The sequence below is a fragment of the Rutidosis leptorrhynchoides genome, chromosome 6 (assembly GCF_046630445.1).
Source record: "Rutidosis leptorrhynchoides isolate AG116_Rl617_1_P2 chromosome 6, CSIRO_AGI_Rlap_v1, whole genome shotgun sequence".
Taxonomy (NCBI): domain Eukaryota; kingdom Viridiplantae; phylum Streptophyta; class Magnoliopsida; order Asterales; family Asteraceae; genus Rutidosis; species Rutidosis leptorrhynchoides.
In genome coordinates this window covers 422,888,137-422,960,225 of record NC_092338.1, presented here as the reverse complement: position 1 = coordinate 422,960,225, position 72,089 = coordinate 422,888,137, and the positions used below count along the sequence as shown (strand labels likewise).

General features: G+C 33.1%; 9 protein-coding genes across 10 annotated transcripts; 5 read left to right on the top strand and 4 right to left on the bottom strand.

Annotated features, from left to right (window-relative positions):
* Positions 1-3,586: 3,586 nt before the first annotated feature.
* Positions 3,587-4,110, bottom strand: LOC139855176 (uncharacterized mitochondrial protein AtMg01250-like). The gene is made up of 2 exons (XM_071844420.1): positions 3,793-4,110; positions 3,587-3,694 (listed from the first exon to the last, which is right to left on the bottom strand). Exons 1-2 carry the CDS (start codon positions 4,108-4,110, stop codon positions 3,587-3,589), a joined length of 426 nt encoding a protein of 141 aa, XP_071700521.1.
* An 8,297-nt stretch (positions 4,111-12,407) lies between these two features.
* Positions 12,408-15,067, bottom strand: LOC139855175 (pentatricopeptide repeat-containing protein At5g40410, mitochondrial). The gene has a single exon (XM_071844419.1). The coding sequence runs from the start codon at positions 15,065-15,067 to the stop codon at positions 13,187-13,189; it is 1,881 nt and encodes a 626-aa protein (XP_071700520.1). The 3' UTR covers positions 12,408-13,186.
* Positions 15,068-27,784: 12,717 nt separating this feature from the next.
* LOC139852059 (tRNA pseudouridine synthase 1-like) lies at positions 27,785-31,265 on the top strand. Its single transcript, XM_071841277.1, has 3 exons — positions 27,785-29,065; positions 29,143-29,448; positions 29,836-31,265. Exons 1-3 carry the CDS (start codon positions 27,840-27,842, stop codon positions 30,941-30,943), a joined length of 2,640 nt encoding a protein of 879 aa, XP_071697378.1. The 5' UTR covers positions 27,785-27,839; the 3' UTR covers positions 30,944-31,265.
* A 3,285-nt stretch (positions 31,266-34,550) lies between these two features.
* LOC139851817 (triosephosphate isomerase, cytosolic) lies at positions 34,551-40,315 on the top strand. The gene is made up of 9 exons (XM_071840995.1): positions 34,551-34,702; positions 35,768-35,843; positions 36,014-36,137; positions 36,538-36,622; positions 36,721-36,853; positions 37,032-37,126; positions 37,265-37,343; positions 37,541-37,623; positions 40,044-40,315. The coding sequence occupies exons 1-9, from the start codon at positions 34,664-34,666 to the stop codon at positions 40,086-40,088; spliced, it is 759 nt and encodes a 252-aa protein (XP_071697096.1). The 5' UTR covers positions 34,551-34,663; the 3' UTR covers positions 40,089-40,315.
* A 1,214-nt stretch (positions 40,316-41,529) lies between these two features.
* Positions 41,530-47,439, bottom strand: LOC139852516 (uncharacterized). 2 transcript variants are annotated; one of them, XM_071841816.1, is made up of 16 exons: positions 47,194-47,439; positions 46,501-46,850; positions 46,179-46,287; positions 45,704-45,818; positions 45,122-45,231; positions 44,954-45,025; positions 44,621-44,689; positions 44,461-44,541; positions 43,961-44,080; positions 43,799-43,873; positions 42,984-43,064; positions 42,822-42,895; positions 42,618-42,678; positions 42,316-42,371; positions 42,009-42,115; positions 41,530-41,900 (listed from the first exon to the last, which is right to left on the bottom strand). In XM_071841816.1, exons 1-15 carry the CDS (start codon positions 47,329-47,331, stop codon positions 42,034-42,036), a joined length of 1,593 nt encoding a protein of 530 aa, XP_071697917.1. In that variant the 5' UTR covers positions 47,332-47,439; the 3' UTR covers positions 41,530-41,900; positions 42,009-42,033. The 2 variants fall into 2 exon arrangements, with proteins under 2 accessions (XP_071697917.1, XP_071697918.1); XM_071841817.1 differs by having other exon boundaries at positions 42,009-42,091.
* A 1,480-nt stretch (positions 47,440-48,919) lies between these two features.
* On the bottom strand, positions 48,920-50,868 carry LOC139852451 (F-box protein SKIP23-like). Its single transcript, XM_071841750.1, has 2 exons — positions 49,504-50,868; positions 48,920-49,011 (listed from the first exon to the last, which is right to left on the bottom strand). The coding sequence occupies exon 1, from the start codon at positions 50,690-50,692 to the stop codon at positions 49,508-49,510; it is 1,185 nt and encodes a 394-aa protein (XP_071697851.1). The 5' UTR covers positions 50,693-50,868; the 3' UTR covers positions 48,920-49,011; positions 49,504-49,507.
* A 444-nt stretch (positions 50,869-51,312) lies between these two features.
* On the top strand, positions 51,313-55,507 carry LOC139855174 (uncharacterized). The gene is made up of 9 exons (XM_071844418.1): positions 51,313-51,452; positions 51,760-51,856; positions 52,096-52,127; positions 52,177-52,258; positions 52,366-52,416; positions 52,527-52,599; positions 52,695-52,793; positions 53,833-55,098; positions 55,206-55,507. Exons 1-9 carry the CDS (start codon positions 51,313-51,315, stop codon positions 55,505-55,507), a joined length of 2,142 nt encoding a protein of 713 aa, XP_071700519.1.
* Positions 55,508-68,989: 13,482 nt separating this feature from the next.
* LOC139855173 (uncharacterized) lies at positions 68,990-69,370 on the top strand. Its single transcript, XM_071844417.1, has one exon. The coding sequence runs from the start codon at positions 68,990-68,992 to the stop codon at positions 69,368-69,370; it is 381 nt and encodes a 126-aa protein (XP_071700518.1).
* A 228-nt stretch (positions 69,371-69,598) lies between these two features.
* On the top strand, positions 69,599-70,405 carry LOC139855172 (uncharacterized). Its single transcript, XM_071844416.1, has one exon. The coding sequence runs from the start codon at positions 69,599-69,601 to the stop codon at positions 70,403-70,405; it is 807 nt and encodes a 268-aa protein (XP_071700517.1).
* The last annotated feature ends 1,684 nt before the right edge of the window (positions 70,406-72,089 follow it).

The window sequence follows — 72,089 nt, the reverse complement described above, 5'->3', positions numbered from 1 at the left end:
TTATAAATATATATATAATCATGTCGACAAGCTATGAGACAAAGGATCCTGAGCTGGATTTTCAAACTCCACGACTCGCGGAGTTTGAAGGCCAAAAACTCCACGACTCGCGGAGCTGTCAGAAATCAAAACGCCTATAAAAGGCCATGCATTCGTTCGATAAAAAAATATAAATAATAATAATAATACTAAATAATAAATAAATATATATATAATATATATATATATATATATATATAGTATAGGGTAGTTTTATATTAGATTAGTTCGGGTTATGTAAAGGTTATTTTACGGGTTTTGAAGTCGAAATTCTGTCCGTGTACCACTACGCGATAAATAATCAATGTAAGCTATGTTCTCCTTTTTAAATTAATGTCTCGTACTTAAGTTATTATTATGCTTATTTAAGACGGAGTAATCATGATGTTGGGCTAAAATACTAAAATTGGGTAATTGGGCTTTGTACCATAATTGGGGTTTGGACAAAAGAACGACACTTGTGGAAATTAGACTATGGGCTATTAATGGGCTTTATATTTGTTTAACTAAATGATAGTTTGTTAATTTTAATATAAAGATTTACAATTGGACGTCCCTATAAATAACCATATACACTCGATCGGACACGATGGGCGGGGTATTTATATGTATGAATAATCGTTCATTTAACCGGACACGGGAATGGATTAATAGTCTATGGAATTATTAAAACAGGGGTAAAATTATGTACAAGGACACTTGGTGTAATTGTTAACAAAGTATTAAAACCTTGGGTTACACGCAGTCGATATCTTGGTGTAATTATTAAACAAAGTATTAAAACCTTGTTACAGTTTAAGTCCCCAATTAGTTGGAATATTTAACTTCGGGTATAAGGATAATTTGACGAGGATACTCGCACTTTATATTTATGACTGATGGACTGTTATGGACATAAACCAGACGGACATATTAAATAATCCAGGACAAAGGACAATTAACCCATGGGCATAAAATTAAAATCAACACGTCAAATATCATGATTACGGAAGTTTAAATAAGCATAATTATTTTATTTTATATTTCATTGCACCTTTAATTATTCGTCATTTATATTTTTTGTTATTTATTTTATTTTGTTAATTAAATTTACTTTACGCTTCGCTTAAAATATAAAATCGACAAACCGGTCATTAAACGGTAAACCCCCCTTTTATATATTATTATATATATATTTATATATTTTTGTACAAATATAGTTGTTTAAAAATAAAGTGTAACCGTCTCCCTGTGGAACGAACCGGACTTACTAAAAACTATACTACTCTACGATTAGGTACACTGCCTATAGTGTTGTAGCAAGGTTTAGGTATATCCCATTTGTAAATAAATAATTAAAACTTGTGTAATTTGTATCGCTTTTCCTAGTAAAAATATAAACTATTTCATACCCCCACGCTACGACATCAGTTATCAGGAACATTTATCGGTGAATGTTATTTCTTCGAGTGTTTTCTGGTCAAAATAATAACATCTATCACAATGTCTTTTTTTTAATGTTCATATTTTCACGTAATCTTAATGTTTGTAAAAAAAAATTCAGAAAAAAAATTTATTTCCCCTTTAAAAAGTGGTTCCCTCTTAATTAAAACATATATATATATATATATATATATATATATATATATATATATATATATATATATACATGTTAATGTTTTTTCAAGAAAGAAGAGCACTTTCATTATCTCTCAACAATACAAAAACAGTTGTAAACACACTCCATCAAATGTTGAACATTGGGATATTACTTATTGTGATCTGGCTTCTTATTCTCAAAGTTGCAACTACACAATTCTTCATATATTTTAGTTCGAACTGCTTTTTTTTTAACGGCAAAAAAGCATTTTATTAAAAAATGAGAATGCACATGTTACAATGTATCGAAATTAAAACGAAAAAATATATATCTAGGAGTAAAGCAACACGAGGTTAAAGACTAGTTAAAAACGGAAGACAAGATAAGCCCATCGAGAAACGTAGGAAAACGCCGTAGTCCGTTCATTATCGTTGAGGGGGGATTTAACTTGAATAAATACAAGCTGAGATGACCCGAAGCACAGTGTTGGCAATTCAACGACAACGACAAAGCACACTGAGCCACCCCAATTTCTCCTCGTCCAAAACGACTACTCCGGGAGTGAGGCAAAAAACCTACTAGATGGGATATTTATTAGCCAATACCAGACCTCCTAGATAATAAAGCGTTTGAATCATATGCTCGGGGGTTTGAAATCCATGTGTCTCAATCTACATTATAACCACTCCTGTTAGATATCCATTCGAAACTTTTGAGTTGGATTTCTTTGAACACCATCACACTCGTCGGTTTAGCTCATATTCCTATTTTTCCAAATCATGTACCCAGTCACCCATTCGATGGCTTGCCATAATTGTTTGCCAGCCTCAGAAGAAAACGAGTGCCCATTCCCCAAGAATGTTTCGTTTATGCTTAGATTTGAATAAGGGCCAATATTCCACCAATCAACAACCCGATTCCAAATATCAAGAGCAAAAGAACATAAAATGAGGGAGTGTTCCACTGTCTCCAAACCGCTGTCACAAACGGGACATCCTACCGTCCCCAAATCCATGCCACGCTTATCAAGTTCGATCCTGGTAGGTAAACGTTTGAGTCGTGCTCTCCAAATAAATATTTCGACTTTGAGAGGGACCAATTTGTTTCTAATCGTCTCAGCTATCAGAGGTTGAGCCACCATTCCTTCCCGTACCAGAATATCCGTGAGATTATTAACCGAAAACGAGCCATCACTGCTCCATAACCAAGTCCATTCTTCGCGACCTGCACTACATGGTACAAAACTAGACAAAAGATCAGTAAGGGTGGTGAGGTCCCCGCTCAATCTCCCCGAGATATTCCGGGACCAACACCACGTGGTATAAAAAGAGTTACCCCCAATGAGCCCGTTCAAGAATAGAAACATTTTTATTAGTTTCGAGCCGGTAAAGTCTATTAAATTTATCTTTTAGCAAACTGTCCCCAAGCCAAAACTCATCCCAAAACCTAGTGCACGAACCGTCTGTAATTCTTTTTTTAAACGAGTTAGCAAATGATGTGCCTTTGTGATTTAGGTTAATACCCACTTTAATAATACCCGCCCAAATGGAATAGAGACGATTTGGCGGGGGGAGGCCCTAGCCCCCCTTCGTCACCATAAATACTTTTGATAACAGACACCCAAAGAGAACCATTCTCCTGTTTAAAACACCACCACCATTTTGCTAACAGAGCATGATTTTTTAAGGCAAGTGGGGCGATGTCTAACTCACCCAGATCACGCGGTTTAATGTAGGTTTCCCATTTGACCCATGCCATTTTAGAGATGTCGGAAGACCCGCCCCAAAAATACCGACGCCTTAAACCCTCTAATTTGTCCACGACACAAGAGGGAGCCGAATATAGGGAAAAAAAATAGAGAGGTAAGCTAGATAAGACCGATTTAATCAGAGTAAGCCTTCCCCCGTATGATAGCGATCTAGCTTTCCAATCCGCGAGCCGTTTCCCGAACTTTTCGAAAACCGGTTCCTATGCTTTAGACTGTTTCATCGACGAACCGATATGGAGCCCAAGATAGTTAATAGGTAACGTACCCGCCATACAACCAAGCCAACCCGCCATGCTATCTGTTTCCCCCTAGATACACCTAAGCCATAAACACAACTCTTATGAAAGTTTCTTCGTAAACCCGAGGCCGCTTCAAAGCATTTGAGGATTTTAGTGAGGTTTCGCACATTTCTCCTATTCCAATCATCAAAGAACAACGTGTCGTCCGCATATTGTAAGTGCGTGACCCTGGTACCTCCCCTCCCAATACGAATCCCATCAAAACGATTAGAGGCCGCGACTGTTTTCGTTAGGTGGTTCAATCCCTCGGCCACCATGATGAATAAGTACGGGGATAGAGGATCCCCTTGACGAACCCCTTTTTGCAGAGAGAATTCTTTTGTAGGAGACCCGTTAATCAGAATTGAAATTGAAGCCGACGATAAACACGCATGAATCCATTTGCACCACCTAGAACCGAAACCCATTAGTGCCATGATCTCCATTAGAAAGTTCCAATTAATGCTGTCGAAGGCCTTCTCAAAGTCGTATTAGAAAGTTCGAACTGCTTTTAGTCGTATTCTTGTTTGGTAAAGCATGCAAGACTACATGAAGCCTTTAGTTTCTTGTTTATAAAGCATCCGTTTGATGTCGGCGATCTTTGTGAAGTTGACTGTCCAGGTAAATATTTAATTTTGCATAACCTTTTTCCTGTCAAAATAAACATTTAATGGCTTCTTGATTTAGTTTTATCAATAATAAAGGAACTGATTAACAGTAAAGTTACGTTTCATTTTGGGGCAGATTTCTTTGTTATAAGATCTTATCGGTTTAAGTTTCCAACTTTTGCTGATTACAGATGGTGGTGGAGGAGATATTAACCACTCGTTTCTTGAATGATAACCAGAAGAAGATTACATACCCGAACAGTGTATTGGCTACAAAACCAATAGCCAATTATTATCATAGTCTACATATGAGCAGTGGCGGAACTTGACCCCGACTCGAGAGGGGGCGAAACTAATTGAAGGGGGTAAGAAACTAATCGAAGGGGGGTAAACACTAAAAAAAACCTTATTTTTTCGTAAATTATTTTTTTTTTTTTAGTGTAAAAATTTTTTTCCCCCGAAATCGAGGGGGGGCGGATACCCCCTTTTGTCCCTTAAATGTTCCGCCCCTGCATATGAGAGATGCTATTGATTTTTGTATACATGTATCAACTCCTGATGAAAAGATCGACTTGATGAAGGAGAAAATAATAAGGTATGTCGTGTATAAGTTAGTTATGTTATAATTCAGTAGGCTTATAACTACCTTTAATGGTTATAAGAACAAAGAGAGAAAAAGAGAGAAGAATGAGAGAAGAAATATTGATATTGATATTTCAAGAGAAATGGTGCACCTTAAATGGCTACCATACATGTCTATTTATAGTATAAAATATTACTATGCAAGAAATATAATAATAATAAAATTAACATCCAATCTAGATATTTTATAACACTCCTCCTTGGATGACAATTTTATTAGAGAATAACTAGTACTGTCTCGTTAAAAACCTTGCTAAAGAAAACCCATTGGGATAAAACTTTAGCTAAGGGAAAAAGAGTGCAGCATAGAGTTGACTCCCCCTCAAGTAGGCAACGCCTGAGTTGTTACATCTTCTGAACATGCCTCATGCCAATATTATGAACGTGTGTTCTGAAAATAGCAGTTGGCAGTGCTTTGGTATAAAGATCAGCAGAGTTGTTGATTGAACGTATCTCATTTTAATCTGGTTGTCTTTTACGAGATCTTGAGTATATGAGAAGAATCTGAGGTTTTCATCTGAAACTGTATCATCTAAATCTTTTATGTAGAAGTTTAGCCCCTGTGATTTGTCTACAATCTCCTTCATGGTTTGCTCAAACCCTTGTTTCAATTCATATTCCCTTGTAGTCTTTTCTGAGCCTTACCAATATACCATTCTTTTCCATCAAACTTATGACCGTTAAGACCGTTTATAGCTTTAGCGCCTCGTCAGCATTTATGTTTTGTTCTGTCATTTTTGATACTCTTCTTTCATTTGTATTATGTAAGCTGTATTATCTTCATAGATAGTTGTTACGCTTTTATAGCGTTCTAGTCCACAAGAATCAATAATGATTTGTATCATTGATCTTAACTAAAATCATTCCCGAGTAGCTTCATGTAATGCAATCACTTCGGCATGATTTGATGATGTTGCAACAAGTGTTTGTTTTGAGAACGTCATGATATTGCGGTGCCTCCATTTAGGAATACATATCCAGTTTGAGATTTAGCTTTATGTAGATCGGATAAATAATCTGCATCTGTATAACCAAACAAATCTTGTTTCGAGTTGTTAGAATAAAATAATTATAAATCAGTAGTTCCCCGAAGGTATCAAACTATTTGTTTGATCCCATTCCAATGTCTTTTGGTAGGGGCTGAGCTGAACCTTGTCAACAAATTAACTGCAAAAGAAATGTCAGATCTTGTATAATCTATAAGATACATAAGAACCTCAATTGCACTAAAATATAGAACTTCCGATCTGTTAAAATTTTCATGATCTTCGCAGGGATGAAATAGATCAGTGTCAATATTGAGTGATCTAACAACAATGAGTTTGTCTTTAAAAAAAAAAAATGTTTTAAAATCTTTTCGGTATAAGTTGTTTGATGTACAAGTAAACCATTAGGCATATGCTCAATTTGCAATCCAAGGTAATACTTGGTTTTTTCAAGATCTTTCATTTCAAAATAATTCTTTAGAAGTTGAATGATTTCATAGATCTCTTTATTTGTTCATATGATGTTAAGAACATTGACATAAACAACTACGATCTCATATCCGAACATTGTTTTTATAAAACATACGTGCAAAATAAGTTTATATTTATACCCTTTTTTTTATATCAAGTAGTCATTTAATCGGTTATACCACATATGTCCCGTTTGTATAAACCCACTTAGAAATCTTTGTGATTTAATGGAATATATTCCCTTGAGTTTTACATTAGATGCTTATGATACCTTAACCCTTTAGGTATATTCATATATATCACTATTAAGTGATCCATACAGATAAGTAGTAACAACATTCATGAGATGCATTTAAATAACTACCAGGTTGATTAAGTATCTAATAAGTAATTGTATCTATTACAGGAGGATAATTTTTCCTCCTAATTCATTTCTGGTCTTTGTGGGAAATATTGAGTTACAAGTCTAGTTTTGCCTTGTAACTTCATTTGCACATTTCTTTTCGGATAAAAATTCATTTGTATCCCATACGTTTCACATCTTTAAAAGTGATAACGATTGATCCGAAAACTTTTCTTTTATCGAGCGATTCTAATTCAGCTCTTATTGCTCCTTTCCATTGAGCTCAATCATGTCCATTTTGTATATTCAATGACAGATTTTAGTTCCAGATCATCATCTTTATTCATGATGTCATTGTAACATTATATGAAAATATCTCATAGAGATTTTAGTTTCATTTCGGTTCCATAATATTGCATAATTTATCGCAATTTTAGTATTTACATTTATCAATATCCTCTGCAGAAGGAATATTGATTTGTGGTTCTTCTTGAACACTTTCTCTTACCTCATTATCAGCTGATTTTCTTTTTCGAGGATTTTTATCTTCGGAACCAATTGATCTTCCACGTTTGATGCGTGGCAAAGACTCAACAGTGACATTATTGCCAGCTTTTGGAATTTCAGTTCGAGCTGGAGCATTTATCGCTGGTATATATGATTTAGTCACTTTTTTATATCTGTAAATGCATAAAGTAATTAATTTGCAAGTTCTTGCATATGCATTATTTTTGAACTTTCGTTTCACATTCTTTTGTGCGAGTTCAATATACCTTAATTGATGTTCACATCATGAAGCATCATTTTATTTTTTATTTTTATTTCTCCCCCTAATCTAGGGAACAATGTTTTATTAAAATGACAATCAGCAAAACGTGCTGTAAAAACATCACCCATCATGGGTTCAATATATCTTATGATTGAAGATGTTTTATATCCAAAATATATTATCATCTTTCTTTGAAGAACCATTTTATTGTGTTGTGGTGATACAATTGGAACATACACTGCACAACCAATGTTTTAAGGTAGAAAATATTTGGCTCTTGGCCAAAATCAAGTATTAAGTGAAAATATTTACGACTTCCACATGGTATAATGCGAATTAATGTCGCAGCATGTAAATTTACATGTCCACATATAAATATTGAGAGATTTGTACTCATTATCAATTGTCTAGTTATTAGCTGTAAGCGTTTATCTATTGATTCAACTAAACCAATTTTGTGTATGCACATGAGCAACTGGATGTTCAACAACAATCCCTGTAGATATATAATAATCATTAAATGCTTGAGATGTTAACTCACCAGCATTATCAAGTCTCATCCTTTTAATGGTGTAATCAGAATAATGTGTTCTCAATTTAATAATTTGTGCAAGAAACTTTGCAAATGCCATATTACGGCTTGATAACATACAAATATGAGACCATCCGCTAGATGCGTCTATTAGAACCATGAAATATCAAAATGGTTCACATGATGGATGAATTGGTTCATATATCTTACCTTGAATTCTTTCAAGAAACATTTGTGATTCTTTTTCACAATATACTTTTCATTAATAATCATATGTGCTTTCCATTAATCAACATATGTGTTTTTTTTTTTCTTCATAAATCACCATATGTGCTTTTTTTTTTATCATATATCCTTTTCACCATATACGCTTTTAATCATATGCGCTGTGTTTTTCACCATATGCGCTTTTAATCATATGCGATTTTCATCATATGCGTTGTGCTTTTCATCATATTCGCTTTTTATCATATGCGCTTATCATATGCGATGCGCTTTTTATCATATGCGCTTTTTTATGTGAATAGTAAATTAATTAATTTCGTTTTACTATTCATATGAATTAATTTAGATTTAATATTTTGTTAATTGAGTAATATATATATACATCATATACTTGTGACTCCGAAGGCTCAAATGAATTTGACCATATAGTTATACGTTGTACCTTGCACATTAATTTTCAGTAGAAGCTTTAGATGCATATTATTTTCAGTAGAAGCTTTAGATGAACTTTTTTTTTAATCACCAAATACCACAAACACTTTGTTTGCGTTTGTTCATAGTCATCAATGAAAACCATTTTCTTTAATTTTATTTTATACAATAAAATTAACGCATCATTATTCTTTTCAAAAAACAATAATCTATTGTTATTGTTCACTTGTGCCATGTTTAACAACAAAAGTCAACAACCTCTGTCTTGTTTGTTGTGGCAACCAAAAACAACCTTTGCTTTTGTTACCGAGAATCCAAGACCAAAAAACAATTAATTTTTAATTAATCTTTTATCAAAATCATAAATGATTTTATTGATCTACGTTGATATGGCCATAAAGAATTGACGGCTGACCTACTTTTGTAAGTGTATTTCGGCTATCATCCCGAAAACGCACAACGACCTTTTTTTTTTTTTTTTATGAACTATTTGTTTCATATCTAGCTTAGGCAATTATTGTGAACATTTGGTCCCTATAAGAGCATTTATTTTTTAGACTTTTAGTTGATTTGTACTTGTCACAATTAGGGATAGCACCCGCGGGTCGTGGATGCGGATCCATTGGATCCATCACCCGTACCCGCGGATTTTTTTTTAAGAGACATCCAATTGAACCCTTGTTCGTTGAAACAATTTGACTATATTTTTACTCCCCATTATTAAACGGGCCATTTTGATGCACACTCTTAAAAAAAATAATTTGTTTTTTAAGTTTTATTATTCACCCTCCTTTTTTCAACGGTCACGTTTTTAACAAAACATTTGACAAGTTTGGAAAAAAAAATTTTTATTGATTATCATCAAAAGTTTTCTATTGTCACTCTACTGGATGGAATTATGGCATACAACCAAAATTGCAACCCAACACTACATAAGAACAAAAAGGTTGTTTTTAATTAACATATGTATATGTGTTAAACTCGGAATAATAATAACTTATTTTAGAAAATTAACATAAGACATGTTGAAACATTTTTGTCACATTTAGCTCATCAAGTCTAATACTTATCATTGATAGATTTTATCACGTCTAGGAGATGTTTACTTTTTTCTTGTATTAAGTCCTACTTTCATTTACCTTTGTTTGGAAAAAAGTTTTTTTTTTTACTTTGCTTTCCCCCTTTCTGTAAAACTCATTTAAACACTTTCTTTGTTTTTTTTTTTTAAAAAAAAACTTCCTTTTTTTTTACGTTACCCGTAAATTATAAATATATAAAAAAAACTTTTTGTTTAAATTTTTTTTTTCTAGTTTTTAAAAGGCCACTTGACCAATTTTTTAATTCTTTCACAACACCTGATATCGTGATCGTGACCTTTCACCAAAGCAAGAGATATTCTTGATAAACTAAACACGGACTCGTGTTTGAAATTGTCGGCCACAAAAAAATTCATTTGATAAAAGTATATATTTTTTTTTAGTTATAGAAGGAGACCACTTCATTTTCAATACTTCATTTTTGACAAAAAAACTATTCCATTTTACCATCCCTTTTTTTTCTTCTTACTTTAACTTTTAAGATATACTTTTAATAAAAATACAAACTACTTTTTCTTATTTTAACTTTTAAGATTTACTTTTAATAAAAATACAAACTACTTTTTCTTATTTTAACTTTTAAGATTTACTTTTAATAAAAATACAAACTACTTTTTGTATTTTAACTTTTAAGATTTACTTTTAATAAAAGTACAAACTACTTTTTCTTATTTTAACTTTTAAGATTTACTTTTAATAAAAATACAAACTACTTTTTGTATTTTAACTTTTAAGATTTACTTTTAATAAAAGTACAAACTACTTTTTCTTATTTTAACTTTTAAGATTTACTTTTAATAAAAATACAAACTATTTTTTTTTATTTTAACTTTTAAAATTATAAATTTAAGAATAAACATTAGTATGCATGAAATAAATAATGATTAATTGCATAAGTAATCATAAATGTTAGATAACATATAAAGACCCCGTCGTATTCGTATTGATCGGAATTAATCTCGACCCATGGTACCGTGTTGTCAAATGACGTGTTGCGTACATAAAGTACCGTGTTGTCAAATGACGTGTTGCGTACAATCATGAGGTCTTATTAACATAAATATAAATGTTAGTGAAGTTAATAAGAGTTAGATTACAGAAAATATAATTCAGGTGGTATAACCGACCATATATAACTTAAATAATATAAATATAAATGTTAGTGAAGTTAGTAAAAGTTAGATTACAGAAATATAATTCAGGTGGTATAACCGACCATATATAACTTAAATAACATAAATATAAATGTTAGTGAAGTTAGTAAAAGTTAGATTACAGAAATATAATTCAGGTGGTATAACCGACCATATATAACTTAAATAACATAAATATAAATGTTAGTGAAGTTATTAAAAGTTAGATTACAGAAATATAATTCAGGTGGTATAACCGACCATATATAACTTAAATAACAATGTTAGTAGTCCAAAATTTGATATATTCGAGTCTGAAAATTATTAATAATTTCATACCTTGATTAGTGATTCGTGATCGTTTGAGATATCTTTTAATTACACTAAGCTTTTCGTGCTGATAACGTGTTATAATTCAGTAGGCTTATAACTACCTTTAATGGTTATAAGAACAAAGAGAGAAAAAGAGAGAAGAATGAGAGAAGAAATATTGATATTGATATTTCAAGAGAAATGGTGCACCTTAAATGGCTACCATACATGTCTATTTATAGTATAAAATATTACTATGCAAGAAATATAATAATAATAAAATTAACATCCAATCTAGATATTTTATAACAAGTTACTTATTATCATGATTATCTTAATTACATCAATGTGTTCTGTTTTATTTACATTACTTAACCTTAACTATCAAATTTCTATGGCATTGCAGTTACATTGAGACCAAGAGTGACCATTGGTACCCGGCACCTGTGATTGTAGAGAAGGACATGGAAGACTTGAATTGGCTAAAGATATCAGTTTGGCCTTCACATCGTATGAATCCAAAACATGGATGAAAGATGGCAAAAAAGAGGTCTTTTAGTTGAAGAAATGATTAAAATATTCAGAGATCTGGATATTGAATACCAAATCATTGACATTAATGTCTGTAATATGCCTACTTTGGCCTCAAATTGACTTCCCTCAAACTGGACCGCTTGCACAAACTGATCATACCCTCAAGTTAGAATACTTGCTTGGTCATATCTTATGTGAATCCCTTTATATATTCTTGAAAATATAGGATTGTTGGTGTTCAGGTCAAATTTTATTTCAATTATTTAATTTTTTTTTTCCAAGGAAAAAAGGATTATATTAATAAACAATCCAAATACAATACAAGGCCCAGGCAAAACACCTGCCCAAACAAACAAAATCAATACAGACAGAATACCAGCATACAAAGCAAAATCAAAACAAGACTAACATAATAATTAATTAATATATTACATACTGTAATATATTTCAATTATTTTACATTTGTGTACCTCATTATTTTACTTGTTTAATTTTTATATTATAATAATTAATTAATATATTACATACTGTAGTCATTTTTAGCGTATACAACTCAAGTATAATCGAGATATAAGGTATTTGAATATAAAAACTGAAAGCTTATACAATGAAGGTTTTAGATGACAATATCTTGAAATTTTAATCTTTAATAAACGAGAAATAGTTCATTAAGGAAAAGGTTACACTGATAGTTCCCAAATGAGTATTGTCTAATGGTTACAAGTTATCATTCGTTTGCCTACATTTAGAAGGGTAGTGAGTTCATGGTAGTGTTATCTAATGATACACCTACCGGATATCGCATCTGGTAAACGTAATTTACCTGGAAGAAACCTTTAGCAGACGGTAAACACTTGGCCCAATTTCCAATATTGGTCGGCCTATATAGAATGACACGTCAAAATGGTCAGGTCCATGATAGCACAAACCCTAATGCTTGCCTATAAATATCACAATGCTATTGTCATTCCCAAGACAATTAACAGACACATCACAATCATTTAGATATCACGGTCATTAGTCAATGAGAACTAGTACCCTCTCTCTAAGGAACTCCTTTCGCTACTCGACTCAATACTCACTCGAGTCCATAACCGAGTCGAACTCTCATAGATTGACTGTAAGCCACCCTTTAGAGATCCTCAACTGAACCGAAGAGTGAACGGTAAATCCCTAAACATTACCACACTCTTTGCACTCAAGTTCTACTGGACACTGCTACCCAAGCCGATAACCGAAATAGGCTTGATTATCTATGAACTAACTGTATACGTAGCAACTTACATGGTTGATCAGGGTTATGTATTTTGTCTAACTGGTCATAAATATAAGTGAACACTTCAATATTCCATGATTCGATAAAAAGGTGAATAACTGCCCATTTTGACTGAGACTTGCCTATTTTGCCACTTCTGATTAATTGTGAGTAAAGAACAAATTACCAATAATCTCCACAAGAACATAACCCATCAGCAAAATGGTGAAACCTCCTTGTATCACGAATGATGATCACACGCTTCTCAACAAGTGATACAAACTTCGCCATATTATGACAATCACCACAAATCCTCAAATTCTTCGTGATTATAATCGGCACTTTATCATTATACACTAAAAGACCAAATGCAATAGCCAACTTTTCACTATGCTTTCTGACCAAATCACCCTTAACTTCTTCCTCAACATCATGAAGAACAAACTCCGTATTAGCTACATACCCCGCCTTCCCAATTTTATTCATAACTTCATCTAATTTTGCATATACACGCTCGCTATCAGGGTGTGCTTGATCGCCCACAACAAACCGATGAACCTTGTGGTCATGTTCAATACAGCTGCAACCAGCTGTCCTTACAACACCTTTATCCTTCATTAAAGATCTGACTTTTGAAAAGTCAACCCAACGACCCGCTTTAGAGTATATACTCGATAGCATAATATAATTTCTAGAGTCTAAAGGGTTCAAAGTAATCAATTTATTTGCAGCCTCCTCACCTAGCTTTACGTCTCCATAAACTTTACAACCGTTTAAAAGCGCACCCCAAACACCAGCGTTAGGCTCCATTGGCATGCTATCGATTAAAATATGCGCGTCTCTTAAATGGCCTGACCTACCAAAAAGGTCAACCATACACGAGTAATGGTCCAACCTAGGTTCAATACAATAAACACTAGACATAATCTTGAAATATTTCTTTCCCTCATTTACAAGACCTGAATGACTACAAGCACTCAGTAAATGAGTGAAAGTGACATGATCCGGCTGATGACCTTTTCGAATCATATGGTTAAAATGCTCAATCGCTTGTTTACCGTACCCGTGCATCGCATATGCAGATAGCATAACAGTCCAAGCTATTATATCCGGTTCATTCATATCATCAAAAACATCACAAGCAGACATTAATCTTCCAGATTTCGCATATAAGTTTAATAATGCAGTTACAATAGGAATACTTTCATCCAAACCGGACAACAAAATATAACCATGAAACGCATCCACAACATTCCCAACGCCCATATCAGCACAACCCTGAAGTATTGTAACAATTGTAGCTTGATCAGGATAAATTAACGCTCTACGCATTAGATTAAAATACAACATACTCGTCTCTAAAAGCCCATTTTGTATATGAATCTTGATGATCGAGTTCCAAGAAACTAAGTTTGGTAACTTAATCATCTCAAACAACACGGAAGACGCTTTAAAATACCCAAATTTCCCATACATGTTAATAAGTGAATTTAAAACTTTTATTTCACATAACCATCCATTTTTCAAAACAAAGCCATGAATGTAGCCACCCTCTACATAACCACAACTTGAAATTAACGATATAAGAGTGATATCATTGGGCTTCATCTCGTCGTCGTATCGCATCCTATAAAATGCATTTAAGCTCAGACCCACTTCCCCCTTTCGAGAAAACGCAGAAATAATTGTATTCCAGGATACCAAGTCTCTGTTAGGAATTTCATCAAACAGGTTGTGTGCGTCTTTAAAGTATCCCAGTCTTGCATAGATTGACACCAGTCTATCACCAATGAAACAATCATTGTAATTTAAGCCCTTGATAACTTTTGAATGGATTAACTGACAAATGTGTATTGAAGTGCATAGGCTAAGAGATGTTATTACTGAATTAAGAAGTGAAGTTGAGTTATGTTGAGGTTGGAAACCATAGTTACAATATAAAGGATAACACAGATTTTGTGTACTACTATGAAAGAGTTTAAGTTCAGTTTGAGATTTTATCAAATGTCTTGAAGGTTTTGAACTGAAGTAAGAACGAAGAGAGTGAGAAGAAGAAGACACCATCTCCCATTTTCCGGAAACTGGTCTCAGCAAAAGTAAATACTCCGTATATTTTTCTCTTCTTCAAAAAATTTTCTTTACTGTACAATTATCAATAGAACTATTGAAATAACCCGTGGAAATACGGGTTTGTTTAAACGAAACAGTTTAGTTTAATGATATCTTTTACGTATTAAGTGAATGTAAATGTTAAAGTCATTTAGTTTATTGTCCCGTGGAACCACGGATTCTGACTAAGAAGCTTGTCGTTGATTTTACAAACATAAAGTTCGTTCAAAATTGAGTATTTATATTTATATTTTTAATAATAATAATAATAATTAATAATAATAAATGACTTTTAAATTTTTTTTTAGATAAATAAAAGTACAATTTAGGAGAGATTTATATATCTATTTATAAAAGATTTCGTATTATTTTTTAAATTAAATTAATATATAATTATGACATCATCATTATGAAAATTAAGCTTAATGATAACATCATCATTTTAGAGGTTTATTAGACTATATATATTAGAATTACTATTTCAATTACAAATTCAATTATCTTTTTTTTTTCTTTTGTTGTTTTTTTTTCTTTCCTGAAGGCACAATTATAATTATCATTAGAATTACAAATACAAATACAAATACAATCAATTTTACAATCATACATATTTACAATTTACAATTTACAAATTACAATTATGAATTATGAATCGGAATTATAATTCTAGTGATTAATGATAGTATTGTAATGTAATGTACTCCATTATTATAGTACTCCGTATTATTTTTATTTATAAAAATGAATTAAAGTACTAAATTAAAATATTACCGAGCCTTTAGCTGATTGATATGGGAGGTGAACTTTGAGTACTTTGTTTCGTGTTCTCAGTATCTAAAACCAAGGTCAGCCCTCCCCCATAAGGGCCTGGAAGTTTTATCTTATCGAATGGACATAACAATAACACGCTTCAAAAAAAGTGTCTAACTCTACGCGTAACTCGCATTGACAACTTTATCCCACTCTACATCAGGCATTCAACCGGTGTGTGTGTGAACTTCGCTTCTTATAGCTATAGCTCTACACTGCTGCCGGCCACTTTCGTTCCTGTAATGCCACTAGACAGTAGAGAGTCATTTTAAAAAGTATAAAAACAGAATTACTAAAATGTCTTTTAGAAAAATGTGGCCTAAGTAACCAAAGAAAAATGGAACCAAATATATTCTTAAAGGAATGCATTTTGGGTTACAAAAAAATAATATAAAAATTACATATTTCTATTACTAATAATGACTGAAGGGGGTGATGTAGTTTTGTTTAGAAAATTTGGTTAAATTTGTCGTTTTGATTTGGGTTGCTTTAAAGGCCCGTATTCCTCATTCAGGTTATCAAATAGTTTAGTGGGTTAGTCTTTTGTGGCCCAATTCTGTTCGAAGTTTGAATTAAGCTAATCTTAATCTTAATAGGTAAATAAATAATACTTCGTTACCAACCCCACGATTCATGTAAACTTACCGGTGGTTTCCATACCAATATTGCCTAAAAAAAGATCTATGTGATGACCCGGGAATTTTCGATCAAATTTAAACTTTAATCTTTATATGTATCCGACACGATAAGCAAATCTGTAATGATTGAGTCTCGAAAGTTTTGAAATTATATTCATTTAATTAAATACCCTTTGACCATGCCAAACGATTCACGAACAATTATGTGTAAATAAATATTTATGTATATATACATGTGTGCTTATTAGATTGACATATATTATAAAACATTGAATGGATTAGTTGATATGAATATAAGCTACGACATCTATTTTATGAACATAGAAATGCTATCACAGTAGTTAGTGAATAATACTTTACTTGAACGTATTTGTTCGATGTAAGTTTATCAATGAGATTAAAAGATAATATCAAGTGATTGATTTATCAGGTACATTGAATTATAATTACGAGTCTTTGTTATGAGGTCCACTTGAATTAGAAAACTCTTACTTTTAACGGTATTCGGAATATTTAGTAAAGTGATTCCATGTAAGAACAAAAGTGTTATTATTGAGGATTAGACAGAGGTTAGCGGAGAGTCTCGTTTAATTATCAAAAGCGTACCTTGCAATGATTGACTTGTGTCACTTGGTAGGTTAATTATTTAGTTTTCTTAATATTGAAGACGTTTTACGATATAGATGAAACCTTTTAAAGAATGATTTTGAATATAACTAATTCTGGAAAACTAAATTATATTTATTCAATTTAGTACAAACACATTTTTTTCGATATAATAGAATTTGATTATAAAATATTTTTATGGATTTTCAATGATATAAAAATAAAAATAAATATAAAATAAAGATTTCTAATGAGCACCAAAAGACTACAACATTTCATCACAAGATTGAAAGTTAAAATGTTGGAAATCACTAAACCTGCGCACTTGCACGAGAAAAATCATAACTAAATCATACTGACTCGAAAAAGGGTGATTCCGGTGTCCAAACGACCGTAACTCAAAAATCTACAACTTTCATGAAGACACCATACACGAATCGTGTACCTAACTACACGAAACGTGTAATCTTGTGCCGACATATTTTGGTGGCGGCTCACTATGCAACATGTTTTTAATTTTTATTAATATTATATTATATTATTATATTATTTATAAATCTATATATATAGGATCGATCATAATTGTTTTCTAACTATCTATCTCTCACACTCTCTCTATAATTATATTTATTATTATTATTGTTAGTGTTATTATTATTATTATTATTAGTATTATTATACATAAAATACTACGACGAGGTCATGGGCGAGTTATTTCAAAACGGGTTTTATGAGCGGGATAGAGCTAAGGAAATTATGAGTTATGGTTATGGAGGTGATGGGTATTGTTCATGGGTATGCTTGTGAGGTTAAACTAGTGTTTGTCACCTCCATTGCGTCTACGTACCTTTCCTACAATATTGAACCTCAATATTGATACGTGAGTACTCCTAATTTAATTTTTACATACTAATAGTGTATCCCTGACTAGTGCTCGAGAAAATAGGATTATGCATGCTTGTAAATTTGATAGTGCCCTTAGATAGGTTATGCCGAATCTTAAAGGTTGTTATATTATAGTTGAAGGAAGATATAAGATTTGCATGTCCTTAAAAAGCTAGAAAAAAATTAAGAACTTTTCCTTTAGATGCCAAATAGATTTGATGGACGGATTAAAAGTTATAGTCAATTAAAATTTCGTAAAAATGATTATTATCGTCGTTAATATCGTTGTCTTAATTTTTTTATCAAATTGTTATTATTCCAAAATAACACGACTGTTACTTATTATTATTATCAATACTATATTATTAACTAGAAATGTAATACAAATTATATAACTACCTTAATAGAATCTATCGCAGTATTTTTATGATATTAAATGAACTTTATAAGTTTTATTACTTAAGATTTATAAAAGTATATTTTAATATAAAATTTTATTTATAAACGAATTATATTATTTACTTTATTAAATCTTTAAAAAAAAAAATATTTTAAAAATATAAAACGACGATATTTAAATTATATAATAAAACATTTATAAAGTTTTGAAATCATTTGGAGTTAAACTAATTTTTGTCGACCTTTGCATACTAGACTCGAGCATTAGGATTGTGGTACACTATGACTTAACTTAATGTATTAGACAAATATTGACAAATACATAATTATATATAAATAATTTAGGTTCGTGAATCCAAGGCCAACCTTACACTTGTTCAATGATGTTATATGTATTTTTACTACAAAATACAGTATGGTGAGTTTCATTTGCCTTTTTACCCTTTATATTTTTGGGCTGAGAATACATGCGCAATTTTTATAAATGATTTACAAAATAGACACAAGTACGTGAAACTACATTCTATGGTTGAATTATCGAAATCGAATATGCCCCTTTTTATTTAGTCTGGTAATCTAAGAATTAGGGAACAGACACCCTAATTGACGCGAATCCTAAAGATAGATCTATCGGGCCCAACAAGCCCCATCCAAAGTACCGGATGCTTTAGTACTTCGAAATTTATATCATGTCCGAAGGAGGATCCCGGAATGATGGGGATATTCTATATGCATATTGTTAATGTCGGTTACCAGGTGTTCAATCCATATGAATGATATTTTTGTCTCTATGCATGGGACGTTTATTTATGAGAATTGGAAATATGAAATCTTGTGGTCTATTAAAATGATGAAAATGAAATGATTACTATAAACTGATGAACTCACCAACCTTTTGGTTGACACTTGAAAGCATGTTTATTCTCAGGTTTGAAAGAGATCTTCCGCTGTGCATTAGCTCATTTTAAAGATATTACTTGGAGTCATTCATGACATATTTCAAAAGACGTTGCATTCGAGTCGTTGAAGTTCATTAAAGATTATTATTAAGTAAATGACAGATTAGGTCATTTATAGTTTGAATATTATGAAATGGTATGCATACATGTCAACTTTCGATGTAATGAAAGATTGTCTTTTAAAAATGAATGCAATGTTTGTAAAATGTATCATTTAGAGGTCAAGTACCTCGCGATGTAATCATATGTTATTGTATTCGTCCCTATGGATTGGGTCGGGTCGTCTCATGTGGTATCAGAGCGGTGGTCTTAGCGAACCAGGTCTGCATTAGTGTGTCCAACTGATAAGTCATTAGGATGCATTAGTGAGTCTGGACTTTGACCGTGTCTGTATGTCAAAAGTTTTGCTTATCATTTAGTGTCGGAAATCATCTACTTATCATCCTTAGAAAATTACCTGCCTATCATCTTAAGTCTAGACGCGTTTTCCTGCATTTATTGCATAATAGTGTATAGACGAATTCTTATCTTAGTGTACCTGTTACTGTGAACTTTGACGAACATCTTTCAAAGATTCTCCGTAATTTATGGGATTTTGGTATTATATATACATATGCAATTATGTAATTGAAGAAATACCAAATCTAGATCCTACAATCTATTTCAAAACAAAATTCTTTCCCTAACCATACGAGATGGATCCCTCAACCAGTTCAAACTTCTCAGATTTCGACAGCTATGTCGATATGGATTTCCATTCGAGCTCCGAAAACAGTGTGACCGGAATGGATCAACCAATCAGTCATCACCTATTCTGGATGAAATGGGGATGGGTTCGTAGCCTCCTCAATTATTGGAGACAAGAAGTAGGTGATCCTTTCCATCCACCAAATTGCCCTATTGACAATGAACCTGAAGCACTTACCGGCGAACCTGTTCGAGAAACCATTTTCTCTCTCATCTCCAGAGTATCTCGTCACGATTATATACTACACCAAATTCTTGATTATATTTATCCGCTCGTCCGAACCGACGATCACCCCGGTGTAATAGAAGAAGTTAACGAGCTTCGCGCTCGGGTAGTGGCTTTGGAGAATACGGTGCGAAGGTTACAAACACCATCAGCAGCACCAGCAGCGTAACCAGTACCGCCAGTAACATCCACATCGCAAGTCTCAATACTAAAAGCACCAGCAGCATCACCGACATCAACATCAACCACCATTATTAACATCAACAGGATCATTACCACCACCAACAATCACATCCGCATCACACACCTCAATATCCCAATCTGTATATCGGATATCAACGTCACACGCACCAAAGATACCAAGGAGTACCAACAACAACAAACGATGAAGTATTGATTCATAACTTCATCGGAGAAACATTCTGTGGTGATTAGGTAATCTCTAAAGTTTTAGAGATTATCTATCTCAGCCTTAACCGTAAACCAGATGAGTGGACAGAGATGATAGAGAGAAGAACCGAAACCCTAACAAGACTGGTGCGTAAGGTACAAGCTAGACTTGTTTTACCAACATCATCAGCAGTACCAATAGCCTCACCAACACAGTCAATGCTGTCAACATTGTTAGAATCGTCAGCACCTCTAACCTCACAAGTTTCGCCAATTCAAGAATCACTGTGGAAACCATTACAAATTAATAACAAGTATATTGTATCAACGAGTTATGAAGTATTAACTCAGTTCCTCCGAAGAATTTATATGTATATTCTATAAAAAAAATTTTTTACCATAATAAATCTTTCTGTACTAAGCTATTATGTATGGAACTTAACTATCTGGTTAATTCATATTACTAATTTGCTATGATGTACATTCTTCGTTAACAATTTAATCATTGTTAACTACAATCTCTGCTTCAACTCAATGAATTTTATTTCATAATAAATCAAGTGTATCATTCAATAACATGTTTGATTATACACTTTCATCTTTGATATACCCGAAATTTACGAGAAAACAATATTCGTATCTTGCGAAGTTAGCAAGAATTCCATGAGCATCAGCATGATTCACTAAGGAAATACATATAAATATTGAAGCATTGATTACATTAGTGAAATACTCCGCAAAGTTTATGTAATCTCTAATGTTTTAGAGAAAATTCATTTCTAATTCAATCCGAAAATCAAATGAGCTTAGTATGATATTAACTCATTGAATCTGTACTACATCTGAAGAAAATATACCCACATATATTTTCATAAAGATTGTAATGAGAATTCTTGTTCAAAATATTAATTGTGAAACTTTTTAACGGGTAGGTAATACCCGAGAAATATATTAAATTACAATTAATATGTTACGTTCTTCAATTCGGATCCGACAATCATCAACTATACCAATATGCATTCTTCTATAGAAATCAAAACAACCATACTCATTCGAATCTAATTACATGCTCTGATTTTGGGAATTTCAGAATTTAACTCGAGATACAACCGAAATCATTATTCTTAGATCCTTACATTTTTCAAAGCTATACTTTGAATTCAAAACTGTGATAGAACATCACTTTTAATCGTAACACTCAGATGAATATGAAAATCATTCGGGAGTCAGGACAATTCCATCATTTGGATATTGACTATGACAATCTGCATTTAAAACCCTTCGAAATTCCGAAAGACACTTCAAACATTGAACAATCGAGATGGTGATCCAACCACACATTACCTGAAGTTTTGTACCTGAAAAGCTCTCGAAACCAAGGTCGTAGGTTGACACGTACCCACATCCAATTCTTTATCGTTTATTAGCAAAAACAACCTTACAATTCCATTTCAAGTAGCCAGTTTTGTCACAGCTTCAGCAGGACAGCTTCGACTGTGCAGCCAGACTAGTCTTATTATAACATCGATAGATAAGTTGCCCGTTCGCCATTGTTATTAGGAAACTTTTTATATCCCACCATATTACCACCAGCGTTTAATCATCTAAAAACACGATTCTTCTGAACCAACCTTGGATTGATAACCAGTGATTCAGATATTATAGCATTAAATGCAGAGGAAACATAAAAAAAAAAAAAAAAAAAAAAAAAAAAAATGGTAGATGATCTGAACGGCCAAATGTTTAATGAAAGAAGATAGTGAGTTGGTAAAGCTCAGAAAAAGAAGGATTTGGTACTGAAAAACGGATTGAGCAAAGTATGAAGGCAGCTGTGGATAAATCACAAGGACTGAACCTGCCTTCAAAGGATCCAAATGATTCAGTGCCTGCTGAACTCGTTAGCGAACACCTTATTTCTTATTCTAAATCTCCACAGACAAATATTCTTCATCATCATCATATCTTGAATATTCTAAGATATCATAGTATCTTTCATTATAAATATCCTTGATAATTCTGAAGATATTTTCATAAGTATTCTCATTTGAAATCAATTATCTCTCTGTAATATCTGCAACATAAAAAGAAACTGTGTTAGTTTCTAAATACTGAAAAATTCGAATATGAATGTTTTTGAAGTAGTGTTGGGAACTGATACATGAGTTAATATAATATAATGACACTTGATCAACGTCATTATATTACAGTAGGTCATGTTAAGTTTCTAATGGGATGTGATGATTCACAGCACCATCATCATGTGCCATTTACACGACTCTTACATTCTACTTAATCTCTAAACATATCAAGGAACTATTTCTTGATGATTCGGTCTTTTTCAGGGTATTCTGCTAATTTAACAAATCAGGATTTACCATTGCCTTTCCTTCTTAGAACAATTACTATATTCCTTTTGAAATCCATACATACGAATTCCGGACCATTACGAGAGCTATTTAATCGCAAGAAGAAGAAACGAAAGGACAAAGCTCCGAAATAGAAATTCGGGGTATAAACCGCAGCAAATAGAAGAGAGCATTAACTATGGATGACGATGACTATAGAAGACAGAAGCAGGGACATCGAAATATAAGGGAAGGTGTAAAATCTAACAACAACCCGGAAATTACAACCCGTATATATCGATGCATATAGCAATGTAAAGACATGGGAGAACTAGAAACACTATAAATCCAAGAGTATAGTAGAAGTAAATAGATTCTTCTGGTGGCAGATTAAAAAGAAGAATGACAGATATGCAAGTTAATAGGATATCAAGGATCAGGATGGGATGGAGCATATTAACGAATACTTTAAAGTAAGAATTGAGGAAGAAAGAATAGAAGGTGTGAGTTGTAAGGAAATAAAAGGGGTGGATTTATAGACAGAACAATCGAAGCAGATTATCGCGTATAACCAAAGAGGATCCTAATCTCCTTAATTACCGACGAATCAAATCTTATTATGGAGATCTTCTTCTAAATTCCTTAAATTCCGGAAATCAATCTTGACTACACCGCCGGTTAAGTCAAACCAGCATTTATTCATTTTCAATCCTATGTGATAGCTTCATTCGTAATCTTCACATAAATGAATTGTTTTATCCATATTACTCCATGATGATAAAACTCTATTTATCAACTCATATTCGTCATGAAAACATTCTTATAGTTAGCCATGAAGACCTCGATCAAATTTCGGGACGAAATTTCTTTTAACGGGTAGGTACTGTGATGACCCGGGAATTTTCGATCAAATTTAAACTTTAATCTTTATATGTATCCGACACGATAAGCAAATCTGTAATGATTGAGTCTCGAAAGTTTTGAAATTATATTCATTTAATTAAATACCCTTTGACCATGCCAAACGATTCACGAACAATTATGTGTAAATAAATATTTATGTATATATACATGTGTGCTTATTAGATTGACATATATTATAAAACATTGAATGGATTAGTTGATATGAATATAAGCTACGACATCTATTTTATGAACATAGAAATGCTATCACAGTAGTTAGTGAATAATACTTTACTTGAACGTATTTGTTCGATGTAAGTTTATCAATGAGATTAAAAGATAATATCAAGTGATTGATTTATCAGGTACATTGAATTATAATTACGAGTCTTTGTTATGAGGTCCACTTGAATTAGAAAACTCTTACTTTTAACGGTATTCGGAATATTTAGTAAAGTGATTCCATGTAAGAACAAAAGTGTTATTATTGAGGATTAGACAGAGGTTAGCGGAGAGTCTCGTTTAATTATCAAAAGCGTACCTTGCAATGATTGACTTGTGTCACTTGGTAGGTTAATTATTTAGTTTTCTTAATATTGAAGACGTTTTACGATATAGATGAAACCTTTTAAAGAATGATTTTGAATATAACTAATTCTGGAAAACTAAATTATATTTATTCAATTTAGTACAAACACATTTTTTTCGATATAATAGAATTTGATTATAAAATATTTTTATGGATTTTCAATGATATAAAAATAAAAATAAATATAAAATAAAGATTTCTAATGAGCACCAAAAGACTACAACATTTCATCACAAGATTGAAAGTTAAAATGTTGGAAATCACTAAACCTGCGCACTTGCACGAGAAAAATCATAACTAAATCATACTGACTCGAAAAAGGGTGATTCCGGTGTCCAAACGACCGTAACTCAAAAATCTACAACTTTCATGAAGACACCATACACGAATCGTGTACCTAACTACACGAAACGTGTAATCTTGTGCCGACATATTTTGGTGGCGGCTCACTATGCAACATGTTTTTAATTTTTATTAATATTATATTATATTATTATATTATTTATAAATCTATATATATAGGATCGATCATAATTGTTTTCTAACTATCTATCTCTCACACTCTCTCTATAATTATATTTATTATTATTATTGTTAGTGTTATTATTATTATTATTATTAGTATTATTATACATAAAATACTACGACGAGGTCATGGGCGAGTTATTTCAAAACGGGTTTTATGAGCGGGATAGAGCTAAGGAAATTATGAGTTATGGTTATGGAGGTGATGGGTATTGTTCATGGGTATGCTTGTGAGGTTAAACTAGTGTTTGTCACCTCCATTGCGTCTACGTACCTTTCCTACAATATTGAACCTCAATATTGATACGTGAGTACTCCTAATTTAATTTTTACATACTAATAGTGTATCCCTGACTAGTGCTCGAGAAAATAGGATTATGCATGCTTGTAAATTTGATAGTGCCCTTAGATAGGTTATGCCGAATCTTAAAGGTTGTTATATTATAGTTGAAGGAAGATATAAGATTTGCATGTCCTTAAAAAGCTAGAAAAAAATTAAGAACTTTTCCTTTAGATGCCAAATAGATTTGATGGACGGATTAAAAGTTATAGTCAATTAAAATTTCGTAAAAATGATTATTATCGTCGTTAATATCGTTGTCTTAATTTTTTTATCAAATTGTTATTATTCCAAAATAACACGACTGTTACTTATTATTATTATCAATACTATATTATTAACTAGAAATGTAATACAAATTATATAACTACCTTAATAGAATCTATCGCAGTATTTTTATGATATTAAATGAACTTTATAAGTTTTATTACTTAAGATTTATAAAAGTATATTTTAATATAAAATTTTATTTATAAACGAATTATATTATTTACTTTATTAAATCTTTAAAAAAAAAATATTTTAAAAATATAAAACGACGATATTTAAATTATATAATAAAACATTTATAAAGTTTTGAAATCATTTGGAGTTAAACTAATTTTTGTCGACCTTTGCATACTAGACTCGAGCATTAGGATTGTGGTACACTATGACTTAACTTAATGTATTAGACAAATATTGACAAATACATAATTATATATAAATAATTTAGGTTCGTGAATCCAAGGCCAACCTTACACTTGTTCAATGATGTTATATGTATTTTTACTACAAAATACAGTATGGTGAGTTTCATTTGCCTTTTTACCCTTTATATGTTTGGGCTGAGAATACATGCGCAATTTTTATAAATGATTTACAAAATAGACACAAGTACGTGAAACTACATTCTATGGTTGAATTATCGAAATCGAATATGCCCCTTTTTATTTAGTCTGGTAATCTAAGAATTAGGGAACAGACACCCTAATTGACGCGAATCCTAAAGATAGATCTATCGGGCCCAACAAGCCCCATCCAAAGTACCGGATGCTTTAGTACTTCGAAATTTATATCATGTCCGAAGGAGGATCCCGGAATGATGGGGATATTCTATATGCATATTGTTAATGTCGGTTACCAGGTGTTCAATCCATATGAATGATATTTTTGTCTCTATGCATGGGACGTTTATTTATGAGAATTGGAAATATGAAATCTTGTGGTCTATTAAAATGATGAAAATGAAATGATTACTATAAACTGATGAACTCACCAACCTTTTGGTTGACACTTGAAAGCATGTTTATTCTCAGGTTTGAAAGAGATCTTCCGCTGTGCATTAGCTCATTTTAAAGATATTACTTGGAGTCATTCATGACATATTTCAAAAGACGTTGCATTCGAGTCGTTGAAGTTCATTAAAGATTATTATTAAGTAAATGACAGATTAGGTCATTTATAGTTTGGATATTATGAAATGGTATGCATACATGTCAACTTTCGATGTAATGAAAGATTGTCTTTTAAAAATGAATGCAATGTTTGTAAAATGTATCATTTAGAGGTCAAGTACCTCGCGATGTAATCATATGTTATTGTATTCGTCCCTATGGATTGGGTCGGGTCGTCTCAATCTAGAGCTAAGCAATTGAAATGACAGCAAAGAAGAAGCTATATTTTATCATTTCAACAACTTAGCTAATAACAAACAGGTCTTAACAACAATATTGTTACATGAATCTTTAAACAGTTGAGAGGAGATTGTGAAATCAAACCGGATTCAAATCCATAATAATGAAGAATCAGTCTTCGATCCTAAGCTATCTGTAAGTAGAAACGTCTGATGCTACTTGGGCTTCTTTAGCGATTGAAAATCAAACGCACCGTAGCAGCGAAGCGCTAACTGCCTACCTTTAGATCTTTCTAATAAGAGAAAGCATAGATCCTTTAATAAGTTGGCTACGATTAGTCACTTCGGAAGCCGTTAACTAAAGCAACGGCTTTTGATCTTTGTAAAAGAGGAGTAGGAGTTTAATTATAAAAGAGGTAAAATTTGAGGATTTTTCAGGTTAAATCTCCTAGGGTTTTCTCTATTCGGTTTCCGGGTGGATTTCCTTCGTAGCATGCATGGGTGGTAATGATCGTGAATATGGTTCAGCCACTTCTGAGTGACGTTGAAATAGGTGTTTAAAAAATACTGAATTAAAGTAGGTATTACTTCATAATTGATTGACTAGTGTCTAGTAGGGTGCCCATATTTTGCGGTGAGAGCCAAAACGAGGTCTACCGAGCTAAAATATGTAAAAAAATGCACACGATCGAGTACAAATAAGCAACCACAGAACCAACCTAAAAACCTGAACTCACTTAACTAACAACAATGGACGACCCTAACCCTCAATCTCCACCGCCGCCGCCGCAAGAAGAACCCGATTCTAAAAAGCCCAAACTCTCCACCACCACTACCAACTCCGACGACGAAGATCACACCACCAACTTAACCACCACCGACAAAAAACCTCGATACAAAAGAAGGAAAGTCGCAATACTATTCGCATACTGCGGCGTAGGCTATCAAGGAATGCAAAAAAACCCCGGAGCCAAAACAATCGAAGGTGACTTAGAAGAAGCACTTTATTTTTCAGGCGCAGTACCCGAAGCTGACCGTGGCTGCCCTCACCGTTACGACTTTGCCCGTTCTGCCCGAACCGATAAAGGTGTTAGCGCAGTTGGACAAGTTGTTTCTGGTAAGTTTTATGTTGATCCCCCTGGGTTTATTGAAAGACTTAATAATAATTTGCCTGATCAGTTTAGGGTTTTTGGGTTTAAGCGTGTTACGCCGTCGTTTAGTGCGAAGAAGTTTTGTGATAGACGGAGGTATGTTTATCTGTTGCCGGTTTTTGCACTTGATCCTGCTTCACATCGTGATAGAGAGAGTGTGTTGGCTAGTTTAGGGACCGAAAATGAGCTTGTTAAATGTTTAGAGTGCTCGGAGAGAGGACGTAAAGTTGAAATTCAGTCTGACATTTCGTCTAAAACCTTAGTTGCAAACCAGGAAGACGTTGAAATTCAGTCAGGCATTTCGTCGAACACCTTAAATGCAAACCAGGAAGTTATAGTTCAATCTGACATTTCATCAAACTCGGTGAGTTCAAGACAGGAAGTTCAAATTCAGTCAGGCATTTCATCAAACACATTGAATGCGTTATTGGATTCTGATGTTCAGGAGGAAAATTCAGCATCTTTAGCAAAGGATTGTGGAAATGATTTCGGGTCTTATGTTGTGAACGGTGTTGTTAAAGAGAGTGTGTTTCGATATGGCGATAAAGAAAAAGAGAGGTTTAATAGGATACTTAAACAGTATGAAGGAACTCATAATTTTCATAACTTTACTACAAGGACAAAGGCGGCTGATCCGTCTGCTAAACGCTACATTATCTCGTTTCGTGCTGACACAACTGTGACAGTTGAAGGGATTGAGTTTGTGAAATGTGAAGTTATTGGGCAGAGTTTTATGCTTCACCAGATAAGGAAGATGATTGGTGTTGCTGTTGCGATCATGAGGAATTGTGCTCCTGAATCGTTGATGGAAACTGCTTTACAACAGTTAGTCCTTCATTTATTACTATCGTATTAAGAATAGAACTTTAAGTTGTTTTCTAAACTTGTTGTCATGATTGTAGGGATGTTCGCATTACTGTGCCCACAGCTCCTGAAGTCGGGTTATATTTGGACGAGTGTTTCTTCTCATCATATAACCAAAAATGGAAAGATACTCATGAAGAAGTGTCGATGAAAGCTTATGCAGAGGAGGCTGAGGAATTTAAATTGAAACATATTTATTCTCACATAGCGTTAACCGAGCATAAAGAAGGATCCGTTGCTGTTTGGCTGCATTCTTTGAACTACCGAAATTACCCAGATTTAGGCCCAGATGTGAATGGTGGAGCAATTGAGACTTCAGGAGATCAAATTGAAACGACAGTTGGGTGAGTCGATGCACTGTTTCAGCATTTGAATGTTCTTGTGGTCTTCAAAGTTGTTTTTTTTATGTTAGTCTAATTTATACCCTCGAGTCCTATTTGAAACACTATAAAATTATTGTGGGTTGGACTAGGATTTGGTTATTTAAGTAACATGTTTTTTAGCATTATAAGTTCGTGGACTATTTTCTCAGTTATTTTTGTAGTGTATAAATAGAAATAATGGACATGATATGTTGTTCGATTGTAATGAATACCTTGAAGTTCTATTGTTTGTTATGGTAGTGCATTATACCTACCCTAACAATCATGAATTTTCTTTGTGTTTGATAGTTGTATTTTGATCGATTTTGTAGTGTTAATTGGCTTAAGCGAATCACCTTCTTCTGACAGGTTCAATCGAGATAATCTAGGTTACCCGGGCCCGCACAACCAAATATCTGATCTCATTCTTGATGCAGTTGCGTCAGGCCGTATCGGTTTTCAACCTTTACATTTTTACGAGAAGCCGACAGTTTGTAAGATCGACTTAGAGCATCTCGCGACCACTATGAAGAATCGTCTTAACCTAGTTTTACCTTTCATCCAAGAACTACGTAATCGGTACATTGGTGACTCCGATACCTCCATCACTAACACCATTATTGATGATGTCAGCATGATGGTTGACGCTGCAATGTCGGTTACATACAACCGACTCCGTTACATTCTCCAGTGTTATGATTCCACTGCTTTCGTATCTCGAATGAACCCCCGATCTCCTCTTAGCAATAAGATTAAGTTTCCCGCTTTTATCTCTTCTGTTCTTGGAAGTATCGGCCCTCTTCGTATAATGGATGGTTTTCAAGACATGCTTGTTGTATACGCCACGTCAGCCGACCGGAGTCAAACCTATGGTCGCAGTCAAAAGTTTGACTTTATCTCTTGTCATTTTTATCGCCTTATAGACAATCTATCAGCAATAGGTGTACCGTTAGCACCAATAGACGTGAAGGTAGGTAATCGTGAAGGGTCGTTTTTCTCCACCATTATCCCGACCAATAACAACGGGTTATGGGAATTCACCGCAACGTGCCATCGTTCTCATTACATACATCAGGATATTGTTAGTGCGTGGCTAACTATAAACGATGATCCTGATCTTTGTGCTTTTGAAGATTGTAGTGTGAGGATCGATTTCTGTACCGACCCTGATGTTGTTAATGCGGTTATTGCATCACGTCCTGATGGCGTTCCTGATGATGTGGACGGAGCCACGGCTCCAACTCGGCCGATTGGTGGGATTTTTAATGTAAATGTTTTTGGGGTTCAGCCTGCAGTTGCTGCTGATGGAGACAAACCTGCGGTTCCAGCTGGTGTTTACATTTTAGGACGAGGCACTAAACGCTACTACTGCTGTTCACTTGCACGAGACATGACAGAACATGAAATGTTGTCGATACTTCGTTATGATCTCTTTAAGACATCATGGAGAAGTACAAGTTTTAAGTTTGTCGTGTAAGATTAATCGAGGGCTTACTAATCTGATAGCCTCACTCCACTGTGATTTCGAATCTATGCTTTAATGTATGTGTTTATGAACAACTAGAACAATGTATTCGGGGACATTTTGGAACTTGGGTAAAAGGTATAATTGATCTACTTATCATTAATGCCGCAATATCAAATTTATTAGGTTGTTAAGTTGGTTAGGTTTTTAACTTCTAAAATGAATGCATAAAAGTCACGCATGGTACAAGTGAATGCCACAAAATTTGGTAGTCAACGTTGTTTGTTTATAGTTTGCGTTGTATTATTTTTTATAGAAAAGGTAAAGTTTTATTTATTTTATGACGCCATACTTCACGTTTCTTATATATCTATAATAAAGGTTAATGTTAATTATTAGTTGAAAATATATATTTTGTTGACAAATGCTTGTGGTGTTTTTTAGATATCGACAAATGTCAATATTCTGTTAACAAACATGGTGATCTGATTAATTTTTGTTCTAAAGTTCAAACAATGATATTATAAATGGTGGTTTCTATTTTTATTATTATTTTTTTTAATAAGAAAGAAATTTTATTGATACAAAACAAAATACACGGGGCAGGGAGTATCCATAACCCCAACAGCAAACGACAAATACAAACAAAATCAACCTAGCTCTAAAAATCAAGACCTAAAAAGGCGCCCAAATTGAATTACTCCTATCCATTCTTCATCATCAATCTGCAACCATCCACCTCCATACCCCATTTCTTTGCAGCTACTCTGATAGCAGTTGAACCTTTAACAGATAAAGTTGAAAGCTTCAATCGAATGTCATTCACAATGCATTGTACAACATTCATCTCAGGCCTTCTACCTCCTCTGAAAATCCTGCAATTTCTTTCATGCCATATATGATATACAGAAGCAGCTATGGTAATTCTATTTATGACATCCCAAATTTGATTTCTGAACGGGAAACTAGCAAGCTTTAGTACAATGTCATGAATATCAGCAGAAAGTCCTCTAAAAATGAGGTATTCTTTTACCTCAATCCAAATCTTTTTTGAATACTCACAACCAAAGAATAAATGGATGATAGAATCTTCCTCCTTTGCACAAAATACACAGCTAAAACTCTTATTAGGATACCACTTCCTCAATTTTTCCTGTGTAGTTAGCTTGTCACGAATGGCAAGCCACATGACAAAAGCATGCTTTGGATTTGCCTGAGGAAAACATACTACATGATGCTAAGGAACAAAAGGGCAGATATGCCTAAGATCTTCCCACACTTGACTAGTTTTATAAGAAACTAGTTTGCCTTTAGATGAAATCCAGCTGACCCCATTATCATCATCAATATGAACATGATTTTTAATTCTATCCCTCATTCCTAAGAGCTTCTTCCAACCCCAGCTATCATTCTGTTTCACTTCAATCTCCCAAATTGACTTTCCCTTTAATTTCACAAGATTTACCCAATTAAACCACAAAGTCTCTTTCTTTTCAACCAACTTCCATAAATGTTTAAGAAGGAGAATATCATTCCACTCTTTAAGTGGCTTTAGACCCAAACCACCTTGAATTTTAGGGGTACAAACAATTTTTCAAGCCACCTTTGCTCTCCTTTAACATTATTCCCATCGCTCCACAAGAAAGATTTAATAATGCTTTCTATTTCGTTCACAACTGTAACAGGAAGCTTGTACACTGATACCCAATATATATTCATAGAGGAAAGAACAGAAGCAATTAATTGTAATCTCCCAGCATATGATAGCAGTTTTATCTATTCATAATATACTTCAGTTAGTAATCAGTGAATGAATAATGTTGTTTACTTTTTATGGTGAATAAACGGTCTGAATTATAAAATTGACTATTTTACCCCTAAAATAGTTTTTTTTCTAATACTATTATTATTGTCTTTATTAAATAAAATATCTGATCGTATAATTCATGTAATATAATATACAGTAGTATTATTTATAAACACTTATCCATTTCTGTAAACAAAATATAAAAACATCTAATTAGCTTTTTATTTCGTTCACGCATCCATGGTATTTCTAGATTTGTTCACACGGATGCATTTGTAGCAAATTTTTTCATAGTTGGCCCATTTTGTTGTTTCCTACCGGCATGTGTAGCTAATTGATGATCGGTTTTTACGGTTTTTCACACTTCAGTTGGTAGGGGTTTTTTTATTACGATTTTGAAAATCTGATTTTCTCTCAAACCTTTTTGTGTAATCTGCAAATCACAATAATTTAGTTTTCTTATTCAAGTTCTTCACTTTCGAGATCTTCAACTTCGATATTTAGATCTTTGATTTTGAGATTTTGATTTTTACGATGTTGTTCCTTTCAAGAATATATTATTTGATCCATTATCAAATGAAGAAGATATCTTCAAAAAGAAGAAAGAAAGTCAATTGTAGAAGATGAAATTTTAGTTGCTAAGATACAAGGGTAGTCTTGGAAAACTAGTGTAAAAAAACATCAATATGCAGAGGACAGTGATTTGTTGACTGTCCAATAATCTCTCGATGAATACCCTGGTGAGCCAAAAAGTCCTAAAGAAACAAAGAAAAAAACTGACCGAATAAGACTTCTAGGACACACAGCTCATTAAGATGTTAATAAACAGGCCCTAAGTCTGGATTGTATATCTTTTGAAAATTTAGATTTTAGATTTAACAATACCATATATTTAGTTAGTATATGATATATGATGATATGATATGATTCCTAATTACGATACAATCTTATAATTTTCATATAATTTTCATTTTTCCCCGATTGATCCCAAGTCTCGAACTCTACATACGAATAAACTACTGTTTCACACAATCACGGGTGTAATACACCCGTGAATAATAATAAATAATAATAATAATAATAGTACGCAACTATCATTGAACGACTTTTCACAATAAATATACTTCGAACATTTTGCATCATGTATTCATATTAGTTAGGTAACACTCCGTAATAGTGATATGATATATGGTCATATATCCTTCGTATAATAAAATATTCGTAAAAATATAATTGCAATATTATTTAATACAAAAGATATGACAGGAATATAGAAATTTAAATTTATTTAAGTATGTATGTGTATATTTAGAATTGATCTACAAATATCTTTTAAGTTTTTATTTCTCTACATATCTCTATCCATCGAATAGAGAGATGAATAATTTTCTTTACTTTTGAGAGTGTTATCACTCTGAGTGGATAAATGACTTGTCTTTATTCTCGGATAGAGGAAGTATTGTCTACATTTTACCTCCCCATACACCATTTATGTGGTATTGAGTGTTGTTGTTGTTGTATATCTTTTTTATTAATAATTTTTCTGGTTTGAAAAATAAATAAGGAAATAAATAAACATTTGGATTAATAAAAAAAATAGGCCCACATCATCCAAGCAAACCCAATCCACCATCCACCACCCGGTTTTCTCTTGCCACCAAGAAAACCCACGAACTCACAGGAACGCGATGACACCACAATTTACTAAATTACCCCTTACTTACAGACAGCATATTCTATTATTCTTCGTTTCTTCTACCACCTTCATCAAGGGCAATTCCGTCATTTCGAACTCTGTGATCCACAAATTCTATATAAATAACCCATTCCAGCATAAATCAGTGATCGGCCAATAAACTTTACTCTCTATCTCACTTTTAATTAATTATTTCTTTTTCTCCAAGCTTTATTTTTTTGATCTGAAAATGGGCCGTAAGTTTTTCGTCGGTGGTAACTGGAAATGCGTAAGTCTCCGATCTTATTTCTCGTTGTAAATCACGCTTCTGTTTTTTGTATGTATCGATTTTGATTTGTTACAATTATTGAGCTGTATTGATTTGATATGATTTGAAATAGAGTACGAATCGAATTTCACATGTATCGATTGTTTGATTTGATTTTATCAGATTTCTGTTTTTATAAACTGATTTCACTTCACTGTATACCGTTACTTGACCGTAAGTGCTTTTTTACTACCGAATCAATAAATCTGCAATTAAGTGTGTTGTTATGATTACCTAGTAGTTATATTGGCTTTTGAGACTAGATTGAGTGAATTATTGATGCGTACGTTTTGAATTCGGAATACATACTTTGCTGATACTGGAACTTGAGCATAGGTGTTTTTATTACTGAATCGATAAATTTGTTTTCAAATATGCTACTATAGTTCAGTGGTAATAGCTTTCTTGAGGCTTGAAGCTCGATTGAGTGACTTGTTGATGTGTATGTTTGGAATGCAGAATATATGCTTAATTTGTAACGATTTGATGATTTACTGAGATATATATAGTGAATTTGATCTATTATACAGTCCTACTGTTGATGTTTCGTACATCGTTAGTTGCATGGGTGATTTTATGGTATGTTGTTATCGTGACAAATATGTGGTTATAGTTAAGTTATAGAGTAATAGTTATAACGATGTATGCTTGATTGAGTAGATAGTTGGTGTGTGTATATTGAATTCGGATTAAGGCTCTAGAACAATCAGTTAGAGGAGGTGTATTGGAATATATAATTAGTGCTAATTTGATGATCTGCTGTGAAATATATTGTTAGTTTGATGCTTTGTTCATTGTTCTCTTGTAATTTGGCAAATTATTAGCCATATCGATGAATTTGTGAAGTGTTAGTGCTATGTTGTTTATCTGTAGATCTAAATGAGATGTTTATCTTTTTGTGTGTGTGTGTGTGTGTGTGTGTGTGTGTGTGTGTGTGTGTGTAAGCATTTACTTTATATGATAGGATATGAAAAGTTTTCATAGTATTTGGAAACTGATTATGTTAATATGGTGTTTTATCTGTAGAATGGAACTACTGATGATGTGAAGAAGATTGTGGCAACACTTAATGCTGGTGACTTGCCATCGACCGATGTTGTTGGTAAGTAGTCATATACTTTCACTAATGTATTCGGATCATAATTCTGGTTTGTTGAAATTATGTATGTGTTATCGAGGTTTATCTATTGTTATACGAGTTTCTCTTTGGTTATCGTATGGATATATGCGTTATTTATCTTTCCACTTATGAAATGTGATCTATTCTTGCAGAGGTGGTGGTGAGCCCTCCATTTGTGTTTCTTACCACTGTTAAAAGTGAATTGAGGCCTGAAATTCAAGTTGCTGCTCAAAATTGTTGGGTAAAAAAAGGTGGTGCTTTCACCGGTGAAGTTAGGTATGTCTCATCATATAACGGCCTAACGTTGGCCATATATATATATTTGTACGTTATTTACTTGTTTGTCCTTGGCTGGATGTGCATTGGGTTCTCATTAAACAACGCATGGAAGCACCTAAATTGTAACTGAATAGAACATAATAAAAATGAAATTGTGAGTGCCTTTTCAGGAGTTTTCAAATGGTTGTTTATAAAAATCTCACTATGGATTGTCAATCTGGACTATATGTCTATATGATCAATTTTTTTTATAACTAATACCTGTCCGTGTTTGGTTTCTAATATGCTTTGCTTGTTGTCTTAACAATGACCATGCTTGTCTTTTAATACATCATAGTTTTAGATTGTAATATTTAATCTCACTTGGAATACTAAAATTGGTTCTTTATATATGCAGTGCTGAGATGCTCGTTAATTTGGGCGTTCCATGGGTCATCCTAGGTCATTCTGAAAGAAGAGCCCTATTAAATGAAACAAATGAGGTACACCGTTTTGAAAGGATATAATCAAATTCACACTTTGTAAATTTTAATTAGCCTATGCAAATTAACTCATACTTATCGTGTTACTTTATATTCAGTTTGTTGGAGATAAGGTGGCTTATGCACTTTCTCAAGGTCTGAAGGTGATTGCTTGTGTTGGAGAGACTCTCGAGCAACGAGAAGCTGGAACCACCATGGAAGTTGTTGCTGCACAAACCCAAGCCATTGCCGGTACTTATTTCAGAATTGTCATTAATATAAGTAAAAAATATATTCATAGATAGTAGTCTTATGGATAATGTTGTTTAACTGGCAATGTTATCTTTAGTACATTACATGTTTTCTGTATTTATCTAGCGTGTATGTGCTACTAATGAGTATTGTGAATATTATATTTATTATTTTGCAGATAAAATCTCAAGTTGGGACAATGTTGTTTTGGCTTATGAGCCAGTTTGGGCTATTGGAACCGGAAAGGTTGCATCTCCAGCTCAGGCACAAGAAGTAAGTGTGTCTTAACTCTTATGGTAGTTTAACCAGTGGAACATAAACTGGTTCCTTTTTGCGAATGTGATTTATGAATGGAATAAGTGTGTGTGTTGCCATCAGTTAAATTTACATTTTTGCCCCTCCAATTAACAGGTACATGCAGGACTAAGGAAATGGTTCCAGGAAAAGATCAGTGCTGATGTCTCTGCTTCAACCAGAATCATCTATGGAGGTATTTATATACTCTGCTTTTTTTTAATCTATCATGTTCGGTACCAATTATCTTGCTATTGTTACTTAAAGTGCAGTAAACAGTTTTTAATCTTTGTTTAATCAGATTCTGCTTGTATTTCTGATTCTTTTGAGTAATCATCTTTTGATTTCTCGTTTTATTTTTGGGCTCTAAAATTGTTGCATGTATCGTTGCAGGATCTGTGAGTGGTTCAAATTGCAAGGAATTAGCAGGACAACCAGATGTGGATGGTTTCCTAGTTGGTGGAGCTTCACTCAAGGTATAACATATCAAATATTACTGTCTTAAGGGATAAGTATGATGAATGGTGCTGTAATTTTTAATCGGAGAAAAATATAATGGATCAAATCCGCATGAAAAATGCTTCTTCGATCCATTGAAGTTTTACCAACTCGCCCATAAAATGCAACATGAATAAACTTATTTTTTAAGTTAATGGGGATGAAATTGCTCTTTCTAGTTTCTTAGTATAGTGAAAGGATCTAGAGAGAACTTGACATAGGAGAGAACCTATAGCACCATGTTATTTCACTTATTTCACTTCCATGCCGAGCCTCTTTCTTAGCATCATGTTATTTCACTTATTTCACTCATATTAGTAAGGGTATTTTCGTCCTATCGCATCAAATCGTTCATAAACATAAATTAGGGTTTAAAATTAGGGTTTAGAAATTAGGGTTTATAAATTAGGGTTTAGGGTTTAGATTTAGGGTTTAGATTGAGTTTTTAACACTAACGGTTTAGGGTTTAGGGTTTAGGGCTTAGGGTTTTGGGTTTAGGGACTAAACCCAAAACACTAAACCCTAAGCCCTAAGCCCTAAACCCTAAACTCTAAATCGGGCTAAATTTTGAAAAAAATTCGGGAAAAAAAAAACTTTACGAATTTTTTTTTTTGAAAAAAAGTCAATCTGCACAAAAAAAAAAAAAAAAAAAGCAGAAAAGTCAATCTGCACAAAAAATCTGCACAGAAAAAAAAGTCGATCCGCAAAAAAAAAAAAAAACCTGCAAAAAACTCCACAAAAAAAACTTCACAGGAAAAAAAAGTCAATCTGCACGCAAGTATGAAAGGTTAGTCGATGGTTCCATGGGTTCTCTACTACCTTTAGTTCTCCATGGATCCTCACCCTCTTAGTATTAACCTTCATTATGTTCAATTTCAGTCTTGTTTTGCACTGGTACAATGCCTGTTTGAACCACCCAATTTGCCACCAACAAATTATTTGGATGTTATATATATATATATATATATATATATATATATATATATATATATATATATATATATAGTTTCTATTAAATTTCTATAATGATGATGTCATTGTTAGGCTAATTCATTTGTTAAGAAAAATCAAAAATAAAAAGAAAAAAATATAAGTCATCTTGATGATGTCATTAACATTAATTAAATATTTTATTTATTAGTTATGGTTTTTATCATATATACCCTTCTTAACTTTAATAATAACATATTTACCCACTTAAATACGGTTATATCATATGAGCCCATTTTAAACATATAAACTCATCATATTTACCAATTTATCCAATCTTAATGTGATACGTCTTTATGCCCTAATTTATTTAGCGGCAATTGTTCATGCTTGCTTTTTCTTTCTTTTCCGAGCTACGTACTATGATATTAACTACCATAATCGATACATGCTAATCATCTAATTCTATTCAACGCTATAAAACTATTATAAGGTGAGAATACATAATGTGATCAATATTAGTTATCTTTATATATTAGTTTACTGTAATTTTTTTATTGTTGTTAATTTCTCTTAATTGATAGGCTACGGATACTATAAATCACGTTTCGTCAAAAAATTGATATGTATATCTAACTAATTACAATTGTTTGCTTCTTTTGCTTACATCACCAGTAGCACTTCAGTTTTAGTTTTGACCAACAATACGATGAGATAACAATACTGATTTACATACATATACAACGATATTACTACAATAATGAAAATGATAATGACCCACCCTTCTATTTTGGGATGTCCTGTTTCAAGTATCTACTTGATGTTTGAACCAATCAGAAGATGTTATTCTGGATATAGAAGATTTCTGATTGGCAGATAATGAAGTTAGTGAAATTTCCTAAAACTTTGTGGAAAAAGTAACTGGACACTTGTAGTGGGACGGAGGGAGTATTATTATTATATTATTATTATTATTCAAATATAGGTTTTCTTTACGGGATTAATTACGTTACATATGTATGCGAAATACATGTCTCAATCAAATGTTGTAATGTAACTTTTATGATAAGAAAAATGATAATTGTGACCAAAATTGGAAGAAAGTTGTGGGAGGATAAATGTAGTTCATTTATTCTGACTAAGTCAAGTATATCAATATGTTTGTAAAAACAACGATAAGTTTCTCAGTCAGAATATGTGGTTCCACGGGTCATTAAACTAAATAACTTTAGTATTTACGTTCACTTAATACTTAAAACATATCATTAAACTGTTTCTTTCCGTGATTCCACGGGTCATTTCACTAGTGTGTGTGTGTGTGTGTGTATATATATATATATATATATATATATATATATATATATATATAATATTTGAATCATTAGGACATAAGGAATATCATCCATTCATCCTTTGTGACGTATTGTTCCTAACTTGTTTCTGTTTGTCTGTCTTGTTTGTCTTGTAGCCTGAATTCATTGACATCATCAAGGCTGCTGAAGTGAAGAAATGAAGTTTTGCATCTTTCGTGAAGAACAATGAAATTGTTTTTATCAGCTAGTTTTCTATCATATTTATTGTGTGAAATAAGCATACGAATAAAACTTGATGCACTTCATAGGTTACGCTTGTGTTTTTTGGTCGATAACCAAGCTCTAATGTTGCTTTGTTCCGTAGACTAATTGGATACAATTCCGGGTATTATATTCCTCTTATTATTAATGGCATATATGTTCAATATCGATTTTTCTGGTCGATATGAATATCCAGTAGTAGGTAAGGATATGGTTTGTATGAAAATGCTTGCAGAGGCATGTTGTTGTCATCAATCTTAATGTCACCATCTGTTATGATGTGACTGCAACAACCAAATATAATTCTAAACAATTAAGTAATTAACTAAAAGTTACGGAGTACATGTTAAGTTGAGCTGTTCCACGATAGTCTGAAATGCAATTTATGGTTTTGTTGTTTTTTATTTATTTATTTATTTATGAAATACGTTATGTTTTCAGTTTTATGAGGCCTAAGCGAGGAATGTCAACTAGTATGATGTCTTCCATGTTCTCGTTTTCAGATAATCAGATTTGTGGTGTTACAAGTTGGTATCGGAGCATGGTCTAAGGGATCTAAGTTACTTTGAGATATGTGCCTAGACTTAGACTGAATAGTGGACATATTGTGTGCGGGACTTGGAACAGTTAGTGCCTTAGCGTATAGGTGAACTAACTACGACATGTGTTTGTCCAAGGTGTGATTATGTGGGGCCTTATTTCGTGTGTAAATTAATGCCTTAGATAACTAGTGCCTAGTGTAAGTAGGCGGACTTGAACGTTGTTTGCTGCTAGTCACCTAGGGAGTAGGTTGAGTTGTTGCGTTATATGTATATATTATTATACTATATATAGTGTACGGTGTCTTAATGATGGGTCAGTGGTGGGGCTCGGGTACTCGGGGGTTTTGTATAGTCCAGTCTACGGACGGGACTTCGCTTGTTCAAAGGTACCAGTGGTATTGTGTTTTGTATTGTGTGAATGTTGCGTCAGTTCGAGTAAAGTACTTTGCGTGACCAATAATTATATATGTATCCTGCATTCTAACATGATAGTTAAACTGATAAGAATAGATAATACATTTGATATTAGTCGAGAGCTTTGTAATGTTATAGCTTCTTACTATTTTATGAATAAAATTTTTGCGGACATGGGGCATTTCCTTCACCTGGACATGGGACATGTCCTCCATCATCATGGGGCACGTCTTCCAACTCGGACATGGATCTTGTCCTCCAACTGGGACATGAGGTATGTCTTTCAATTTGGACATGAGTTATGTTAACCAACTCGGAATCGAGCATGTCCTCCATCTCGAACATGAGGCATTTCCTCCAACTTTGAAAAAGTAAAACTATTAGACATTTTTTTAGACGAATGGAGTAATGTTCTACCATCGTTATTCCACTAAGATATGTATCTACTCATAGTCAAACCTAAATAAGAAGTATTCCCGTTCTCTGATAAAAAAAAAAAATTAAAAAATTGTAACATACAATGTTGTCACAAATTCAACGTAGGCAGTTGAGATACTAGTCATTAAATAAACAAATAAGTAAATAAAAGTATACTGTCAAGTGCCATCCCTAGCCAATGTAACGCTCTTTTATGAGTCAATGGTTCAGGCGGAGATGCAACATTCTCTGAGCTCAACAAAGCCAATTTGCATCACTACAAGTGCACTTCCACGGTTCCAAGAATCTTTTACCAGACATAAATTATAATGGTCCAGAAAACATTTGATAGGATGGTCCTTCAATGTAACTCGAAATCTGCAAACAGTGCCATATAGTGTTTGTGTTAAAGTAAATGCTTCATGTTTAACATTTTGGAAAAGCCACAACAAAGTGAACAAACAGAAGGAAACCGTCGAAACTTACATGAAGAAAGAAAGAGTAATGATACTTATTCAATTGGGATATCCATTTTAACATCTGTGACATCAAGTTGAAGGATCTCAGCCCTGCAGCCAAGAATAGACCCGATGCTGCGAAATAGAAAAAATGATGTCAAGTAAAAACAAATTAAAACATGAGACAAAAATAAAAAGAAGAGGGGGGTTGGAAGAATGGTGGAAAACATGATTCGCATGATGTGGAAGATCACATTGCTTAAAAATAAAAAATAAATAAAACTAATTCAAATTTTGTGACACGAAATAAGTGTTTCGAATAAATGTTACTATACCTTGGATGGGTGCGTCCAAGATCTCCATGAACAAATTCCTTGATGTATGTTCCAGCCTGTTGACGAAAAATTTGTAAGCAGCATGCATGATTAATGGCTAACCGGCATACAAGTTATAAGATCCAGAGCACGATCTTTTAACAAAATGTCGAAATGAAGATGATTATTAAATAAATTTTTTTATCTAAACTCTTCGTTTGGCAATTTGTATATTTCTCTTATCGTAAATTACTTAATGGTCTTAATGCAAATATGAAGTTCTGTATCAATATATTCAAATAAAAATGATGATCAAAACTAACCTGGGTGCATAGATGAAGTAGAAAATACTGAGAACTCCCAGCAACTTTCTCTATTTTCATCCTGAAATATCGAGTATTCATTAACGAGTATTCATTAATTCATCAGTAAAGAAATTAATTATCATGAATACTGTCAACAAAAAGTTCTAAACATGTCAAATTAGGTTAAATAGCACGATGCATAGAACTGATGTTTGTTTGTACCAGTGAATAATCTTTTCACGATCTAAAGGACTTCGACGATGAAGAACCCTTACTGGTGTTCTCTGCAATACTTTCTGCAGAGGCAATACATTAGACAAATGTAACAACAATAATGCCTTTATTATTATGATAAAGTAGGGCATAAAAACGCTGATAACTTACCAAATCGTTGAATGAGGACACAACTTGTATATCATCATCTGTAATAGCACGAGATATCCAAACCAAAGCAGCATATTGTTTCTGCTTACAAACATACAACGAGAACAAATCCATAAAGACTTACTTTTAGTTGAAACAAAACTGTCTGCCTAGGGCTGTGACACAGTGCAAAACAGGACCAGTACCGAACCACATTTGAGAATATAGGAATCAAGAAACGAATTGTAAAGTTCTGTTTTAGAAATCGTTTGGTCCCAACCAGACATGTACATTGGGTTTCTTACCTAAAGACAATTTCATTGTAGTGAAAGACAAACTAATAAGGTTAACTGGAATAAGGTTGTGTTTGATAAAACATAATGATTAAGCGTCTATCGATTCATTATCTGAGTGGTTCTGGACGAATTTCTGAATGACAATAAGCTGTTTGATAAACATTTTGAATGGACAATATGAATGAGGTAAAATTACCTTATTAAAACTTTTTTATGAAATAAAAAATTCAATATAGTTGTTTGATATATGTTCTTGATATAATTTAAGGAGAATATTACAGAAAATTTAGGTACTTAATGGTTAAGAGAGGTTAAGAGAGTGTTTCAACTCTGAATGGTTCAACACTAAATGATGAACCATTTAGCATCATATTTTATCGGATATCAAAAACAAACGCGCTGAATGGTTCAACATTCAGCGCTTAACCATTCAATCAAGAGATAAACAAACACACCCTAAGTATACCGGTTCCGGTTCCGGTTCCGTTCGATATGGTTTTATAGTTTTGTGATTGTCGAAATGCAAAGAGATATAATTACCTGTTTCTCTGCTTCTCCTTCACGCATTAAGCTCCAACCTTCAATCCCTAAGGACTTTAGATGTTTAACTCTAACCTAGATGGAAAATGTGTACAGTACATCAGAGTATTGCAAGAATTAAATACAGTACACCATTTTGTGTCCAGTTTTAAAGTAACTTACTAGGTTACTTTCCAGACTATTAATCTTTTTTTCCATTTCCTTGACGGACACCTCAGAAGGAACACGACGTGCATTTTGTATCTCAACCAAAAATGGCCTACCTGAACCCAACATCCTAACCTGAAATGTACATTTTCATGATCAGTATACTGTTTATCAAACAAAAATAACAAAGGTGGCATTTCAACCCGTGTACTTATAAATGGGTCAATTCGGGTTATACATCATCTCAAACAGGTCGAAAGTTTCAAAAACTGTAGTTTTTGTTCTCGTTAAAATAATGGATTATCATGAAATAACATAATTGATGAATTCATTCTTGACACATTAATAATTCACTAAAAATTTCTTAAAATATTGGTCAAAAACTATTCTAGCTCAACACAACCCAACCCAACCCACAAAGAATTACTCATTTTGACCTGGTACCCAAATGTTGATTCACCAGACATGCATATTCTACCACATATAAAAAAGTAAGTTGACACAGTAAAATATACATCTATATCCTCTCGTCCAGCAGCATGAAACTTGTAGCCATCACCATTACAAATAGGAAGAACATTATCACCAATAATTTCCTACAAAACAGGAAGGTTATTCACAATGTATAACATTAATAAAGGTACGGTTGCAACAAAATGAAACTTAAGGAGGTACCTCGACGGATGCCTCTCCCTTTCTTTCCTCATCAATGATCCAACGGGTCTGACTCACGTTGCGTGAGAACTGCATATGAAACATAACAAATTCGGTCGATAATATTAACTGTTGCTACTTTAAATAAAAATCATTACTTTATATGTCAGGTATAACATGCCTAGATGTCACAAAATTATAATACTAAGAGCCTATCCTATGCCAAATCACACACATTAAAATAGCCTTAAAAAAGACTATATACAACATTGGAATCAAGAACCTGAAAATATTGTTCCACCGAGTCTATTAAAGTCAAAACACAAGCAAGTCCTTTAGGTTGAATTTAGATACCTTCAGATATCGACCGCCAATGTAGACAGACGCCCTAGAACAAGTAAATGTCATGTCACAAGGTTGACCAACCTAAGCAATAAGACAATAACAAAAGGTAACAGTCAAAATAGCTTTCAAAACCCGCACAAAAAATTCAACTTAATGTTCCATGAGACATTAAATTACCTTTTTCAGGAGGGTATTAAGATCAGAAGCATCACCACTTTGCATAGTCCCATTAGTACTTTTAACGAGTCCATTACCTTCCCTAATATGAAAGTTAGAACCCTCTGCACCTAAAGTTAACAAGGGCGTTTCAATTTACAATAATAAAATAAGAAGATATACAAAAATATATAGAAAGAGTGGGAAAATAAACAAAGGGATATTAGCAAGTAATGTTACACAATGTTGGTAACTAAAAAACACACATGCGATGTATTATGTATGCTACTAATGGCAAGGAAGCTTAATTCGCACTCCCAATTATCGACAACCTGGTCTTTTGTTTATTTGATAAAGTCAAAAACCCGGTTTTGCCTAAGCTATACTACCAAACGATCAGTACACTTTCCAATTACGTGTGTAAGCTAGTATCTAATTAAACCAAGCTCAATTAAAACCTAATGTGTGTTTATCATCGCACCAACCTATATATGTGTTCTTCAATGAACGTGGACTTGATATTTGTAAGACAACCCTAATACAGAAACTCAAATATAAGGAACGGATTATCAAAACAAAGAGCAAAACATGCGACATACATGCCTGATTTCATCCTTTTGTTGAATTGGGTTCTCCCCGTCCTGTTTTCAGCAGATATAGAACTGGCATGCTCATATGTCAAACGAATGCGAAAATCACTCTCGCTAGATTTAACACCCTGCAAAAGAACAAGCTTTGCTGAAATTCCTTACCAAACAAAAATTATCTTTCAAGATATGATCCTCAAGTCCAGAAATACCAAAAGACTTTGTAAACTTCTAATTCTAGAAAACTAACGAAGCGACTCAAACTCTCAAAAGAATAGGCACAACTTTTGAAAGGCCCAAGACTAACTTATATATTCATAACAATATGACACACGTATTAAATAAATTATTTGACAAATGTGATAAGGTTAACACATATTCTAAAGTCTTTTGTTTGACCTAATAATATGTTAAACTGTAGCTAGCTTTCCCAAAAGAGAATAAAACAAACATTTCAAACAAAAATAAAAATCGTTCGAAAGTCAAATTACCAATAATTTTTCTAGAGGAGGAGTCATAGATAGCTTGAGGGCATCCTTTACATATATATGTTTTTCTTGAAACCAACCTTCAGAAGCATACTTATTTTTCATATACGACCTAAAAGAACAAATAAGAGAGAGCGTTAATAGTGTTTCACAGTTAAGGCAAAGAAGAAAGTGAGAGCTGTGATAACCAACTATTTACTTGGTACTTCAACACTGAAGATACAAAAAACACTTTAACATTATTGACAAAATTTGTTCCCTATAACCAATCGAAGGATACTAGCTTGTATCGACTAAAAACCTAACTTGATGAGAACAAACTTACTGAATAGCTTGTTCATTTTCTGTGATAAGTGTTGGCAATGAGACTTCAAGAGTAAAACTTGAAATTTCATAACACTCTTTTTTCACAAATTCTGCAACTACAGTGGCAAAGTCCCCCGCGTGATCTTTTTCCACCAAAATTTTATCCTTATCACGATAACTAAATTGCAGGACACCTAAACAAACTGGACATACGCTTGACTTCAATTCCGACTCTTGAGATGATATCAAACAATTCACATCTTCGGTTTCAGTTACTTTTCCAATGATAGCATTAAGGTTTTTTGGGGAAACTAGGGCATAAATACCCTCATGAACGTTAAATATACGAAAAATGCATCGCGCACACACCTGCACATATAAAAGCAATAAAAATGATTCATCACCATATATATATCTACACACAAATGCACACTTGAATTTAGATGCATAATAGTGTATATCTATCTAAATATCTCAACAAATAAAATTCACAGGAGACTAGTATAAGGACATTTTTTATGTGGATCACTTATGGTCAAGCTAAACAAAGGTTATCTATAACTTCTAAATTCACGGCCAAAAATTTAAAAATTAAAAATATATATGATAAGAAATCAAGCTCGATAAACTTCACCAACAAGTTTGATATTGATTGATTATACAACTAATTGAAGATAACAATATCAAATTCGGAAGTCTAAAAGTAAAATACCTGGTGCGTAATTAGGTCTTTCACTGCGTGAGTTGGCAGTTCCTGCACGGCGAATTCTAGAAGCTTCATATCATCGGTCTCGGCGTCGGAAGCAACGGCGTCGTTAACCACCGGCGTGGTGACGGAGTTATTGGCCATTGGTGTTCGGAGGGTTTAGGGTTTTAGAGCCAAGTACAAGTGAGAGGAGACTGTTACTGGTCTTGTGTCGATTGTGCAAGTAGACTGCTACTGGCTTTTGAGTTTTGTTAAATTACATAAACATAAATAAATGGTTAGGTTCAGGTAATTTTCTAATTTAGGTTTAACTTGCTGTTAGCGTTGATAGTTGTCAACGTTTTTTTAACTTATTTTGATTGGATTTAAGATTTTGGTCGTCAATTTGATAATGTTCCGTGGTGCGTCGGTTACATAGATGTGGGGTTATGATAAAGTGAGTTTAGTTAGTTGTGTCAATATCACATGTTTTGTTCCTTTTTATCATTTGTGCAATGGTTCTATGATTATAGTCAATTATCAATATTTTGTATCAAATAGATCGTAAGTTCTTGTCAATCAGACTTATTAAAATATGCATATGAATTAAGTTGTATCTCAATTATATATTTAGGATTTAATATAATTTAATTTTTGATGGGTTACTTACGGTAAACTATGAGGTCAGATTACTCGTCCTTCCCGGATGACCCGAACAGATAAAACCTTACACCTTAATGTAATTTAAATTCTATTTTTAAACCAATTTTTTTTTATTTATCATGTCTTTATTATTAAAATTTGCTACACTAATACGTCTTGTTAAATTCTCCGCTTAAGAGTTAAGTCAGCTTATATGATTTGCACATAATTTTTTTTTTAAACTGCAGTTAAGAGTTACTGACAGTCCACTATTAGTGGAACTACCGATCATATCCAGACACCTATTTCGGAGGAAATTCGTAGCCAACCACGGAGCATATTGCATGGAAAACCCCTGTAGAGAACATCAGAGCGAGATTCCAACCCAAGAGGTATCGCAATCATGCAACCCCAGATATGAGTGGTATCAAACCATCTATTAGGAATTGATCATAATCTACACTGAATGGTCTATATCAATGAAATTTTTTTAACTAATCAATGAAAATTCAATATCTCTGCCAACTTTTGATCATGTTAAAGCATCCTTAGCTATTAGCTCCTAACATTTTATTACTGAAAACATATTTTTGTCGTTAGTCTCAATTGATGACATGAAGTATTTTAGATACGTCTTTGACCAACAACATTATAGAGAAGACGGGGATGAAAGAAAGTATAACCATCAAGTGAAATTTACTATGTCAATTTCTCTATAAAAAAAACTATAATTGGAAGAGCTTAAATAAAGAAAGTATAACCATCAAGTGAAATTTTCTTTGTGTTATACAAAGAAAATATCACTTTGTTTGTGTTATATCTAGCTCCTAAACAAAAAAGATCAGAGAAGACTAAATCACACTCCAAAGTCCAAACAGAGCACTTTATGTATACAATTCAATTACAAACAAATATGTAGATACGATCAACACTACTAGCCACCACCACATTGGGGGGTAATATACATTTGATTACATTTTTCAATAGATCTACATATATCACATTATTATGTACAGCACAAATCTTTTTAACACGCTTATATACAACCGATAGCCACCAACCTACAGAAATCAAACACACTGCTTATATGGGTGTGTTCCCCAATTAGTCAATGTTTTCACCAAATAGGAAATTTATGATAAAATCCAAACTTTTGTGAAGAAGCTTCACTGTACAAACACTTCAAGCGCGCAGTTGAAATAGCTGCAAATTTTGATATGCGATGATTAATCGCATTTATAGAATGTATCGACAATCAAATTGGATAAACAAAACCCATAGGATTCCATGAGATGATAGACATTCAGAGACTACAGTTTAAACCTCTCCATTTGGGTGATGACTTATCTCAAATGGGTCAAGTATAGAATCTCCTATATCCTTTTATTCATAACCTTAATAAAAAGATGATATTATTTTTGCAACGCGATACAAATATTTGGACAAGAAACATTATAGGCCAACCCGGCTGATCCATACCAAAAACACATGTAATGAACTATTTATCCAACCCCGTCATGAAATTTCTAGCAATTATGCACAAACAAGTATGCTCAAGTTACCCTTGTATTAACCCATTACCCGCCTCGCCCATTTTGCAACCTCTACCAAACACCTATGGGCTTCATCTCTCTGTTGTAGTAACTACATAACAAAAAGACACAAATAACACAACTTAAACAATTAAATTCTTACAAAATCAATGCAGACTTGGAGTGATCCAAATGGGAGGTGCACATCGTTTTCCATTATAAAACGTTTGTGGGTAACACGCAAAATCTACAACACTACCATCTTCCAAATCATACACACCCATATCATGATCCCCATTCACACCATTATAATTCCACTCTGAATAATCATCCGTAAAATAAACCCTATTCCCTTCACAACCTTCAAACTCTGAAGCCCGAAACGCCATTGATGAATTTCCCCCAATAAACAAAGCCCATTCATCCAACTTCCCAACACTCTCCCAAACCAATCCATCTAAAACCAACTTAAAAACACGAAATTCAACCGTTTTATAAAAACTATCAACTTGACCCCGATCACCATCGTACCCAAGATCCAAATACCGACTCACCAACAACAATTCATCACCTAAACTAACTAAATACTGCATATCACCACCAACTTGTAAATCCATATTTATAAAAGAAACACTCGCCACATCCCCACAAATATCACAAACCGCGATATTCCCAAATTTACTCACACTGTAAAAACACCCTTTATGAAACACAACATCTTCACAATACAACTCTGCATTATCTATAAACTTCCATAGACTATCACCCTTTTTACAATAAGCAAGATCGCCCGTTTGGTTAAGGATCACAAGTGCCACGTAATCTCTATCCTCGTCATCAGGACTCGACGAAAACACAACTTTTTTAATAAACGAATCGCGCATTTCTCTCAAACTACATACGTAAACATGACCGTGTAACGTTCTTAACTCGTATTCTCTTCCTACGTCATAAAAACTAAATTTCGTGACGTTAGGAAACGTATTTAACGGTGGAAGGTGATGTTTAACTCGAGTTAACGGATTTATAACGAAAATCAATGGGGATTCTTCTAGGAATACAAGCCAACCATGAGAAGAACCACATCTACGACGAATAATGGAAGCTTCTGGAAGATTAAGGTGGTGTATTCTGTTATCTGAGAGAGTGAAAAATGGTTGTGAATTATGGTTTTTGGTTTGTGGAAGCATAAGCCATGGGAGTTGACTTGGGAGGTGTTTTGGGGTTTTTGACGTTGACTTATGCCAACTTGAACAAACAGCTCTAAATCGTATGTAATCTTTGTGGATTTTGAGTTTTGTTGCGATTGTTTCGATTAGTTCTGGTTGTAATTCAGACCAATCAACCGACATTGAGATTGATATTTTTTTTGTTATTTATGAAAAACAGATAGCAAATTTAAGAAGAAATAAACAAAATTAAAAATTTGAGATACAATTGAAAATAAAGTAAGCAGTAGGATGAGGGGGAATTACCGGTGAATAAGACGCCACCGTTGGAGCAGTTTGTTTTGTGTTCCTATAAAGTTGTTGCCTGTTGGGAACAAGAAGGTTGAATAGATATTTTATCAATTCAGAGTGCTCCCAACGGAGACATGTCTCTACCTTAGTTCTCAGCGCCACTTCAGCACTTTTTTCCCACTTCCTTCACAGGACTAAACACTCCCAACCATGACACTCCTTCCTTTTTTTCTTTTTTAATTTTTTATTTTTTTATTATTTCCAGATAATATTAATTTAGTTATTTGAATCGAAATTTAGGTTATTTGGATTCATATTAATATATATAGTGTTTGATAATTTGAGATAGAATTGATGAAATTGTATGAAATATGAGTGTATGTGTGTGTGTATGAAATTGTATGAAATTGGAGTGTATATATAGAGTTTAAAAAAGAAAAAAAAAATTCATCTCCAACGGCCAAAAATTTGACCGTTGGAGTGTTTTTCCTTCGTTTGGTCCGTCCACAAATATGACCAAGAAGCACGTTGCCGAACACGAAGAGCTGGACGGCGAGCTAGGCGGCCCCTTGGGCGATGCGTTGCCAACGACGTCCAGCAGGGCGGTTGGCTGGGCGGGGAGGTGGACGGCAACGTTGGGAGGACTCTTATTGTCAGAACAAATTGGGTCCCGTTGAGGTGGATAACGACAGTTAAATTGAATTATTAATAAAAAATAAAAGTAAAAGTAAATGACATAAATTTAAATTATACATCTTCTATTTCGTGGTCAAATTGCCCTCTCCTCATTGGTTGAAAAACCACTATTCACGATTTTTGTTCCCTCATATTTTTTTTTTCTCTTTTTTATTTTGATTTATAATAGGTTTAATGTATTTTTTTTATTATTTACGCTTATGTGGGCTGGTTTCCAGCAGTTAACCCTTTAAAAGGGCTAAGGTGTTCAAATAGGCTTACAGGACTGCTGGCCCAACAACTGTATGCTTGGCCCAACAGGATGGAGATACAAATTTCGGTCAAGTGAACCAGAATAATTCAACTGCCGGTACAAATCCTGTACTTGACTCCATACTCTTGAAACGGAAGTCATGGTCGGTCATCCTTCTGGGGACATCAAAGCATGTCAAATGTGTCTTTCTTCTTCTATACATTACCTCACCACATCTCTAATCAGTTTTACAGAATTTCTTTGCTCTCGGTTTCTTTCACAAAGGTAACCATTTTTATATTGGATTTATTTTAATTGCTGAAAATTTAATGTTATTTTTTACCCGATTATATTGTTGTTATTGAAGCCTTCGAGAATTGCAGGTCATCAGTGTCTCAGGTATGTTTTTTGTAAAATTTTACATCGATTCATATTTTACATTGAATAGTGGATCCTTTCCTACAATTGTATTCTACTTTTTACCAGAAATTTTAGGTGTTTATAACGCTTCGTTTTCTTCGGAGTTAAAGGTGCGTGTTTCTTTTTTTGGGATATGTTATTCGTTCGTTATTGCTGGCTTTTTTTTTACGCGATGCTATGTGTTGTGTTGTGTTAATTTGGTATTTCATCGTTATAGCGTTCATTTTTTTTTTGGCATTTTTTTATTGTGTTGGGCGATACACAATTGGTTTGTTAATTGTTCTAATGAAACGCTCGAGAAAAAGGAAGAAATATGACCAAAGCGTACATGTAGTCAGTGAGTACCTGTCGAGTGGTATTGATGCTTCCGAAACACAGGGTGTTACACCTAAACTAACTACGAAGAGGGCTTATTTGCGAAAATCTAATCTTGCCACTGCTGCAGTTACAGGTGATCATCATGTCTATGTTACCTACGCAAATGGTTTTTTTAAATTTTTTCTAAACCTGTTTCTAAATGTTGTTTTTGTGATTGGATCTCCTCAGTTGTTGTTAACTGTGGGACGCCTGTGCAGTTATCTCATGAATCCAGTAGACAGCCAGTCGTACCAATTTATACTTTGTCCGCGGTCTTTGATGTTTCAGGTATGAATTGTGTTTTTTAAAGTACATTTTGCTATTTAGGGATTCTTTAGCATGTTATTGTTACTGCTCTGCTTAAATGTTGTTGAGAGTGTATTTGCTTATGAATTGTGTTTTTTAGAGTACATTTTGCTATTTAGAAATTCTTTAGCACATTATTGTTACTGTTTTGCTTAAATGTTGTTGAGAATGTATTTGCTTGATTGAATTAAATTAACAAAAGATACATGTGTGTGTTGTTTATATTACCAATAGAAAAAAAAATCAAAAAAAAAATGTACATGTGAATACTGAAATTTCTTTTATTTATCCTCTCTAATATTATTGTATTTACTAACCATGTTTTTACCAACTACTCTGCTTTAGCTTTGATTTTGGGAGGCACATGTGGGTTTTTAAAAAAATTAATTTAGGAAATTTCAGAACCTAAAAATTGCTATATGTTTTGTTTAATCTCATACTTGCAATTGTTTTGTTTTTACTTTTTTTACTTTGTTATTATTTTCTCATGTTGACAAGTTGATATGTACAAACTTGGTTGTGAGTTACTAGTATTTATTGTTTAGAATGTCCAAGTAATACATTTTATTTAGTTTTATTTTTTTAAGACACATATAACCCATTTAAAAAATTATGAGGTAAAAAAACTGTGACCGATTTGGAATCCTTGAGTCTCTGAAACTGTTTTGATTTAGCTTTACTGTTTGGGGGTCGGTGTGGGTCATTAAAAAAAATTTTTGAGGAAAATTTCAAAACCGGGGAGTTCCTATATGTTTTGTTTAATATCATGTATGTATTTTTTTTTGTTTTTAGTTTTTTTTACTTTGTTATTATTGTCTCAAATGGGTATGCCTTTAAGATTACTTACAACTGTATTTAGTTTATTTTTTTTCCCCTTACCCTTGCTAGTAACTTGCATGGCTGATGGATTTTGTTTTTTTGTTTATTCCAGCTATTTCACCTTTGTACTGTGATTTGGGTGACTCCACATGCGTATGCTCACAGTGTGGGGCACTATTTTGACTGGCTGAACGCCTTACAGGCTCCTTTACAGATAAAAAAAAATACATTACCATCACTGTTGTGAATGGACGCGTACATTTGCCACGTTATGAAGATCCTCCTACGGTGTTAAGGCAACTACTGGAGCGTCCTGGTTTCATTGTGCACATCCGTGCCTATAACCAGATGTTTAGCATGACTTCCTTTGGTGCCCATGTTGATGACATCGTAAATACTGGCCATCCACCTTACGTATTCAAGGTTTCCGGCCAGATTTACCATTGGATTGGTGCTCTATGTCCTCCAGAGGGAAGTCAACCAAGGTTTTTGCAATTTTATATATACAATACTGATAATGAAGTTGAAAACAGAATGGCCCACTTTGGTGGGCAGGAATCGAACCGACTTTGCCAAGCAGTTGTCACTCAGCTGATACATCTCCTAGAATTTCATAATAAGCTTGTAAAGTTGTTCCGTACCGCTAGAGACAAGTGTTCTGCCGAGGAGGGGCCAACTTTCAAAGTTCAGTTGTTCAGCTTGGCTGGTTCAAAGCAGCATGCTCTTCCAACCTCCGATGCAGTTGGGGCTATTTTCTACGACAGTGGTCCGCAGACTATTACTGATTATGACGTAATAATTGAACCAAGGTCTGACAGACCGACAAGAGTTAACAAGTTTCACCCATTATACATGTCTTTGCAATACCCGTTAATGTTTTTCTATGGTGAACAACGTTTCCATCCCGACTTGATGCTACGTGGTATACTTGGTTCGCAGGGCGGACGGGCGAAGAAAATGTCTATGAACATGTACTATAGTTATCAGATTCATGATAGGCTTAATGTTTACAGCCTTATGTTACGGTGCGGGCGCCTGTTCCAGCAGTATGTGGTGACAGTTTATTGCAGTATAGAACTTGATCGGATGGATTATATTAGAAGAAAGCAGAAAGATATACGCAGTGAATATTTTTCGGGTTTGTACGATGCTATTGATAGAGGTGACAAGCGTGGTTTAGATGTTGGGAGCAGGACTATTCTTCCAGCTTCATTCACTGGCGGTCCCCGTTATATATATAGCCATTATCTAGATGCTCTGGCCATTTGCCGGGTCTTTGGAAATCCACAATTTTTTATCACTTTCACCTGTAATGCTAAGTGGCGTGAGATAACTCGGTATTTACGGGCTTATCCACGACTTACACCTTCGGATCGGGCTGATGTTATCGCTCGTGCATTTTACATGAAAGTTAAAGAATTTATCGTGTTCTTGAAAGAGCAGCAACCTTTGGGCGATTTCAGAGGAGGTACTACTTGATCTATCTTTATCTTTTAAAGTTTCTGGGAGTAATATTACTTTATATCATCTATGTTATACAAAAAAAAAACATCACTTATTTTTTATTTTTTTCAGTTCTCTATACGATTGAATTTCAAAAAAGAGGCCTACCACATTGTCATACATTGTTATGGCTGCATTCTACAGCTTCTACTCCAATAACCGAACGCCTAGACGATTACATAAGTGCGGAACTCCCTGATCCCAGAAGTGATCCGGCTGGTTACGCAGTCATCTCCGCTACTATGATGCACAGGCCATGTGGCGCAAAAAAACCTCGCGCACCATGTATGGAAGGTTTCTCTTGTAAAAAGAAGTTTCCCAAAAAATACAACAATAAGACTTTCTTCGACACAGATGGTCGCGCACACTACTGAAGGCGCAGTACTGGTGTCTATACCACATGAAATGGTGTTAAGCTAGATAACAGTTACGTTGTACCTTATAACAGACTGTTATGTATGACTTTTCATGCTCACATCAATGTTGAATGTTGCGGCTCGACTACTCTTATCAAATATCTCTTTAAATACATCTCAAAGGGTAATGACCGCGTTGCTTCTCGCATTACCAAACCAATAGGAAGTGGTAGCGACAGGTCAACTGGAACTTCTCAGCCGGTTGATGAGATACAGAATTTTATAGACGCCCGGTTTATATGCCCACATGAAGCTTGCTGACGCATTTTTAAGTTCCCAATTCATCACTATGAACCAGCTGTTCAGATCCTCGCTGTTCATTTAGAAAACATGCAACTAAAGAAGTTTCATGAACAACAACAACTGACCTCGGTGATTGCAAACAATCCGACAAAAAAAAACAACTCTAACTGAATGGCTACGTTATAACGCGTCTTCATCCCTTGGAAAACACCTCACCTATTTGGAATTTCCTTCCGAATTTGTTTGGTACGACGCAAAAAAAATTGGCAATGGCGAACAAACTTGAAGAAACCTTCTATTGGGAGAATATCATACATACATCATTCGTATGAAGAGGCTTTCTTTCTTAGAATGTTACTTTGCCATCAGACAGGTTGCCAAAGTTTTGAAGATATCAGAACTGTTAACAAAGTTGTCCATGGTACATATCGGTTGGCCTGTCAGTCTGCTGGTTTGTTAGGCGACGATAAAGAATGGGCAACTACTCTAATGACCCGTCCTAATCCATCTGGACGAATACATTACATTTGGTTACATCGCGAGGTACTTGACCTCTATATGATACATTTTACAAACATTGCATTCGTTTTTGAAAGACAAATTTTCATTACATCGAAAGTTGATGGCATGCATACCATTTCATAATATATCCAACTATAATTGACTTAATAATATTCTTGATGAACTCAATGACTCGAATGCAACGTCTTTTGAAATATGCCATGAATGACTCCAAGTAATATCTCTAAAATGAGCAAATGCACAGCGGAAGATTTCTTTCATACCTGAGAATAAACATGCTTTCAAGTGTCAACCAAAAGGTTGGTGAGTTCATAAGTTTATCGTAAACAATAAAATTCATCATTTTAATAGACCACCAGATTCAATATTCCCATTTCCCATAACCATTATGCATAAAATTCATTCATATGGATTGAACACCTGGTAATCGACCTTAACAAATTGCATATAGAATATCCTCATCATTCTGGGAAAACTTCGGACATGATAAATTTGCCATCATTCCGGGAAAACTTCGGACATGATAAATTAGCCATCATTCCGGGAAAACTTCGGACATGATAAATTCGTCATCATTCCGCGGACATGATAAATTCGCCATCATTCCGGAAAAACATCGGACATGATAAATTGAGCATATTCGATTTCGACAATTCAACCATAGAATGTAGTTCCGATTACTTGTGTCTATTTCGTAAAACAGTTATAAAAGTAGTTCATGTATTCGCAGTTCAAAATATATTTCAAAAGCATTTAATAAAGCAGTTGTAAAAACAGCTCATGTATTCTGAGTCCCAAAAATGTAAAGAGTAAAAGGGAATCAAATGAACTCACCATACTGTATTTTGTAGTAAAAATACATAGGACGACATTGAACATGTATAGGGTTGGCCTCGGATTCACGAACCTATATAAAGTATATATATTAACACATTATAATATAAATCAAATAAGTTTATATATTTTGTTATGTTTTAAGATTAATATTCTTATATATAATTTCATTAATACTTATAATACATTATGATACTTATTTGATATTTAATTAATTTTATATTAATAATATTAGTTAAAACATAATTTTATGTAATATTAGTATACTTTATGAAATATATATATATATATATATATATATATATATATATATATATATATATATATATATATATCTTTGGTTTTGTAAAATTAATAATTGTAGTGTTACTAGACTAAGGATAATAGTAATAATGATAGTAATAATAGTAATTTTAGAAAAAGAAATAGTTTTACTAATAATGATAAGGTAAAAATGTTAGTTTTAGCAAAAAATAATATTCTTTATAATAAAGGTAAGTTTAATAATATTTATAGTTTTAATAGATATTTTAATGATCATATTAATAATCATACTAATAATATGATACTAGTAATAATAATGATAATAACAATTTTACTAATAAAAATGATACTAATAATACTTAATACTAGTAATAACAATAACAATAATACAAATAATAATAAAAATAATAATAATAATAATAATAATAATAATAATAATAATAATAATAATAATAATAATAATAATAATAATAATAATAATAATAAACTTAAAATAACTACCTTAAAGAGTGAGTTCCTAAAAAGATTTGTCCCAGTCCGGGATCGAACCCGCGACCTCCAGTTCATCTAACGCACGTCTAACCAATCCGCTGGCCATTCATTTCAGATTTAACCCTTAGGAATCAATATATAAAACGTATTTCTGTCAGTTGCTTTCTTCTTCATTAAACTTAAAACTCAAATACAACATGACCAACACACAGCAACCCAAGTATCAATCGTAAGTCCACAAAAGGGTTTCGGGTTAGAGGGTTGTTCGATGGCAATAACAAACGGCATTAACAATTCAATGCAAGGTTTTGGGATTTAGATAAAATGACACAAAACATCAATCAAGAAAAACAACCCGTAACTGTAATCATGAAGTTGATTAGTGAGGTTTCGATTTGCTGGATTTTTGAACAGGAAAGGAGACGGAACAGGTTCATCATCATCATCATCTTTAATCCTAATCACTATCGTCTTATCTACTAATTACGATCCCCATCATCATATGATCCTAATCACTATCATCTTATCTATTAATTACGATCATCATCATCATATAATCACCCCATTATCAATATCACCATCGTAATAGACATTATTGCTCATCACCATTAAACATCGACCTCATCATCATGTTATTATCTCCACCATTGTAGTTTAACATGATTCATCATCGTAATCTCTTTGGCCCAAAAGAATCCTAGCAGTCTAAAAGAGAAATTGGGTTGGGTCTCAGCCCACTAAGTAATGACAACCCAATCCAACTAATTACAGCAACCCAAAATTTAATCGTTGTCCCCAGTAAAACTATTTTACGTTTGCAAAGAAAGAACTCCAACTAATTCTGGGGTATTCGTGGGTCTTCATTGACATCACTATCTCCTTTATGTTGTTCACTATCATCACCAATCTAATATAGCTGTAAAGTAACACTATCACCCTTTTTGCTTATAAAAGAATCGCCTATTATTATCCTCACAAAAAAAATAATTAAAAGTTCCACTATGGTTGGCCATGAAGCAATTTTTATAAAGAAGTTTTAGTACTTTCAAAATTATAGTTTTAACTGTGAAATATATATATATAACTTGTTTATCACTTTAGATTTTGTTCGACACTCGTTTCTAATACCACACCTTGCTTTCATTGTTAAAACAATTTAGAAACAAAACATGGGTTATAGAAACTAGAACGTGGAAGTGTAGAAGTGGTGTATCGAGTTGGTGTTCACGAAGAAAGCAAGAAAGAAAGAGAAGAGGGAGGAGAGAAAGAGAGCTAGAGTTGGTTGAAGTTTGTGAAAGTGGTAATGGCAATTGGTCACGATGAAAGTAGTAATATGGCTGTCTAGGTGGATAAAGATTAACAATGTGGTGAAGGGTTTGTGTTCGAAGGTTATGATGGTGGTGATCGAACTAAGGTGATGGTTGTGGTTTATGGTGTTGTTGGGTGTTAGTGATGTACCAAGCTAGAAAGGAAGCAGAACAATAATAGCTCTAGTGACAAGGATGATGATTTGAACTAGGAAAATGGTGGCCACTAGTTGAGAGGCCGATGATGTTTTGATTGTTCATGTTAGTGGGTTGATTCATGTGAAAATACGTAATGTAAACTTGGATTCCGGTTATGGTTATGATCGAATGGTTTGTTTTGGTTGTGGCGGTTTCTTGAAGAAAAACATGAAGATAGAAAGAGGTGGTGTTAGTTCGGTTAATAGAGCAAGACAGAGAAAGGGAGCTGCGTTCTTTAATTTAAACTTTGATTTTTGTTGTTTTTTCCTCAAATTACCTTACTGGAGTATTATAAAGTCTAACAGATATTAATACAGCTGGATTAACTCAATTATCGATTGTACTACAACTTGATTTCTCGACAATTCAATATTCTGTCAGAAATATAAAATGTAAAAGTGGAATTGACATTTAACAAATTTTGGATTGTAACTATGATTTGAGATCGATGGGATTCGTTTTTAGAGACAGAAATCACAATTTTAGAATAGTAAGATAGTGATAGGAAAACAGAATACGTATTCATATTTGTTTATATATGTAATTACTGTTTTTGTATACATATAAATCTGTATATGTATTTAATTATATACCTAACTGTATTTTACATATATACATGTATATGTAGTTGATTATAATTTGTATTATTAAATATATATATGTATTAATACTAATAACAATTATATATAATTTATATTAATGATAATAATATTAATATAACAATTATATTTCAAACTTGTAATTAAATATAATACCATTTATGTAATATTATAGTATGTGATGATGTTTACTGAATTGTTAGTATTTATATATTTTATATATCTTTAATAGAAATCATATATAGATTCATAATAACATATATATATATATATATATGTATTTGTTTTAATAATAGTTTAATTATTCTAAGTATTATTTTACATTTTAAATTCCAATTAATTATAGTATATATTATTAATTCAAAACATTATATATATACTTATATTTATATTTAAATCATATATATACATATTTATTTACAAGCAATTATTCGTGAATCGTCGGTAACAGTCGAAGGGTAATTGTTATCCATGTAAATAGTTCAAAAATTCTGAGACTCAACATTACAGACTTTGTTTATCATGTCGAAATCATATAAAGATTAAGTTTAAATTTGTTCGAAAATTTCCGGGTCGTCACAGTACCTACCCGTTAAAGAAATTTCGTCTCGAAATTTGATCGAGGTCGTCATAGCTAACAATAAAAATGTTTTCATGACGAATATGAGTTGATAAATAGAGTTTTATTACCCTTGAATATTAAGGATAAATTAATTCGATTATTCGAAGAGTACGAATGAAGCTATCACAAAAGAGTGAGATGAGTAAATAGTGTTTCGTCAAATCTTTTGACGTAGATATGGTTGATTTCGGGAATTCAAGGAATTTAGAGAAAATCGTCGAGATCTGAAAGATTTGATTCTTTGGTGAATAAAATTTCTTTAATTAAATGTGATTATCTGCCTTGATCTCTTTATCAGATATTTCACTATAAATTAACTTCTTCCATTCCATTACTTTTATCACTCCTATACTCAATTTCCAAATTCAAAAGATTGCGAAAATGCTTAATCCAGTTCTAATCCTTGTCCTTATCCTTACTATCGCAACAATCCTTCTCCTTTTTTTTATTCTCTTCTCGACCTCTAGTAAAGCGAGTAATGGTCCAGAATTCGTAAGTATGGAGTTTCGAATGATTATAATTTTCTAAGCACGAAGGAACGTATTCTCACGATTTGACTTGTCAAATTACCAAAATTACTGAGAATAGAACTATCAAGAATATATTTTCTTGATATGTTTATAAGTTAAGCAGAATGAAAGAGTTATGTAACATGACACATGATAATGGTATGATCTACTGTGAACCATCATCACGTTTCATTAGAAACTCAGCATGACTTACTGTAATATAATCACGTTGGTCGGGCGTCATTATATTATACTAACCCATGCTTCAATTCCCAACACTTCTCCAGATTTCATTCGTAATTTATACTTAGGTTTTACAGAAGTTTCTAATATAATGTAATACAGACACCATGAAGAGGTATATAATTTCGGATGAGAATATTTATGAAAATATCCTCAGAAATATCGAAGATATTTATGATGATATTTTGGAATTTCTAAGTTCGAAGGTTGATGAAGAAAAATTTTCCGCAAGATTTTAACATGACCTCGGAGCAAGATATTCTCTAAAGATTTCATCGGATCCAGAATTACCTGGATCCTTTGAATATAGGGTTTGGTCCTTGTATTTGTCCTTGGTCTCCTTCATGGTTAGCTCAATCTATTTTTCAGTACCAAATTTTCTATCGAGCGTTCCTAACACTCCTTTCTTTATCATCAAACTTTTGGCCGTTTAGACCATCTACCATTTTTCTGTCTCCTCTGCATTTAATGCTACGATATCTGAATCATCGGTTATCAATCCGAGGTGGTTTCAGGAGAATTGTGTTTTTAGATGATTAAACGCTGATGGTAATATGGTGGAATATGAAAGGTTCCCCGGTAACAATAAAAGAGCACGCATATATATCAAAGTTATAATAAGGTTGTTTCGAACGAAAAGTCGAAGTTGTCTTATTGGAGCTGTGACAAAATTTGCTACTTTGAAAGGAATTATCAAGTTATTTTGGGTAATAATAACACTGAGGAATTAGCACAACTACGTGTTAAACGTTTACTCAGTTTCCGCGAGTTTTTCAGGTGCATAACTATATGCATAAATCTTTCCTTCCGTAGATGAAGTGCGGTTGGTTCATCTTCTCGATTGAGGTGTTTTCAAGAATCATGAAAGGTTTGAACGCAGATTGTAATCGTCAAGATACAAATGAGGTTTAGGATGAAATCAAGTGGCAAACTTGAAGAAATGTCTAGTTTCATATGTTATAATCAATATTTTAATTCATTTTAATTGTCCAATGTTATTAGTCCACAGTCGATAGTCCATAGTTAACAGTCCAATAGTTCATATATAGTTTAATATATAATATTCGAATTAATTAATACGTATCGTGACCCGTGTACATGTCTCAGAATCGATCACAACTCAAAGTATATATATTATTTAAGAATCAACCTCAACCTTGTATAGCGAACTCGAACATTACAGCGTATAGAGTGTCTATGGTGATTCCAAATAATATATATAGATGCGTCGATATGATATGTCAAAACCTTGTATGCGTGTCCCGATATTTAAAGTGCGTAAAATAAATAACAGAAATTAAATGACGATAAATAAAATTGCGAGAATTAAAATTGCGATAATTAAATTGCGATAAATAAATGTAATAAGGGATTAACAGTTAGCTAGGAACAGTTAGCTAGGATTTTGTTAGCGTGGATTCTTAACAAAATTTCTCATAGTTAATTTGTTTGTTTCTAACAAATTTTATTATGTCAAATATTTTCTTCATTATGCCACTTGTTGGATTCTGGTAAGTCAAAATCCAAATATGAAATTGAATGAAAATGGTTATTTTGTGGTGAACGGATTCGTATATCTTGTGGATGTAAGTAGGATAGTAAGTGACTGTTGAATCAGATTCGAAGAATGTACAACGTAACTTATTAATGTGAAATCTAAATATTCCTCGGGTATTACCTACCCGTTAAAATATTTTCACCATTGTCAGTTTGTACGAAAGAATTTTTAATTACAATCCTTATGAAAATATACTTACATATATATTTTCTTCAAATGTAATCATAGATTTAATGAGTTAATATAATATTAATCTCATTTGATTTACCGTTAGAACTAGAATACATAATCTCTATAACATTAGAGATTACATAATCGCCATGAAGAACGAAGATAATTGATGTAGAACGATACGTAGAACGAAGATTATACTCGAGGTACAGAATGAGATGTTGAGGCATGGATTGTTGATGGTACTGGTGCTGTTACTGATGGTATTGTTGGTACCGATGATGTTGTTGAAGCTGGTAAATTTTGCACCCTATTCTCCAAAAATCATTACTCAAGAAGCTCGTTGATTTCTTCGATTACTCCGGGATGATTGTCGGTAAGAATGAGCGAATGAATAAGGTTTAGAATCTGAGATAGTATGTAATCATGACGAGATATTCAGGAAATGAGGGTGAAAATGGTATTTCGGACTGGTTCACCGGTAAGTGCTTCAGGTTCTTCGCCAAGAGGTGAATTTGGTTTATGGAAAGGATCACCCTCTTTTTGTCTCTAATGATTAAGTAGGCTACAAACCCATCAGATGAATTGGGGATGGATGATTGGTTGATTCATTCTGGTGACACTGTTTTCGGAGCTTAGGTGAAACTCCATATCGGAATAGCTGTCGGAATCTGAGGAATTCGAACTGGTTGAGGGATTCATCTCGTACGATCATATGAAGGATTTTCGATAAGAAATAGATAGGATGTAGATTAGTACCCTGCAATACATAATTTACATATGCATATATAATACTAAAATCCCATAAGTTACGGAGGAATCTACGGTAGCTGTCAGGCAAAGGTAACAATAACAGATACGCTAAGATATGAATTTATCTATACACTGTCTATGCAATAGAGGTAGTAAGACGTGTCTAGACTTTAAGGATGATAAGCAAATAATTTTTGACACTAAATGATAAGCAAAACTTTTGACATGCAGACACGGTCGAAGTCCAGACCCACTAATGCATCTAAACAACTATCAGTTAAAAACACTAATGTAAGACCTGGTTCGCTAAGACCTCCACTCTGATACCAACTCTAATGACCCGTCCTAATCCATCTGGACGAATACATTACATATGATTACATCGCGAGGTAATTGACCTCTATATGATACATTTTACAAACATTGCATTCGTTTTTAAAAGACAAACTTTCTTTACAATGAAAGTTGACGGCATGCATACCATTTCATAATACATTCAACTATAATTGACTTAATAACAATCTTGATGAACTCAATGACTCGAATGCAACGTCTTTTGAAATATGCCATGAATGACTCCAAGTAATATCTCTAAAATGAGCAAATGCACAGCGGAATATTTCTTTCATACCTGAGAATAAACATGCTTTCAAGTGTCAACCAAAAGGTTGGTGAGTTCATAAGTTTATGGTAAACAATAAAATTCATCATTTTAATAGACTACCAGATTCAATATTCACATTTCCCATAACCATTATGCATAAAATTCATTCATATGGATTGAACACCTGGTAATCGACCTTAACAAATTGCATATAGAATATCCTCATCATTCCGGGAAAAATTCGGACATGATAAATTTGCCATCATTCCTGAAAAACTTCGGACATGAAAAATTTGCCATCATTCCGGGAAAACTTTGGACATGATAAATTCGTCATCATTTCGAGAAAACATCGAACATGATAAATTCGCCATCATTTCGGGAAAACATCGGACATGATAAATTCAGCATCATTATGGGAAAACATCGGACATGATAAATTCGCCATCATTCCGGGAAAACATCGGACATGATAAATTCGCCATCATTCCGGGAAAACATTGGACATGATAAATTGAGCATATTCGATTTCGATAATTCAACCATAGAATGTAGTTTCGATTACTTGTGTCTATTTCATAAAACAGTTATAAAAGTAGTTCATGTATTCGCAGTTCAAAATATATTTCAAAAGCATTTAATAAAGCAGTTGTAAAAACAGCGTATGTATTCTCAGTCCTAAAAATGTAAAGAGTAAAAGGGAATCAAATGAACTCACCATACTGTATTTTGTAGTAAAAATACATAGGACGACATTGAACATGTATAGGGTTGGCCTCGGATTCACGAACCTATATTAAGTATATATACTAACACATTATAATATAAATCAAATAAGTTTATATATTTTGTTATGTTTTAAGATTAATATTCTTATATATAATTTCATTAATACTTATAATACATTATGATACTTATTCGATATTTAATTAATTTTATATTAATAATATTAGTTAAAACATAATTTTATGTAATATTAGTATACTTTATGTAATATATATATATATATATATATATATATATATATATATATATATATATATATATATATATATATATATATATATATATATATATATATATATATCATTGGTTTTGTAAAATTAATAATTGTAGTGTTACTAGACTAAGGATAATAGTAATAATGATAGTAACAATAGTAATTTTAGAAAAAAAAATAGTTTTACTAGTAATGATAAGGTAAAAATCTTAGTTTTAGCAAAAAATAATATTCTTTATAATAAAGGTAAGTTTAATAATATTTATAGTTTTAATAGATATTTTAATGATCATATTAATAATCATACATACTAATAATATGATACTAGTAATAATAATGATAATAACAATTTTACTAATAAAAATGATACTAATAATACTTAATTAATACTTAATACTAGTAATAACAATAACAATAATACAAATAATAATAATAATAATAATAATAATAATAATAATAATAATAATAATAATAATAATAAACTTAAAATAACTACCTTAAAGAGTGAGTTCCTAAAAAGATTTGTCCCAGTCCGGGATCGAACCCGCGACCTCCCGTTCATCTAACGCGCGTCTAACCAATCCGCTAGCCATTCATTTCAGATTTAACCCTTAGGAATCAATATATAAAACGTATTTCTGTCAGTTGCTTTCTTCTTCATTAAACTTAAAACTCAAATACAACAGGACCAACACACAGCAACCCAAGTATCAATCGTAAGTCCACAAAAGGGTTTCGGGTTAGAGGGTTGTTCGATGGCAATAACAAACGGCAGTAACAATTCAATGCAAGGTTTTGGGATTTAGACAAAATGACACAAAACATCAATCAAGAAAAACAACCCGTAACTGTAATCATGAAGTTGATTAGTGAGGTTTCGATTTGCTGGATTTTCGAACAGGAAATGAGACGGAACAGGTTCATCATCATCATCATCATCATTAATCCTAATCACTATCGTCTTATCTATTAATTACGATCCCCATCATCATATGATCCTAATCACTATCATCTTATCTGTTAATTACGATCATCATCATCATCATATAATCACCCCATTATCAATATCACCATCGTAATAGACATTATTGCTCATCACCATTAAACATCGACCTCATCATCATGTTATTATCTCCACCATTGTAGTTTAACATGATTCATCATCGTAATCTCTTTGGCCCAAAAGAATCCTAGCAGTCTAAAAGAGAAACTGGGTTGGGTCTCGGCCCACTAAGTAATGACAACCCAATCCAACTAATTACAGCAGCCCAAAATTTAATCGTTGTCCCCAGTAAAACTATTTTACGTTTGCAAACAAAGAACTCCAACTAATTCTGGTGTATTCGTGGGTCTTCATTGACATCACTATCTCCTTTATGTTGTCCACTATCATCACCAATCTAATATAGCTGTAAAGTAACACTATCACCCTTTTTGCTTATAAAAGAATAGCCTATTATTATCCTCACAAAAAAAATAATTAAAAGTTCCACTATGGTTGGCCATGAAGCAATTTTTATAAAGAAGTTTTAGTACTTTCAAAATTATAGTTTTAACTGTGAAATATATATATAACTCGTTTATCACTTTAGATTTTGTTCGACACTCGTTTCTAATACCACACCTTGCTTTCATTGTTAAAACAATTTAGAAACAAAACATGGGTTATAGAAACTGGAACGTGGAAGTGTAGAAGTGGTGTATCGAGTTGGTGTTCACGAAGAAAGCAAATAAGAAAGAGAAGAGGGAGGAGAGAAAGAGAGCTAGAGTTGGTTGAAGTTTGTGAAAGTGGTAATGGCAATTGGCTATGATGAAAGTAGTGATATGGCTGTCTAGGTGGATAAAGATTAACAAGGTGGTGAAGGGTTTGTGTTCGAAGGTTATGATGGTGGTGATCGAACTAAGGTGATGGTTGTGGTTTATGGTGTTGTTGGGTGTTCGTGATGTACCAAGCTAGAAAGGAAGCAGAACAATAATAGCTCTAGTGACAAGGATGATGATTTGAAGTAGGAAAATGGTGGCCACTAGTTGAGAGGCCGATGGTGTTTTGATTGTTCATGTTAGTGGGTTGATTCATGTGAAAATACGTAATGTAAACTTGGATTCCGGTTATGGTTATGATCGAATGGTTTGTTTTGGTTGTGGCGGTTTCTTGAAGAAAAACATGAAGATAGAAAGAGGTGGTGTTAGTTCGGTTAATAGAGCAAGACAGAGAAAGGGAGCTGCGTTCTTTAATTTAAACTTTGAGTTTTGTTGTTTTTTCCTCAAATTACCTTACTGGAGTATTATAAAGTCTAACAGATATTAATACAGCTGGATTAACTCAATTATCGATTGTACTACAGCTTGATTTCTCGACAATTCAATATTCTGTCAGAAATATAAAATGTAAAAGTGGAATTGATATTTAACAAATTTTGGATTGTAACTATGATTTGAGATCGATGGGATTCGTTTTTAGAGATAGAACTCACAATTTTAGAATAGTAAGATAGTGATAGGAAAACAGAATACGTATTCATCTTTGTTTATATATGTAATTACTGTTTTTGTATACATATAAATTTGTATATGTATTTAATTATATACCTAACTGTATTTTACATATATACATGTATATGTAGTTGATTATAATTTTTATTATTAAATATATATATATATATGTATTAATATTTAATACTAATAACAATTATATACAATTTATATTAATGATAATAATATTAATATAATAATTATATTTCAAACTTGTAATTAAATATAATACCATTTATGTAATATTATAGTATGTGATGACGTTTACTGAATTGTTAGTATTTATATATTTTATATATCTTTAATAGAAATCATATATAGATTCATAATAACATACATACATATATATATATATATATATATATATATGTATTTGTTTTAATAATAGTTTAATTATTCTAAGTATTATTTTACATTTTAAATTCCAATTAATTATAGTATACATTATTAATTCAAAACATTATATATATACTTATATTTATATTTATATCATATATATACATATTTATTTACAAGCAATTATTCGTGAATCGTCGGTAACAGTCGAAGGGTAATTGTTATCCATGTAAATAGTTCAAAAATTCTGAGACTCAACATTACAGACTTTGTTTATCGTGTCGAAATCATATAAAGATTAAGTTTAAATTTGTTCGAAAATTTCCGGGTCGTCACAACTGCACTGGAGGAAGCATCTGCGTCTGCAACAGCTTCGCAGTTTCGCTCCCTTATTGCTCATATATTGGTATACTGCATGGTCAGTAATCCAGCTGAACTCTGGGAGGACCATTGGAAATTGATGTCAGACGACATACCACTTCGTGCAGCAGCAACATTAAATATGCCAAGTCTGCACATAAATGATGAGGACCTCCATAATTATGTTCTGTTTGAGGTTGAAGTCCTTTTAAATCAATGCAAAGTCAATTTCTGATTACAAGCTTCCAACATTACCGGCCGACCTCCTTGTCGATCTAGCAAACGGGCTAATCATGGAGGAGAAAAACTACAACCGCGAAGCTCTCGACGTCGAACGATTAGAAATGGAACATAGTATGAATTCAGAACAGAAACAACTGTATCAACTGGAAACAAATTCTGCTATTGTTAACCAACCTGAATTGGTTTTTGTGTATGGCCATGCCAGTACGGGTAAAACTTTCTTATGGAAGTCAATCACAGCATTAAGAGCAAGAGGGAAGATTGTACTGGCTATGGCATCGTCCGGTGTTGCTTCGCTACTGCTACCTTCGGGAAGAACTGCGCATTATCGGTTTAAACTGCCATTGGACCCAACAGATGAATCAATGTGTAATATAAAGAAAAATACTCAGATGGCACAGTTGATCAAAAGTACAGATCTCATTGTCTAAGATGAAGCACCAATGAATGACAAGCGCTATTTCGAAGCTCTAGATAGGAGCCTAAGAGACATCCTAGAAAATGATACACCTTTTGGGGGAAAGTCTTTTATTCTTGGGGGTGATTTTAAACAAACACTACCAGTAAAGAAAAAAGGGAGTAAATCTGACATTTTACGTGCTTGCATTACAACTTCGTACCTGTGGCGAGACTTCAAAGTATTTGTTCTAACATAAAATATGAGGTTACTCCGTCCAGATTTGTCATCATCTGAAAAGGCGAGGAATCAGGAATTTTCGCGGTGGTTATTAAGTTTGGGAAACGGTCTTATAGGGACTCCTGATTCAGAAGATCCACATAATAGTCGTTGGGTATCTATCCCAGATAGGTACTGCATTCCTGATGATGAAAATGGTCCAGAAAATTTAATTTCTTTTATATACCCCCGTGAATCGTTGCACCATCCAACTGCGGTTGAACTCCAACAGAAGGCAATTGTTTGTCCAAAAAATGACGACGCAGATGCTATAAACAAGTTAATTGTTGACATGGTTGATGGCCCAGTAACAACCTGCAACAGTTATGACAGTGCAACACCACATGCAAATGACGGCGGTGCGGCAGAAATGTTGTATCCAACAGAGTACTTAAACTCGCTCAACTACCCTGGTCTCCCGCCACACATCCTAAATTTGAAAGTGGGCATACCAGCCATTCTACTACGTAATGTAAATGTTACTGGTGGCCTCTGTAATGGTACAAGAATGATTATCACTCAACTACTAACTAAATCAGTCGAGGCTGAAATAATCACGGGCACCCGTGTTGGTGAGAAAGTCTTCTTCCCAAGAATGAAACTCATCCACAAAGAACCATCATTACCGTTTGTTTTAAAAAGACTGCAGTTTCCGATAAAAGTTTCGTATGCAATGACCATAAACAAAAGTCAAGGTCAATCATTCAACAAGATAGGTGTTTATTTACCAAAACCCATCTTTGGTCACGGGCAATTATATGTTGCACTCTCACGAGCTACTTCCCTATAAGGTTTAAAAGTGTTGATAAAACAACAAGAAGATCATGGGCCCAATGTAACAAAGAACATCGTCTACACAGATTTCCTTTCCTCGATTGCCGATTTTGAGCCAGTACCAACTGGCCATAGTGTCTGTTAAGAAAAAAAAAAGCCAGAAAATTAAATATGTATATAATTAATACATATGTATTGTTATATTACTAATATTTTTTTACTTTAATAGTATGGCACAAATAACAGCTCTAGGACAGTTAATACCAGGTGATAGAAACAGGACAATCGCAGCTAGGATCTACCGAAAGTGGGTAACTTACAGTTATCATAACCAGACTCCTACTGGCTACTGCTACATGCTCATTGATGAAATGGTTTGTTACTTTCACAATACTCTGTAAGATATTTGTATGTTCGATTTGATACACCTGTCTAGCATTCTATATTTCATTATGCAGAATTATCCTTTGCTTGTGAACATGCGCTACGGTGACAAAGATTTTCTTGACAACCTTATGCATTTAAACAAAGTGTACATGATTCCAAACTTCTCATGTCATGCCACAACTAGGTGGGAAAAAGTGTTAGCCAGTCCGACAACCCTCGCTTTTAATCGTAATACAACTTCTGAAAACCTCCCGCTTGTAGACTTCCCCGGCCACTTTTTTGATTTTGTAGCATACAATCAGCTGCGTAGCCATGTGCCGAACAACACTGTACTTGCAGGTAAACTTACCATGATTACAGTTATTTTTTAAACTTACACTTAGACACTCATTGATGTATGTTTTAAACAAACAGACTACATTGGTTGTATTGACCGCCTTGAAGACCCAATAGTCATGGGAAATCCTAATCGCAGGCAGGTTATAAGAAGAACCATTGATCTCATAAACCTCAAGTAAGTCATTGTTAACCAAACTTTGAAAAAAAAATAAACAAAATAATTGACCATATTTAGGATATGAAACTACAAACATTTAGCCATTTACAATTTAAAACTGTTTTTTATGTATTTTTTTACTCCAAGCATTATTGTACAATAGACGACTTTTGCAACACAGTCCCATAATTGAAGCGACCCATCCTAATCCATCCGGACGAAGTTCATATCGTTTATAAATGATTCCCAACAGTTGATTACATCGCGAGGTACTTGACCTCTATATGATACATTTTACAAACGTTGCATTCGTTTTTAAAAGACAAACTTTCATTTACATCGACAGTTGACAGACATGCATAACATTTCATAAGATATCCAAATATAATTGACTTATTAATAATCTTGATGAAATCAACGACTCGAATGCAACATCTTTTGAAATATATCATGAATGACTCCAAGTAATATCTCTAATATGAGCAAATTCACAGCGAAAGATTTCTTTCGTACCTGAGAATAAACATGCTTTAAAGTGTCAACCAAAAAGGTTGGTGAGTTCATTAGTTTAACATGAATAATCATTATTATTATTTTAATAGACCACAAGATTTCCATATTCAGTTCTCATAAATATACGTCCCATGCATAGAGACAAAATATCATTCATATAGATTGAACACCTGGTAATCGACATTCACAATATGCATATAAGAATATCCCCATCATTCCGGGATCCTCCATCGGACATGATATAAATTTCGAAGTACTAAAGCATCCTGTACTTTGGATGGGGCTTGTTGGGCCCGATAGATTT

Bases quoted from the DNA above. Each gene is read 5' to 3' on its own strand.
- LOC139852516 (XM_071841816.1), bottom strand. From the start codon at position 47,331: ATGGCCAATAACTCCGTCACCACGCCGGTGGTTAACGACGCCGTTGCT. The intron at 46,851-47,193 runs GTATTTTACTTT...TTATATGTGCAG, and splicing joins AAGACCTAATTACGCACCAG to GTGTGTGCGCGATGCATTTT. The intron at 46,288-46,500 runs GTAAGTTTGTTC...TTGTTCTTTTAG, and splicing joins GAAAATGAACAAGCTATTCA to GTCGTATATGAAAAATAAGT.
- LOC139855175 (XM_071844419.1), bottom strand. From the start codon at position 15,067: ATGGTGTCTTCTTCTTCTCACTCTCTTCGTTCTTACTTCAGTTCAAAA.
- LOC139855174 (XM_071844418.1), top strand. From the start codon at position 51,313: ATGACCAAGAAGCACGTTGCCGAACACGAAGAGCTGGACGGCGAGCTA. The intron at 52,417-52,526 runs GTTTGTTAATTG...TCCGAAACACAG, and splicing joins TGTTGGGCGATACACAATTG to GGTGTTACACCTAAACTAAC. The intron at 52,794-53,832 runs GTATGAATTGTG...AACGCCTTACAG, and splicing joins CGCGGTCTTTGATGTTTCAG to GCTCCTTTACAGATAAAAAA.
- LOC139855172 (XM_071844416.1), top strand. From the start codon at position 69,599: ATGAGGTTACTCCGTCCAGATTTGTCATCATCTGAAAAGGCGAGGAAT.
- LOC139852451 (XM_071841750.1), bottom strand. From the start codon at position 50,692: ATGTCGGTTGATTGGTCTGAATTACAACCAGAACTAATCGAAACAATC.
- LOC139852059 (XM_071841277.1), top strand. From the start codon at position 27,840: ATGGACGACCCTAACCCTCAATCTCCACCGCCGCCGCCGCAAGAAGAA. The intron at 29,066-29,142 runs GTTAGTCCTTCA...TCATGATTGTAG, and splicing joins ATGGAAACTGCTTTACAACA to GGATGTTCGCATTACTGTGC. The intron at 29,449-29,835 runs GTGAGTCGATGC...TTCTTCTGACAG, and splicing joins CAAATTGAAACGACAGTTGG to GTTCAATCGAGATAATCTAG.
- LOC139851817 (XM_071840995.1), top strand. From the start codon at position 34,664: ATGGGCCGTAAGTTTTTCGTCGGTGGTAACTGGAAATGC. The intron at 34,703-35,767 runs GTAAGTCTCCGA...TTTTATCTGTAG, and splicing joins TCGGTGGTAACTGGAAATGC to AATGGAACTACTGATGATGT. The intron at 37,344-37,540 runs GTATTTATATAC...GTATCGTTGCAG, and splicing joins AACCAGAATCATCTATGGAG to GATCTGTGAGTGGTTCAAAT.
- LOC139855176 (XM_071844420.1), bottom strand. From the start codon at position 4,110: ATGGAGATCATGGCACTAATGGGTTTCGGTTCTAGGTGGTGCAAATGG. The intron at 3,695-3,792 runs GTGCGAAACCTC...AGGTGTATCTAG, and splicing joins ATGATTGGAATAGGAGAAAT to GGGGAAACAGATAGCATGGC.
- LOC139855173 (XM_071844417.1), top strand. From the start codon at position 68,990: ATGGAGGAGAAAAACTACAACCGCGAAGCTCTCGACGTCGAACGATTA.